General features: G+C 45.0%; 1 long non-coding RNA gene across 1 annotated transcript; it reads right to left on the reverse strand.

The window, feature by feature from the left end:
* Positions 1 to 21,081: 21,081 nt before the first annotated feature.
* On the reverse strand, positions 21,082 to 51,977 carry LOC134911270 (uncharacterized). The gene is made up of 6 exons (XR_010176433.1): positions 51,917 to 51,977; positions 51,107 to 51,196; positions 42,066 to 42,252; positions 25,282 to 25,350; positions 23,134 to 23,189; positions 21,082 to 21,167 (listed from the first exon to the last, which is right to left on the reverse strand). It is a non-coding gene; the product is annotated as an uncharacterized LOC134911270 (long non-coding RNA).
* Positions 51,978 to 72,089: the final 20,112 nt, after the last annotated feature.

Below are 72,089 nucleotides of genomic sequence, written 5' to 3' on the forward strand. Positions count from 1 at the left end.
GTCGCTAGATGACTAAGCTAAGCGACCCAAGTGGCCGACACAAACACCTGGCCCATCTAGGAGTGGCACTGCAGTGTCAGACAGGATGGCACTTCAAAAAAATAGTCCCCAAACAGCACATCATGCAAAGAAAAAAAGAGACGCAATGAGGTAGCTATGTGACTAAGCTAAGCGACCCAAGTGGCCGACACAAACACCTGGCCCATCTAGGAGTGGCACTGCAGTGTCAGACAGGATGGCAGATTTAAAAAATAGTCCCCAAACAGCACATGATGCAAAGAAAAAAAGAGGTGCACCAAGGTCGCTGGATGGCTAAGCTAAGCGACCCAAGTGGCCGACACAAACACCTGGCCCATCTAGGAGTGGCACTGCAGTGTCAGACAGGTTGGCACTTCCAAAAATAGTCCCCAAAGAGCACATGATGCAAAGAAAAATGAAAGAAAAAAGAGGTGCAGGCATCGCAACCGACACAATTGGACTCTCCTTGGGGATTTGTGATTTAGAAGAACGCACAGTTCTTTGCTGTGCTTTTGCCATCTTAACTCTTTTAAGTTTTCTAGCAGGAGGATGAGTGCTTCCATCCTCATGTGAAGCTGAACCACTAGCCTTGAACATAGGCCAGGCCCTCAGCCGTTCCTTGCCACTCCGTGTCGTAAATGGCACATTGGCAAGGTTATGCTTCTCCTCAGACGATTTTGAATTAGATTTTTGGGTCATTTTACTGAGCTTTATTTTTTTTTATTTTACATGCTCTTTACTATGACATTGGGCATCGGCCTTGGCAGACGACGTTGATGGCATTTCATTGTCTCGGCCATGACTAGTGGCAGCAGCTTCAGCACGAGGTGGAAGTGGATCTTGATCTTTCCCTATATTACCCTCCCAATTTTTGTTCTCCATTTTTTAATGTGTGGAATTATATGCCAGTAATATATCAATAGCAATGGCCTACTACTATATATACTGCGCACAACTGAAATGCACCACAGGTATGGATGGATAGTATACTTGACGACACAGAGGTAGGTAGAGCAGTGGCCTTCTGTACCGTACTGCTATATAGTATATACTGTTGGTCAGCAAACTGTGCAAAACTGAAATGCACCACAGGTATGGATGGATAGTATACTTGATGACACATAGGTAGGTAGAGCAGTGGCCTACTGTACCGTACTGCTATATATTATATACTGGTGGTCAGCAAACTGTGCAAAACTGAAATGCACCACAGGTATGGATGGATAGTATACTTGACGACACAGAGGTAGGTAGAGCAATGGCCTACTGTACCGTACTGCTATACATTATATACTGGTGGTCAGCAAACTGTGCAAAACTGAAATGCACCACAGGTATGGATGGATAGTATACTTGACGACACAGAGGTAGGTAGAGCATTGGCCTTCTGTACCGTACTGCTATATAGTATATACTGGTGGTCAGCAAACTGTGCAAAACTGAAATGCACCACAGGTATGGATGGATAGTATACTTGACGACACAGAGGTAGGTAGAGCAGTGGACTACTGTACCGTACTGCTATATATAAAGTTATACTGGTGGTCAGCAAACTGTGCAAAACTGAAATGCACCACAGGTATGGATGGATATTATACTGGACGACACAGAGGTAGGTAGAGCAGTGGCCTTCTGTACCGTACTGCTATATAGTATATACTGGTGGTCAGCAAACTGTGCAAAACTGAAATGCACCACAGGTATGGATGGATAGTATACTTGACGACACAGAGGTAGGTAGAGCAGTGGACTACTGTACCGTACTGCTATATATATAGTTATACTGGTGGTCAGCAAAATTCTGCACTGTCCTCCTACTATATACTACAATGCAGCACAGATATGGAGCGTTTTTCAGGCAGAGAACGTATAATACTGGTGGTCACTGGTCAGCAAAACTCTGCACTGTCCTCCTACTATATAATACTGCTGGTCCCCAGTCCCCACAATAAAGCAATTAGCACACTGAGCACAGATATTTGCAGCACACTGAGCACAGTCAGATATGGAGCGTTTTTCAGGCAGAGAACGTAGATATTTGCACTTGCAGCACACTGAGCACAGATATTTGCAGCACAATGAGCACAGATATTTGCAGATATTTGCAGCACAATTTGCAGCCCACTGAACATAGAAACTGAGAGGACGCCAGCCACGTCCTCTCACGATCATCTCCAATGCACGAGTGAAAAATGGCGGCGACGCGCGGCTCATTATATAAAACACGAATCTCGCGAGAATCCGACCGCGGGATGATGACGTTCGGGCGCGCTCGGGTTAACCGAGCAAGGCGGGAGGATCCGAGTCTGCCTCGGACCCGTGTAAAATGGGTGAAGTTCGGGGGGGTTCGGATTCCGAGGATCCGAACCCGCTTATCACTAATAAATATATATATATCAGGTGTTTTTCCAGACAACAAATCCAGAATAGAGGGCACTCACCAGTTCAATTTCAATATAAAGGATTTAATGGTACATCAGAGCCAATTCATACTGTCGACGTTTCGGCTTAAGCAAGCCTTTCTCAGGACAACCAAAGAGACATCTGCTCAGCACACCAAGAGTAAGTATATATATATACTGTCAATTTACTACATCAATGTTTCTACAGCAGCGTTTCTTATGCAGTAATCTTACAGCTTTTCATGAAACTAGACCAAGCTTACATTTTATTCATGTAATGTCACCAAGACAGCTGTCTTTGAGGAGTTGAGTACCAGACCATAAGTAATCTATCTATCTATCTATCTATCTATCTATCTATCTATCTATCTATCTATCTATCTATCTATCTATCTTCTATATATAACAATAACCTATATTGTGCGCTATATAAGTCAATTGGGTTGGCTGCTCCCCAGGGATGACACATTGTCAGTGCAGGATCAAATGATAGTGTCAAATATAAAATCTCCAGAGGGCGCCAATATTACGTTTTTGGAAACCTAACACACCCCTGAGGAAGTCTTATTGACAAAACGCGTTGGTGTTAAGTGCAGGACAGTGGGATAGAGGGAACAATTGCTGCCAATTGCTTACACCTTGAAGGGGGTAGGACAGCTATTGTATATCATTTATCATGAGGAAACAAAGCCACAAAATATGTAGCTTAAAAAAATATGTCTTTGCTGTAGTAGTAGTAGTAGTGTACAGAGCCAGTCCCCTTCCAATGACTCCTGCTAACACACAGACCAATTTATGGGCCTAATTCAGACCTCATCGCATTCGCAACAGCAAACTTTTTCTCTAATGGGCAAAACCATAGGCTTAATTCAGACCCGATCGCTGGGCAGCGATTTTTTCTGTCCTGGGATCAGATAGTCGCCGCCGACAAGGGGAGGGTATTTGAGCTGTGCAAGTGTGCGAACAAAGGTGTAGCAGAGCTGCACAAACTGATTTTGTGCAGTCTCTGTGCAGCCCAGGACTTACTCAGCTGATGCGATCAGTTCAGCTTGTCCGGGACCGAATTTGACGTCAAACACCCTACCTGAAAACGCTTGAACACGCCTGCACTTTTCCAGACATTCCCTGAAAACAGTCAGTTGCCACCCAAAAACGCCCTCTTCCTGTCAATCTCCTTGTGATTACCCCGTGCGATTGCTTTTTCGCACCATCCCTTTGCTATGCACCGATGTCCAGGGCAGTCGTCCAATGCGCCTGCGCATTGCGGTGCATACGCATGCGCTGTCGGACCTGATCGCAGCCTAGCGATCAGGTCGGAATTACCCCCCATGTGCAGTGCAGGTGGGGCAGTTATAACATGTGCAGAGAGAGTTAGATTTGGGTGGGGTGAGTTCAGACTAAAATCTAACTTGCAATGTAAAAATAAAGCAGCCAGTATTTACCCTGCACAGAAACAAAATAACCCACCCAAATATGACTCTCTCTGCACATGTTATATCTACCCCACCTGCAGTGCACATGGTTTTGTCCATTAGAGAAAGATTTTGCTTTTGCGATCAGGTCTGAATTAGCCGTATGTCAAATTTTCATAATGTACACAAAGGGCGAATGGCGCTCGTGTATCTGGATATTTTTGTTTGGGCTGCAACCTATGGCTGAAGCACCTCCAAAAAATACTTCACTAAGGTAAGGTTAACAAAAGGTTTTCATAGGTGCGCCTGATGTGTGAAGTATATGTAACAAACGGTTTAATGCTTTAAACACTAAGCAGTCAGAACCTTAAACTAATAAATAAATAGCAATATGAAGAAATGGGATGAAGAAAAAATGTCTTTATTTATAAAGAAATTTATGAAGAAAATTATAATAGAATAGTCGTGTGGAAAAAAATGAGAGGAAAAAAAAAAGTTCCGGGGGAGGGGAGGTATGAAAACAAATGCAGTGCTGATTAATTTGTGGTCAAGGTATATGTTGTTTCACAAGTTGCTGGTCACTCCGGAATGGTGGCGTCCCACCTCTGGGTGAATCATGAAATGTGTGCAAAAAATGAAAGTCCAGAGCTTTAAGTAAATTAGTATAATGTTAATTATAATAATGAAAATTGTCTTAAGTTCCGGAAAAGGTGAAAAAACGAAAAAATGAGAAAAATAATATTGGGGTACCCCTGGATTGCCGCTGGCGATAAGGGTCGGGGTGTGGTGAGTGCTAGGTAATTAGGACTCCTGGACAGGCTGTGCCCCTCTATAACCCGGTCCACCCTGCTGTCGCTCTAAGAGCGCAGCACGGTGCCCTGGTAAGAGGAGAACAGTCGTGAGTCTTGGAGAGGGAGGTAGGGGCTGCTTCTAGCACAGTTAGTGCTGTCCGCCGCGCCTTCTCCTCTCCTACAGGGTCCCTTACCTTATCGCTCCTGCTCCGTCTCCTCGTTCCTCCGCCAGCGGTCTTTTCCGTCTCGGCCGCGGCCCGGCGATCTCCTGCACTTCCGGGTTGGGTCACGTGACCAGTCTCGGGTGCCTCTGGGTCCCGTCTATTTCTCGTCGTCCTCTTGTTCTCTCTTTCCTCCGTCTTGGATTTCACGCTCTGTCAGTTGGATGATTGAGTCAAACAGTGTAAAAAAACGGTGTGTGCTCCAACGCGTATCGGCCGGTATTGGCCTTCGTCAGGGAGTCTGTTTCCGCCATCTTTAGTGTGGGCTTTTTATGCCCACATCCAGCGGGAGTGGTTTTGATTAATTGTTCCTGATTGGGGACACATGGAAAAGGGGAGGGGCAAGTTGATTGAATAAAAAAACTTGCAGGATATTGCTGATGAATAAAGGAGGAATTACATACACGGGGAATAAGTAAAATGGAAAAGAATAATAATAAAAAATAAAAATAAAATTAAAATAAAAATGAATAATAAAGATAATAATAATAAAAATAAAAATAAAAATAAGAATAAAATAAAATAAAATAAAATAAAAAATAAAAAGTAGGAACATTTCTTTGTGTTCCTAATTATGTACGTGATAAGTCCTAATAGTACACACAAAACAGTACAAGCGATTAGATAATGAAAAGGATAGTGAAGATACTTTTGAACTATAGTATGTGCAAGCGTGAAGAGCGCTAATATTAATATTCATAAGCTGGTAATATTATTGATAAAAGAGAATAGTAGACAATATTGATATTATTAGAGTAAAAATTGATAGTAATAGAGATAGGGTAATATCGTCAGGACATTAATTGCGCTATACTTAAAAAAGTAAATGGTATAGTTATGCATAAATAATTAATTAGTGGTCTGTATTCTTCATGATTTAAGGTTATATTGCTTATAATGCGCATGAAGTTGTTTTGGGTGGGCATTTTTATGGACTTAGTGGTTGAATGATTTCTCCTACTGTGTGAGGTCTATTGCTTCTCCTTTGTGTACAATATCGTCATTTGCCTAAATTTAGACAATGAGGTAAGGACCATTATCACAGGCAAATGACGATATTGTACACAAAGGAGAAGCAATAGACCTCACACAGTACGTGAAGACTATTCCTCTTTCACATATAGGAGAAATCATTCAACCACTAAGTCCATAAAAATGCCCACCCAAAACAACTTCATGCGCATTATAAGCAATATAACCTTAAATCATGAAGAATACAGACCACTAATTAATTATTTATGCATAACTATACCATTTACTTTTTTAAGTATAGCGCAATTAATGTCCTGACGATATTACCCTATCTCTATTACTATCAATTTTTACTCTAATAATATCAATATTGTCTACTATTCTCTTTTATCAATAATATTACCAGCTTATGAATATTAATATTAGCGCTCTTCACGCTTGCACATACTATAGTTCAAAAGTATCTTCACTATCCTTTTCATTATCTAATCGCTTGTACTGTTTTGTGTGTACCATTAGGACTTATCACGTACATAATTAGGAACACAAAGAAATGTTCCTACTTTTTATTTTATTTTTTATTTTATTTTATTTTATTTTATTTTATTCTTATTTTTATTTTTATTTTTATTATTATTATCTTTATTATTCATTTTTATTTTAATTTTATTTTTATTTTTTATTATTATTCTTTTCCATTTTACTTATTCCCCGTGTATGTAATTCCTCCTTTATTCATCAGCAATATCCTGCAAGTTTTTTTATTCAATCAACTTGCCCCTCCCCTTTTCCATGTGTCCCCAATCAGGAACAATTAATCAAAACCACTCCCGCTGGATGTGGGCATAAAAAGCCCACACTAAAGATGGCGGAAACAGACTCCCTGACGAAGGCCAATACCGGCCGATACGCGTTGGAGCACACACCGTTTTTTTACACTGTTTGACTCAATCATCCAACTGACAGAGCGTGAAATCCAAGACGGAGGAAAGAGAGAACAAGAGGACGACGAGAAATAGACGGGACCCAGAGGCACCCGAGACTGGTCACGTGACCCAACCCGGAAGTGCAGGAGATCGCCGGGCCGCGGCCGAGACGGAAAAGACCGCTGGCGGAGGAACGAGGAGACGGAGCAGGAGCGATAAGGTAAGGGACCCTGTAGGAGAGGAGAAGGCGCGGCGGACAGCACTAACTGTGCTAGAAGCAGCCCCTACCTCCCTCTCCAAGACTCACGACTGTTCTCCTCTTACCAGGGCACCGTGCTGCGCTCTTAGAGCGACAGCAGGGTGGACCGGGTTATAGAGGGGCACAGCCTGTCCAGGAGTCCTAATTACCTAGCACTCACCACACCCCGACCCTTATCGCCAGCGGCAATCCAGGGGTACCCCAATATTATTTTTCTCATTTTTTCGTTTTTTCACCTTTTCCGGAACTTAAGACAATTTTCATTATTATAATTAACATTATACTAATTTACTTAAAGCTCTGGACTTTCATTTTTTGCACACATTTCATGATTCACCCAGAGGTGGGACGCCACCATTCCGGAGTGACCAGCAACTTGTGAAACAACATATACCTTGACCACAAATTAATCAGCACTGCATTTGTTTTCATACCTCCCCTCCCCCGGAACTTTTTTTTTCCTCTCATTTTTTTCCACACGACTATTCTATTATAATTTTCTTCATAAATTTCTTTATAAATAAAGACATTTTTTCTTCATCCCATTTCTTCATATTGCTATTTATTTATTAGTTTAAGGTTCTGACTGCTTAGTGTTTAAAGCATTAAACCGTTTGTTACATATACTTCACACATCAGGCGCACCTATGAAAACCTTTTGTTAACCAAATTTTCATAATGCTAGTTTTTCACTATTTTAAATGCCAGTGTTAACTTGATTTTGTTTCTTGGTTACTGGGACATGAGCATATGCAGTTTACTGTGAGTCTAGTATAAAGTCATCACATGCTCAGAATACCGGGCTGGACAGTAACTGGAAGGCTGGGAAAACGCAAGTAGTGTTATAAAAACAAACAGATCTGATTCTCCTGCTTTCTGTGCGGTTTACAAATTGCAAACATAATGACATATCTATACAAGCTGTAGGCTTCTCTGTGACAGTTCACAATCTACAAATGATTGGGGCACATGGGAAACAAATTTGTAGTCAGAAAAGCTGGGTTACAATGAACTTGGGTGGAATCTTGCTACACAGTTCATCCAAATGATCAGTTTGTTCTTTCGTCCTCTGCTGTCCACATGCTGGTCGTTTCTGAGCAAATTAGGTACATTACTATAGGTGTAGCCAGCAAATTTTTCTATATGAATGACTGACTAGGGGGGGCTGATTCAGGTGGATGCTTTTTTGCAGGAGCCACACTATGCGTGTACAGATCTGTGTATGTGCAGGAGTCACACTATGCGTGTACAGATTCTGTGTATGTGCAGGAGTCACACTATGCGTGTACAGGTCTGTGTATGTGCAGGAGTCACACTATGCGTGTACAGATCTGTGTATGTGCAGGAGTCACACTATGCGTGTACAGATTCTGTGTATGTGCAGGAGCCACACTATGCGTGTACAGATTCTGTGTATGTGCAGGAGCCACACTATGCGTGTACAGATTCTGTGTATGTGCAGGAGTCACACTATGCGTGTACAGGTCTGTGTATGTGCAGGAGTCACACTATGCGTGTACAGATCTGTGTATGTGCAGGAGTCACACTATGCGTGTACAGGTCTGTCTATGTGCAGGAGCCACACTATGCGTGTACAGATCTGTGTATGTGCAGGAGTCACACTATGCGTGTACAGGTCTGTATATGTGCAGGAGTCACACTATGCGTGTACAGGTCTGTCTATGTGCAGGAGCCACACTATGCGTGTACAGATCTGTGTATGTGCAGGAGTCACACTATGCGTGTACAGATCTGTGTATGTGCAGGAGTCACACTATGCGTGTACAGGTCTGTGCATGTGCAGGAGTCACACTATGCGTGTACAGGTCTGTGTATGTGCAGGAGCCACACTATGCGTGTACAGATCTGTATATGTGCAGGAGTCACACTATGCGTGTACAGATCTGTGTATGTGCAGGAGTCACACTATGCATGTACAGGTCTGTGTATGTGCAGGAGCCACACTATGCGTGTACAGATCTGTATATGTGCAGGAGCCACACTATGCGTGTACAGATCTGTATATGTGCAGGAGCCACACTATGCGTGTACAGATCTGTATATGTGCAGGAGTCACACTATGCGTGTACAGATTCTGTGTATGTGCAGGAGTCACACTATGCGTGTACAGATCTGTGTATGTGCAGGAGCCACACTATGCGTGTACAGATCTGTATATGTGCAGGAGTCACACTATGCGTGTACAGATCTGTGTATGTGCAGGAGTCACACTATGCGTGTACAGATCTGTATATGTGCAGGAGTCACACTATGCGTGTACAGATCTGTGTATGTGCAGGAGTCACACTATGCGTGTACAGGTCTGTGTATGTGCAGGAGCCACACTATGCGTGTACAGATCTGTATATGTGCAGGAGTCACACTATGCGTGTACAGATCTGTGTATGTGCAGGAGTCACACTATGCGTGTACAGATTCTGTGTATGTGCAGGAGTCACACTATGCGTGTACAGATCTGTGTATGTGCAGGAGCCACACTATGCGTGTACAGATCTGTATATGTGCAGGAGTCACACTATGCGTGTACAGATCTGTGTATGTGCAGGAGCCACACTATGCGTGTACAGATCTGTATATGTGCAGGAGTCACACTATGCGTGTACAGATCTGTGTATGTGCAGGAGCCACACTATGCGTGTACAGATCTGTGTATGTGCAGGAGCCACACTATTATTATTATTATTATTATTATTATTATCATCATTATTATTATCCTTTATTTATATGGCGCCACAAGGGTTCCGCAGTGCCCAATTACAGAGTACATAAACAAATAATCAAAACAGGAAAACAGCAACTTACAGTTGACGACAATATAGGACAAGAACAGGGTAAATAAATATAGCTACATCAGCAGATGACACTGGAATAAGTATCAGGTGGCAGAAGACTGCTGGATTTGGTGCAGCTGAAGATTATTTAAGTAAGAAAAAGGATAAGCACATGAGGAAAGAGGACCCTGCTCGTGAGAGCTTACATTCTAAAGGGGAGTGGTAGACAGACAGTAGTGACACAGATGGGGTACATAGAGAGCGTGGAACAGAGGGTTAGGATGAGATTTGGCTGGGTTTGGTGAAGAAGTGGGTCTTGAGAGCCCGTTTGAAGTTTTGTAGAGAGGTTGTAGAGAGGTGGAGAGTCTGAGGGGGAGAGGTAGGGAATTCCAGAGAAGTGGTGCACCACGTGAAAAATCTTGGAGGTAGGAGTGGGAGGAAGTAATCCGTAGGCAGGAGAGTCAGCGTGCATTAGCCGAGCGAAAAGGACGGGTGGGAATGTAAAGGGATATAATGTCAGAGATGTAGATGGTAGAGGAGTGGGTGAGGGCTTTGTAAGTGAGTGTGAGGAGCTTGAAATGGAGTCTGAAAGGGAAGGGGAGCCAGTGAAGGTCTAGTAAGAGAGGAGAGGTGGACGTAGTGCGTTTGGTGAGGAAAATGAGCCGGGCAGCAGCACTGAGGATTGACTGGAGTGGAGAGAGGTATTTGTCAGGAATGCCAGTCAGGAGGAGATTACAGTAGTACAGTCTTGAGATGACCAGTGAGTGGATAAGAGTCTTAGTAGCATCCTGGGTCAGAAAGGGTCTGATCCTGGAAATATTTTTTAGATGAAAACGGCAGGTTTGTGAGAGGTGCTGAATGTGTGGTTTGAAGGAGAGGGAGGAGTCAAGGATTACTCCAAGACCGCGCACTTGGGGGCTAGAGGAGATAGTAGTGCCATCAATAGATAATGAGATTGTAGGAGGTGAGGTTATGCGGGAGGGAGGGAAGATGATCAGCTCGGTCTTAGACATGTTAAGTTTAAGAAAGCGCTGGGACATCCAAAGAGAGATAGCAGAGAGACAGTTGGAGATACGAGTGAGGAGAGCAGGGGAGAGGCCTGGAGAGGAAAGATAGATTTGAGTGTAATCAGCATAGAGATGATATTGAAAACCAAAAGAACTAATGAGCTTACCTAGTGAGGATGTATAGAGAAAGAAAAGAAGAGGACCAAGGACAGAACCTTGGGGTACACCTACAGTTAGTGTAAGTGAGGGGGAGGTGGAGTCATGAGAGGAGAAAGAGAATGAGCGGTCAGAGAGGTAGGAAGACAGCCAAGAGAGGGCAGTATCACGCAGACCAATGGAGTGAAGGATTTGCAGTAGGAGAGGATGGTCCACAGTGTCAAAAGCAGCAGAGAGATCAAGACAAGAAGAATAAGTAGAGAGTAGTGGCCCTTAGATTTGGCAGCATGGAGGTCATTGCATACTTTTGTAAGGGCAGTTTCAGTGGAGTGGAGAGGACGGAAGCCAGACTGGAATGGGTCAAGTAGTGAGTGTGAGGAAAGAAAGGAAGTAAGGTGGTTGTAGACAATACGCTCAAGGAGTTTGGAGGCAAAAGGGAGGAGAGAGATGGGAAGGTAGTTTGAGAGAGTGTTTGGATCAAGGGTAGGTTTTTTAAGAATAGGAGAGATGAGTGCATGCTTGAAGGCAGATGGGACAGTGCCTTATGAGAGGGAGAGATCGAGAAGGTGGGAAAGATGGGAACAGACAGAAGGAGAGAGGTAGCGGAGGAGGCGGGAGGGGATAGAGTCAAGTGGGTAGGTGGTGAGGGGACAGGAATGAATGAGGGACATTACTTCCTCTCCAGATGCATGTTAGAAAGATGTCAGAGTTGGTGGGAGAGATGAGAAGGGGTGGTAAGGGATGGGAGGAGGTTGGTTACTGATGGTCTGGTGTGATGTGATATCCTGATGTATGGAGTCAATTTTGGATGTGAAGTAAGTGGCAAAGTCAAGAGCAGAGAGTGAGGAGGGAAGACGAGGTGGAGGTGGGCAGAGGAGTGAGTTGAGAGTGGCAAAGAGGCGCCGGGGGTTGGAAGACTGGGAGGAGATGAGTTACTATGTATGTACATATCTGGGGATATGCAGAAAGCCACATTGTGCATGTACAGATCTGTGCATGTGCAGGAACCACACTATGCGTGTATAGATCTGTGCATGTGCAGGAGCCACACTATGCGTGTACATATCTGGGGATATGCAGGAGCCACACTATATGTCTCTACAATAGGACAATGAAAGGATTGCTTACTACTGCAAACCTGACCATAATTCAACTTTATGATTAAGCTTTTTTTATAATCCAGTCCTTGTGTATCAATACTTCTAATTGTAATCCAGCTATGGGGGTCATTCCGAGTTGTTCGCTCGTTGCCGATTTTCGCAACGGAGCGACTAAGGCCAAAATGCGCATGCGCATGGTATGCAGCGCGCATGCGCTAAGTATTTTAGCACAAAACTTAGTAGATTTACTCACGTCCGAACAAAGAATTTTCATCGTTGAAGTGATCGGACTGTGATTGACAGGAAGTGGGTGTTTCTGGGCAGAAACTGACCATTTTCTGGGAGGGTGCGGAAAAATGCAGGCGTGCCAGGATAAAACGCGGGAGTGTCTGGAGAAACGGGGGAGTGGCTGGCCGAACGCAGGGCGTGTTTGTGACGTCAGACCAGGAACGAAACGGGCTGAGCTGATCGCAGTGTAGGAGTAAGTCTCGAGCTACTCAGACACTGCTAAGAATTATTTAATCGCAATTCTGCTAATCTTTCGTTCGCTATTCTGCTATGCTAAGATACACTCACAGAGGGCGGCGGCCTAGCGTGTGCAATGCTGCTAAAAGCAGCTAGCGAGCGAACAACTCGGAATGAGGGCCTATATTGCATCAAATAGTGAATGAAAGTTTGGATAGCCAAACTGAGTTTATTAGAGAAGGGGGCCCTTGTCAAGACTCTGGGCCTGATTCAGGTGTGACTGCAATTTCACTGTACTAAGAAAGTGTGTGGTCATGAGGCGGGAATAATATGGCCAGTCTTACAACTGGTCTTAAGGGGAAAATACACATAACTTGCAAATGTGTGTTCAGGATAATCCTGATTAAACAAAGCGAGGCTCTGCATACACAAATATGAATAGATGTCAGACTACACACAGCAGGTAAACCCCCTTTGGACTAAATAAATAAGTGAGCATGAATGATACAACAGATTGTTGGAAAAGATGTGTGTTCAGGTGTTGATGTTGTAGAGGTATATAGGCACACACCAGCTTCTGTACACTAATCAGTCTCTGTACTGACTGTTAGAGGCGTAACTAGGATTGACAGCGCCCAGAGCAATTGAAAAAATGTTGTGCCTTGAAAACTGTTCTTTAAAACTGTGACATTGATACTCCAATAAATACACACTGGAAAGGGAATAAGATAGAGATGAATACCATGAGCATGTATCATATGCCACCCATTCCCCCACGTGCCACATGCCCTCAGATCCCAGAAATCCCTTAAACTCAATCACTCCTCCCAACTTTATGGTTAAAAAAAGAGGGGGGAAAGGGGGTGTGGCCTCAGCAAAGTGGGCATGGCTTTGTGGGAATGCCGTGATCGCAAGTCACGCCCCTGTTTTTGTCACTGAGGGGGCATGCCCAGCGCTCTGTGAGCTGCTGGCATGCCCCCTCTCTCTATTCACTGCTAAGCAGAGCAGTGAGTGACAGAGCCTCCTAACTGTCCCCCCCACTGTGGGACACTGCGGCCCCGTGGGTGGACAGCGGAACAGTGCCAAAGAAAATGGGACTGTCCTGCGAAAATCGGGACAGTTGGGAGGTATGCAGTTAGGAGCTGGTTGGCTTGTACTTTATCTCCATGCACATTATCTCCATCTAAGGCTTAGTAAATAGACCCCTCGATTCTAATAGGTACGGCCCTGGAGTAAATGCCTACATATGCGCACTCAGTGACGTAACTAGACAGTTTGGTGCCCTGTGCCAAAAAGAAAATTGGTGCCCTATCTCCCCTCCATACTTAAAATAGGTCAGTGCGTGCCAAAGGCGTGCGTCAAAAATAGAGGGGAGTGGCTTTATGGGGAAGGGGTGTGGCCGCAGAACAGTACCAATTCACAGTACACCACACAGTAGCATCCATTAGTCACATTACACCACACAGTAGCATCCGTCAGTCACATTACACCACACACACACACACACACACACACACACACACACACACATTCCGCCAGGTAGAGAGTGTGTGTGTGTGTGTGTGTGTGTGTGTGTGTGTGTTGTGTGTATGTGTGTGGGTTTGTGTTCAGAAAGAGTGAGAGTGTGTCCCCCTTCCCCTACTCAGAAATGAACTATTGCACTACTTACATATACATTGCTTGTCCCATCTACACTAACACTTAGCCGCAGACTTCTGTTCCCTGCAAGTATCCCTCTCCACACACTACTGGAGGCGCTGGTGGGGGGGCTACAGGAAGCGCACGCTCTCCATGCTACAGGCAAAGTGAGTGGTCGGGCTTCGGCTGCCCACTCACAGGGACAAATTGGAGCTACAGCCAGAGAGGAGGACCAGGGAGGGGGCGGAGCCTATGAACGGGCAGCTGTAGTGCTGCCCGGCTGGTGTGTAATGTAGGTGCAAGAAGGAGCCGGGCACACCTCACCGCGGGCAGCGCGGCAGCTAACGGCAGTGGCTGTTGAGCTGTCTTTCATATTAGACAGCAGTGCAGAGCAGCTCTGCGGGTGTTGCCATCGGTCCTGCGCCCACAGTGTACATGCGCTGTGTACCAGGCACCGCTGGCACACACCTAGTTACGGCCCTGTGCGTACTTGTGGCAGCCCCAAACATGCTGATGTAAGATGCTCCATAGGGCTGTGCACAAACATCTGCAAGTCTATGGTGAAATGGGGGCAAGCTGAAGTGTTGTTGTATTTGTTTGGTGTCTGACTAATATTATATTTTTACTTGATTTTATATATACAGAGCAGTTTAATCTCCCTCTGAAACCCCACTCCCCATATGTCTCTGTCTTCCCCAATAGCAGTCTCATCTCCCCCTATGCCCCCACTCCCCAAATGTTTCTGTCTTCCCCAATAGCAGTCTCATCTCCCCCTATGCCCCCACTCCCCATATGTTTCTGCCCCTCTACAGAAGTGTCATCAGCCTCCTGAGTCCCCACAACCCCATGTCTCTGCCTCCTCCCTCATCCAGATCTTACCGTCATCCTGTGTGGCTGGGACAGGGTCCTGCAGCGCTTCATATTCTGGTTTACTTACTCTGCAGCTGCATAGGTAGGGATGGTCATTGGTGTGGTTACTATCAATGGCAATATATCAAATGGCCATCGATGGTAGCAAACTATGGAATAGATTACCATCAATGGTTTCACCAACTGATGCTCATCCTTGTTCTTTGACTGACTGGCTCGCCGGCCAATCAGAATATGTAGATGGGGGTTCACGGATGTCAGTGGCGGATCTATGCTTCATGTCCCAGCATCTTGTAAAAAACAAAAACAAAATTTGATTATGCTGTGCCATCAATGGAGGGAAACCATCTTGTTCTCCTCCATCGATGACAAAAGCACTCACCATCAGCCATAAACCATCGCTGATTATGAATTATTGATGGTAGATGGCCATCCCTAGCCTCAGGCAGAAAGTGAAAATAAACACACTTCCCGCCAGTCTGTGGCTGAGTATGGGGCCGCTGGTGTGCTGCTGCAGACTCCTGATGTCTCTTCCTGGCTGGCTCAGTTTGCTGAGTAAGCGATCAGTGCTGGAGCCAGGGGAAAGAAAACAAAAAGTCTACCAAAAATGGCAGGGGCCAGGCTTGAACTGGGTCAAGGAAATCCCCAATGGGGCGACTGAGGCTGTGGCTCCTTGTGAGAACAGTGTACAGGGTGGGAGTGGGAGCTCCTCTCTCTTCTCTGTTACTGACAGGTCAGTAAGTTTTCTGAGGGTCAATAATAAATGTGTGGGGGGTTTTGTTTTTTTAAATGTGCAGTTCGGATTTTCTCGGTTCTTTTAGCCAAAAATAATGCAAGTTTGGATTTATCTCATTGGCTATACAAAACATGTGAAAGCCGACAGCCAATTAGATGCCGTTTTTGAGATCCAAGTAAATCTGAACCTGCACATCTGTAATTTTTGTCGGGTTAATGTGTGTGGCTTTTTTTGTCCTGTGGAATCAAATATATGTGATTTGCTCCTGTGGGGCCAATGTGTGTGTGTGTTTTCCCCAATGGGGGACAATGTTTGTGATATTTTCCCATGGGGGAATGATGGTGTACCTTTGCAATTTCTTGTACAATGTGCCAAGAGTTGAAAAAGTTTGCAAATCACTGGTGTGTAACCCTCAGTCTCCACCCATCAGAGACATTAGCCCCTTTTATCCCCTTTTGAAAACTGCACATATGTAGACATGATGATATAAAAAAATATTTGTGTAAGTGAAAACGTTATAATTTGTTTTCCATGGAAAAAAAATGACATCTCTGTGAGAATCAGAAAGACCTCTGATTCATAGGTGAATGCAGCAAATGCCACTACAGTACATACTGTACTCTGCCACTTTATACAAATGCCGCAACATGCCCCTTCTCTGCTGTACATCTCTGGGGTTGAATGTGCAAAGACTGAGATGCCCACTTTCAGCATCTGTGCAGGCAGTCCTTAGACAGGGCTGCCATCAGAAATTATGGGGCCCGGGACTGGCTAAATAGGCAGCCCCCCCAAAATAAAAAAAAATAAAAAAATAAATCTAATAAAAATCAAATAAATATATATATATATATATATATATATTTATTTGAAAAGATATAAGACCTTTATCGCGCTAAAGATGTGAAAGCTTCAACTTAGGGAAGATACCCCCTGTTAGATGGGGTATGAACAACAGATAGTGAAAGAAGAGATTTCCCCAGGGAGCTGATGTCGTACTTTGGTATGTACAAGTTTTGTATAATAAAATAATCTTAAAAAAGAGAGATTGTTTATTTTTTTAAAAAGCAATACATAAAACTGTTTACAATTTGCCCAGAATAACAATAAACAATGTTTGTACAGACGATAGTTGTGTTGGTAATTCAAACAACATCAAAATTATCTTCTTTGTAGAGATGTCAGAGAACAATGTGCTAACCCAACGCGTTTCGTCCTACAGACTTCATCAGGGGTGTATTAATCAAAGAATCACAATATGGACATACATCTTATCGTGTCTTCAAAAAGGCAATTTAACAATGCTTAAAATAGTATCGGACCAAATTTCACCATATGGGGTATCAATTTAAATTGAATTGGAAGTAACCCTTTTCACTGATTATCCACTGGGTATAACCTTTTTGAAATTTAGAGTAATTCTGAATCAATTTAATTCAATTAAGCCCATAAGATGGCAAATCACTGGATATCTTCCAGATGTCAATTTAGACAAAGTGGACCACTGTAATAGTACCAATTAGATTACATCAAGCCCATAAAGTGACTGATCACTGAGTGTCGTCCCAGTGTTTATTTGAACATGTGATTTGCCCTGTTACATCTGAGTCACCTGTGTACACTAAATAGACCAGCATTATTGCTTAAGTCATCAAATGTGTGGATTGACGTCACTGCACCAGATAGCCCAGTACACTCTGCCAACAAAAATTCTAGTATAGTCAGAGCCGGTTCTAGCCCTTGTGGCTCCCTGGGCGAAAAATAGGGGCGTGGCTTCATACATGGGCGTGGTCAGTTTCGCCTCCTGTAGAGTTGGGCCCCCATTTGTGCCCCCAGTAGCGCCCCCATTTGTGCCCCCAGTAGCGGCGCTTAAAAAAAAATGAATACTTACTATCCCCGCTCCTGAGTCCCAACCACTGCAGACCTCCGCCGGCGCCGCTCCGCTCCTCGGATCTATGGGAGAGACATCATGACGTCTCTCCCATAGCACAGCATAGACACTAGCGGTCAATCATGACCCCTAGTGTCTGTGCCAGTCCTACAATCTGTGCGGTGCGCGATGACGCATTGGAAGCTTGCGAGCCTTCCTACCTCTATGACTGTTTGTTATCACCCATATTGTTATTGTTATTTCAAATTGTAAAGCGCAACGGAATTTGCTGCGCTATATAAGAAACTGTTAATAAAATAAATAAATAAATAATCGCGCACCGCACAGCAAAGGTCCTCTCCACGAAGGGAAACTAGACGGGTAGCGTCTAGTTCCCTTCACAGCGGGGACACAGCGGGGGGCACTGCCAAACAATAGCGGCTCTTGACATGGTGCGGCAGCCCGGGCAAAAGTCCTGCTTGCCCGTGGCAAGTTCCGCTACTGAGTATAGTATAGTGTTTATATCTGGTATACTGAAGGACGATTGATACAGCAATCATAGCCAATCTGATAAACTCTGGGGCCACATTGGGAGGCCCTTAAACCTTTATAAGGGCTGCATACTGTATGGAGATACTGTGATAAAGATAATGCTATGTCCCGCAACTATGCTGGGGATAAATGTGTAACTGGTCTTATGGGAAATGTAATTTTTTTTTTATATACTATACTATGGCATTCTTTTAATGGTGGTCCACTCCTCTCCGGTTGGATGGCCACACCCCTTCCAGCAACTAGCCCCATGATCCTTAAGCCGAGCATACACTATACAATTATCTGGTAGATCATCTGCCACATCTGGCTTGTTGGAATGAAAATCTGGTAATGGGTGAGCGCAAATTACAATCGACCTTTTGCTACCAAACACTGTAAATGGACAAAACCTTTCATTCTGACAAATTGATTAAATCAGTTTTTGTCCATTTTCCAGTGTTTCCTCTCTCTCAAAAATCTAGATATGTAGTCCACTAGCAGAGCCGGTCCTTGGCCTTGTGGTGCCCCGGGCAAAGTATAGGGGCGTGGCTTCAAATGGGGGCGTGGTCAGTTACGCCCCCATTTATGCCCCCTGCAGCGACGCTGAAAGAAAAAAAAAAGAAAAAAAGTATACTTACCATCCCCGTTCCTGATCCAGACTGCTGCAGACCTCCTCCGCCGGCGGCGCCGCTCTTCTCTCTCGAACAGCATAGACACTAGAGGTCAATTATGACCCCTAGTGTCTGTGCCACTATGCTGTGCGGTGCGCGATGACGTCATCGCGCACCGCACAGCAAAGGTCCTCTACATGAAGGGAAACTAGACCGTTGCGTCTAGTTTCCCTTCATGGATAGGACCTTTGCTGTGCGGTGCGCGATGACGTCATCACGCACCGCACAACTAAGGTCCTCTCAATGAAGGGAAATTAGACGCTACGCGTCTGGTTCCCTTCAAAGCGGGGGGGGCACAGTGGCGGATCTTGCCCTGGTGCGGTGCCCTCCGGATGGCGCCGGCGCCCTCCGGAAGGCGGCACCCCGGGCAAAAGTACCGCTTGCCCGTGGCAAGATCCGCCACTGTCCACTAGGTCACTTATTGAGAGTTATTCATGTGATTCCTTACACTATACACAGTTCCGGGTGTATCAGATCCTTTCAATCATCCAAGTTAATAAATAATGCAAAAACTGTGCAGGAGCAGTCCTAGGGATTGCAATGGGTACTGGAGACACTCAGGGCAATGGATATACTCTGGGCTCTGGAAACAATCGGCACCACTGAGTGCACCATGCTAACTAAATACCCGACACTGCAAAGAGGCCAGCCACACTGTACTCTATGCCTGCTCACACTCCCGTCAGGCTGCAATTTACTCCACTTTCATCTCTGGCTCCATTTTCTTCCCAGAGCCATCCCCAAGTACCAGTCATGCAAATGGAATAAACAGGGCAGGATTCCGATATCCAGGAATAATTGCATCATGTTGACTATATATCTCAACTTTTTATCTCCTAGTTCTCCTGAGTATGGGAATAATGAATAGGCATCCTTTTTGCAAGGTTTGATGTTTATAAAAGGCCTTGAGCAGAGGTATGATCCTCTAACCAACCTAAGCAAGCATCTTAATGATGAAACTGATCACCTGAACATTATTTTAATAGGGATACAAAGGGACTAAGGGATACTAGGGACTAATAAGGATAATTTTATAAAAAAACAAACAACAATTTAAACGGGTTCAGTATAAGATCCCGATGTCCGGGATGCCGGCCGTCATTATACCGATGCCGGCATCCCGTGGGGCGGTATATTAACCGCATACGATTTAAACAAACTATGTTGTTCTTGTATGTTATATATAAACTATCATGCTCTTCTGTAAAGTCAATGCTATGAACAAACCTTTACTGTGATCGCACTTATTTAAAGTCATCAAATGACTGGGAAATAAGCCAGCTCCTTCCTTGCCATCGTTCTGTGACCTGATACTGCCAGAGACGCAGTTCTAACGAGCTGCTGCAATGCTGTGGCCCAGGAGGATCCTTGGTGACAACTTGAGGGTGTTGTGTCCATTGTACTGTTAGTGTACAGTAGGTAAGAAATGAAGTGATCAATAGGGCTACCCTTAAGTATCACACTGGACCTGTGATTCATTACAATTAGCAGATTAACCTTTTCGTCTTCCTGTAGCTGGCCCAATTAGCCAACCTCAGGCAGCAGCTGTAAAACTGAATATTGACCCACTGACTCTCACGGCACTTTGCTTGTTCTTCCCACTACTATCGACATTGGCTCTGCCCACATAGTATCACACTCTCATTGTTGTATCTACAAGTTGGTGTGGAGGGTGTGAGTGTGATTTAACTATACTAGTAAAACATATGAATTCATTAGCAAAATTATTTGCTATCCATTTTCAAATGTGTGAACAATAGTTTTAAATAATTTTAATTCCTTTCTCTCTATTAGTATAGATAGTATTCTTTTTATCTGGCAAAGGACACAAGGGACAACTCTTCATGCAGAGGATGTTGGTGCCATGGTTTTGGCCAGACCATGGCATCTATCACACATAAGTCCATCTCTCTCTACCGTTACGTTTAGCCATGTGTGCTCCAGCACTGGTGGTGTTAATTTTCCGATTGTCAGTGACGGGTTCCCTGCCCGGCCATCTCACTGACAAGTATCATTATCGCCTCATTCTTGTGACAGGCTTCTGTCAAACAAAGCCTTTGTTAATTTGCCTGGATCTGTCGGTAAATCACAGAACCTTCTTTTTCTATCTTACATCCTACTGTTCCACCCTCCATCACATTTTAATTTGCAAATTAAACCCTATTGTGCTGTAAAATAATAGCAGAGATGAAGAACTGAAGTGCCCTTTAAAAACTCAAAAGAAAACTGCACTGTAAATAACTGTCTGAGTTTAAATAATTATTCCATGCTCTATCATCCCACTATCAGGGTATTGTTTAGCTTGCTTCATCCGGTGTGACTCTTCTGTCCTGAAATTATAATGTTTGTTATGTTTAATTGTGAGACTTTTTATTCTTTTAATAAACTAGAATTTTGCAAACAGCACCAGCACCTACACACATCATACCCAAGATAAAAATACACGGTTTAATTGTCAAAGACGGACTACAACAAAAACAGACTTAAAGGAATATTATGCTATTCCACCAATGTTCTGTATTCTTTAAAAGGCTACATCTATGTTCTGTTAACTGTTTTAACATATACTTATACACGGCAAAGGGCTTTTACAAAATGCCAAACTTCCAATGTAAAACCTAAGCACATACAAACTTATGGAACAAGATGGCTGCATTGGCACAGCTCGAGGGGGTGATGTGAAGGAAAAAAACAGATGTCAGCGTAGAATAATAAACCAACTTAGAACTTGCAAATGTGTAGAGGTAAAGAAAAAAGAGAAAAAAAAATTACTGATATTGTCCATCCACCCATCATGGTGATAACAGTAATTTTTCTTCTTACAGCTTATTGTGTAGATAAAAAAAAATAGGATACACTCGCATTTCTGAAAAAAATATTGTCAAGGTGGCAAATTTAGCTGAGCTAAAGACAGGGCTGGCCCAAGCCTACATTTTTTGGTTAGCGAATATAGATTTTGGGGCCCCAACCCCCCCCCCCCCCCCCCCATGGATGAGGGAAAATATTATACACACAAAAGCTTAAGGCGCATTAAGCGAAATATGGGTGAAATCAACTGCCTACCATAAAGTTAAAACTTAAAGGGCAAAACCGTTAAATAAGTGTTTTCTAATTAATCTAACTAATTAATCTAACTTTTAAAAATTGGGGTCCTACCTGTCCTTTTCTGGGTCCCATTGGAATGAAGGTTCATATTAATCTTATTAATTATTCAAATATAAAAACAGACTTGACTTGGACACTACAAAACTGTTGCAAGGGGGAGGATGGGGTGACAGTGCTGCAGGGCTGTGTAGCATGCAGGACACTGCACCAGAGCTGTAACTAGACATTTCGGGGCCCTTTGGCAGAAAGTAAATTGGTGCTCCCCCTCCCATATTCGAGTAGAAGGACAGTGCGCGCCAAAGGCGCGCACCAAAAATTTAGGGGCGTGGCTTCATGGGGAAAGAGCATGGCCACATAATAGTACCAATTCACATTACACCACACAGGTAGAGCATGTTATACACATTGCACCAGGTAGAGCACGTTATACACATTGCACCAGGTAGAGCACGTTACACACATTGCACCAGGTAGAGCACGTTACACACATTGCACCAGGTAGAGCACGTTACACACATTGCACCAGGTAGAGCACACTACACACATTGCACCAGGTAGAGCACGCTACACACATTGCACCAGGTAGAGCACGTTACACACATTGCACCAGGTAGAGCACGTTACACACATTGCACCAGGTAGAGCACACTACACACATTGCACCAGGTAGAGCACGCTACACATATTGCACCAGGTAGAGCACGTTACACACATTGCACCAGGTAGAGCACGTTACACACATTGCACCAGGTAGAGCACGTTACACACATTGCACCAGGTAGAGCACGTTACACACATTGCACCAGGTAGAGCACGTTACACACATTGCACCAGGTAGAGCACACTACACACATTGCGCCAGGTAGAGCACGTTACACACATTGCACCAGGTAGAGCACGTTACACACATTGCACCAGGTAGAGCACGCTACACACATTGCACCAGGTAGAGCACGTTACACACATTGCACCAGGTAGAGCACGTTACACACATTGCACCAGGTAGAGCACGTTACACACATTGCACCAGGTAGAGCACACTACACACATTGCGCCAGGTAGAGCACGTTACACACATTGCACCAGGTAGTGCACGTTACACACATTGCGCCCAGCAGATGCCCCTCAGTAGTAATGCCCCCCAGTAGATGCACCGCTACAGAAATAAAATAAAAAAATCACAATACTTACAAAGCCCCGCTCCCGTGTCCGGCCGCTGCAGTCCTCTGGGCGTCCGCTCTTCGGCACTATGGGAGAGACGTCATGACTGAACTGATGGAACTGATGGAATGCAGTTGGAACTGATGGAATGCAGTTCCGCCCCGTTCCGGTTCACTTTAACCCCTGGTCAGTATGCACAGTTAAGGAGACACCTCAAGCAGAACCCATTACATCACTATTGCCAACAGTCATTGCAGTAGCTGGGATTAGAGAGATGCAGATGCACACTCTTAGCACTAAGAACACTGATAGTAAAAATAATTAAAATAAATCCTCACAATTAACATGGAGTATAATTGAAGTTCTTAGCACACATTTGCGCAAATATGCGGGCCCATGTACCGCGGCCAGGTGACATGCATTTCAGATCACACAATGATAAGGCCCTATTTAGAGGTAACTCCTGAATAAATTTCTAGAATGTGATAGTATTAGGAATGTTAGGGACCCATGTGATGAAGTCACCTGGCCGCGGTACATGGGCCTGCATATTTGCGCAAATGTGTGCTAAGAACTTCAATTATACTCCATGTTAATTGTGAGGATTTATTTTAATTATTTTTACTATCAGTGTTCTTAGTGCTTAGAGTGTGCATCTGCATCTCTCTTCCTCCAGCATAGTATTAGAAGCCACAGCACGATAGCACCTCTTGATATCTTTAGGAATAGGATGTGCAATCCAGGTTCCCCCCTTTTTTTCCAGTAGCTGGGATTAACCAGCTCAGGAAAGTTTTTGCAGCTATTCAGTGAAGAAATGGCTATACACTTACAGTGCCACCATCAGATGCTCCAGCAAAAAGAGGGACAGACCTGAAGGCTGGAGCACAATTGGTAGTGTGGTGAATCAGGCCGAGCGAGATAGAGAGAGCGCATCAGGGAGAGAGAGAGAGAGTGTACATCAGGGACAGAGAGAGGGTGAGTCAAAGAAAGGGCGAAAGACAGCAATGCAAGGAGAGAGAGAGAGAGAGGGGTAGGGAGGAAGGGACTTGGATAGACACTACCTGGCTAGGTATCAGCACACCACAGGTCTCTGATGGGGGCAGGCATTCATGGCATTAGGCCCCGCCCCCTTTACACCCGTGAATTGCGGCTCTGCAGTGCCCCGCTCCCGTGTGCTGGCCGGGTAGGGGCAGAGTGGGTCGGCCAGGGCAATATTTGCCACAGTGTGGGGGCCCCTGGACGACCGCCCCTTCCGCCCTGCCTGTAATCCCGCCCTGGCTGCCTGAGTCAGATGGAGCGCAGTGGAGGGACCTGCTGGTTGGTGTTGGTAGAGGCAGCCTGCCTCTACCAACACCGTCCAGCAGCTCCCTCCACTGCGCTCCATCTGACTCCACCTCAGGCACCCGGGTCCCGGCCTCACAAGTACCGCCGCCGGCTGCCCTCATACAGCGCAGCTCCCTCTCCTCCTCACCATGGCCACCTCAGCATCCGGGGGCACCTCTATTGAACTCCGTCCACGAGCCCACACACAGCATAGGAGCTGGCGGTATACAGCAGGCAGCATGGGCTGGGAGCGTGGTCTACGCTGCCGGCGCCCTCCACAGTGTAGCGCCTTACTCTTACGCGTAACCCGCGTAACGGGCGGGTCGGCCCTGGCTAAGGATTACGTAGCTGTAGAGCTGGATTAAGGGAGGGGCGACAGGGGCGGTCGTCCCATGACCCCCACACATTAGGGGCCCCCACATACTGCGTTTTGAAGAGGAGCGGGCTCCCTCTGGTATCTCAGATGTTTAGTAACAGTGGCCGCCGAGGAGCGCCTCCGTACACAGTCAGTGTCAGTCTTGCAGGATACGGAAAACCTGCGAAACAGTGACTGTGAGATGCCCATAAGATGAGACATGCTATCCCAGTGCTGCTGCTCTCCGTGAGTGATGTTAGGAGTGAGTGTAAGTGTGTGTGTGGTGCTGTGCTGCTCTCCGTGAGTGTGTGTGTGCAGTGGTGGGAGGGCGGAGGTGGAGCACCTTTGCCAGCAATTTTAGTGGAGGTAGGCGCCCACACAAACTCTGTTGCCCTGGCCCCCCCCACCAGCCTTAATCCAGGCCCTGCATAACTGTCCTGGCAACACTGGGCATGAGCAGTAATAGTTATCTTACCATTTCGCCAGGCCAGTCTCCATACCTGTGTTCATGCATGAGCCGGGCTTCCAGATTCCATATGCGCAGTGAAGCTGATTGTATGGGACTGCTCCTGGAAAATCAATTCGTATCTAAATGTGTTATATTGCAGGTCCAACTGGACATATGTTTACTATATAATTATTACTTTATAGTCCATCATATAAAAACACTCTTCATTTTAATACTGGTCAATTTCTGCTCATTTATGTCATGAATTAGTCATGACAGTGAGGGGAAATAGAGACTTTTTTATGGAACTTTTAAATTAGTGAACTTTTAAATGAGTGCCCTTGCTGGTCACTAATACTGCACACAACCCTTTTGGATCACTCCACGGACTCCCCTGGTGCTCACTCGGAGCCACGGTTATATCAGCAGCACTTGAATCAGATGCTAATTTGGGAGAGGAGCACCTTGGTCTTGAGCGGCTAAGGACAGTCTTCCACCTGGTGGAATCCCCCAGCAGGTCTGTTTGATCTGGGAGACTTCACAGAAGTCGGAGTGTCTGGTAACTGTCTCAGCTTATACCCAGCTATATATCAGACCTGTCAAACTTGACTAGTCTGGGACTTGTAGTTCCACAAACAGTGATCTTGATATTTAGACTGTATGCAAGTTATCTTTCGTAACCAATACTGGGATTCTTACAAAGGGACTTATGAGTGAGTGATCCCAGCAACTTGAAACATATTACATGCATTTTTAGAGTTTAATAGTCATATGGTTAACATTTTTATGAATTTCTATATTGTATAAGCTGTTTTTCTTACATTGTTATTAAATTGATATTACATACATCATATTATATGTGTCCTTGGTCTCTTACTGCCCTACCAGTGTTATATATCTATATAAGCACAGTTCTATACTGTATATTTTTGTTTAAGTATATTGGTCAACCTGTTCTAAAAGTAACACATGTACAGGGAATGTGCTGAAGGCATTCCACTGACAGTATATCATCTCCTGACACTGATCTACCATAACAGTTATGTCCTCATGCATGGGAGACAATCCTGTGTGTTCTCTTCTCTTATTGCTGTTATCTGATAACATAAGCATGTGGATGAGTAATTATGCAGCTAGAGTGGACTCAGCAGGCACCATCCCGACCAACCCAGCACTTCCCATGTGGAATAGCTACATTTTGCAAACCCATAGATGCCATCCCCATGTCCCACAGGCTATGCATTTGTTTACAGGAACAAGCATCTGATGTAACGAACAGCATTTAAAACAGCTGCATCCATAGACCCATACAGATATGAACCATCACAACTGCATATTTTGATGCACAATGTCTAGCTAGCTTGGCTTAATGTAAGTGAAACCGTCAGTCTCATTCAGCATTTTCCTGTATAGTTTAGATTCCACATGAGCTGCACTAACAGCAGGAGGGCAGGTTACTAACTAATATTTTTATAGAGGTTTCTTGATGTTAATAAGTACCTTTAAAGGAATTCAACTATAAACAGAGGACTGTAGTCTGGCCATCTGTGGAAATTAGATGCTTCCCCTGTATTATACAAAGGTTTAACTTCATCCAAATTTGCTTTTACTGATAATGCCCCTTCCACTGAAAATAAACAACATATTCGGAAAATGATTGCCTTTTTTTACTTTTCCATATTGCCTAATAAATTGATGTATACTGTATTTTGTATAGAGATGATCGGGTTCGGTTCCTCGGGATCCGAACCCCCCGAACTTCACCCATTTTACACGGTTCCGAGGCAAACTCGGATCCTCCCGCCTTGCTCGGTTAACCCGAGTGCGCCTGAAAGGATTTGCCCCTCTATTCTTTAACCCTCGATGTGATGGCCTCTCAGACGTCTGTGAGTGTAAACCTTTAGCCACAAGGAACATGCACAACACAAGCAGTAAAGATTCACACTGTTTATTGTTCGTTTAACATAAGTATATAAAAGAAAGGATTTAGGGCGTGTATATCCAAAGTCAATAACTAATTGGACAGAACACAAAAGGGGCTAACATAACATGATTGGCTAGGAACTGCCGCAGTGGAAGGATATGCATATATGGGCAAGTTTGTATTTCAAATAGGGAGGTTGTTCACACGGTATAAGAAAAAGATAAGAGACAAGGACAGTAGCAAGGAATGTGCTGGAACATTAAGTTCTATAACACAAGCAATTCTATGACATTGAAGCAGAGACGAGCTTTAACCCTTTCAATCCCCTCTTAGAATCATTATTGTTATACTATATGATTCTTGCAAAGCTTACGTCTTTCTGCACACCAATGGCGCAATTTTTAGCCTGAGCGGGAGTTGCAGTAATTGTTGGGCATTTTAAGAAGGGTTAATCGTTGGGTTAATGATGTTCCGTGTTTATCCTTTTCATCTAAGGCTTCAGCGGGCTTATAGCCCCATGGGGTACCTGTGTTCCAGGCAGCCGCGGACCATGAGCTGCAATCATTTCCCCAGTTATGGCCTGTAACGCAAATATAAGGTACCTCGGGGCTTAGGTTGTCTGTGGTGTCAGCGCGGATCTGGTAGTCAACAGACTTTTGGACAGCAGCTAGTTGGGGGAATTGGAAATAATCTAGTATGTAGGTTGCGGTGTATGTGGTGGAAGAGTTATACCATAGTGTCAGTTTCCCTTATTCTGAGTTATATCAACCTCAGTCATTGAGAGGGGAAAAATGGGCCAGTAGGGCTATCAAGATAGTCCCCAGGGTAAAGATAGGGGGCAGGTTCTTCATCGTTTTCTGTTCTTCTGTCTTCGCTAGGTGGGAGGTCAGGGCTGTCTGCCCCGGTTCGTACCTCACTGGAATCACTTGCTTCCCTCTCTAGGTCTGGTCTAGGAACCTTTTTTACTCGGGATGCATGGATCCAGGTAGGACTTTCCTCTGTCAGGACTGCTGTTCGGGTAACTGCTACGACCTCTGTCTCTGGACCATAGGTGAAGTCTCCTGGGCTCTTGTTCCTGGGGAGCACCTTCACCACGACTCTGTCTCTGACTTTAAAGGGGTGTGTAGGTTCCTGTGGATTCAAAGGGTTTTTACAAACAACCTCATGTTCAATTTCATTCAGTTTTGTTATCAGGGACCTGACATACTCTTCTCTTATAAATTCTAGATCTCCTTCCTGTATCATCAACGGTTTCTTAGCCCAGGGTGTGGGGAAGGGTCTACCCATTAGTATTTCAAAGGGTTCAAAGGGTGAGTATCCTAGAGTTTTCTGCGGGGTCATTCTGATTTCTGCTAGGACAATGGGAAGGACCTGCTTCCATTTGTGGAAGGTACCTCCTGTGGCCTTCCTTAGTTTGTCTTTGAGGGTCCTATTCATTCTTCCTACGACCCCTGAACTCTGCAGGTGGTACGGGATGTGAAACTTCCACTCCACCTGCAGAGCTTTTACTAAGGCCTGTGTGATTTTGGCTGTAAAGGCTGAGCCTTTATCACTATTTATTTGCAGGGGGCACCCCCATCTAGGGATGATTTTCTGTGTTAGGATTCTTGCTACTGTCTTGGCATCCTCTGACTTAGTTAGGAATACTTCTGGCCAGCGAGAGAACATATCTACAATGACCAGGGCATATTCTTGTTTACCTGTACCAGGGATATGGGTAAAATCAATTTGTAAGTGTGTAAAAGGGGTGGTGGGGTATTCAAGATGCTGGTGTTTAGCTTTATTAGGGTTGTTAGGGTTGTTCCTGAGGCAAGTGATGCATCTGCTAACATACTGGTCCACAAGTGATTTGGCATTAGTAACATAAAAATCATTGGTTAGTAGGAGGAGTGTTGTGGCTTTACTATGGTGACTAACACCATGGTAATGGGCAATGAGCAAAGGGGCACTGGACTGGGGTATACAGGGTTTCCCCTCTTTGCAGATTAATCCTGATTTAGGATTTTTTTCTGCAGAATTGGGTAAGTCCAGTCGGAGAGATCAGTATTAGTCGCAGCAGCTTGAAGTTGAGTGAGCAGATGGACGTTGTCAAGGGAGGGACATGCTCTAGTGAGTGCAATGAGTTCTGCAGCTTGCGCGGACTGATAAGGTATTGGCAGGGTTTCCAACACAGTGTCAGGGAGGGTGACAATGGCATAGCCAGCCTGGTATGTATTGTCATTGGGCCTACTACAGGAGCCGTCAACAAAAACTATGTCTGCGCCTGGTATGGGAACGGGAGACATGTCAAGTCTGGGAGAAGTTTCAGCTTCAATGGAAGCAGCACAGTCATGTAGGTCGGGTGGTTCATCCTCGGGACCTTTCAAGCCTAAAAGGGCATTGAGAATGGGTGCAGGGCCAGAAGAACTAGCAGTGTACTTGATGGTAAGGGTAGGGTTACTCAAAAGGAGTACTTCATATCCACTAAGGCGTTGTGCTGACATGTGCTGTGTGTGCAAGCCTTTAAGTATTGCCAGGACATCATGTGTGGTGTGGAGTACTGTGATGTGGCCTAAAGTGAGGGTAGTGGCCATTTCTGCAACCATTGCACAGGCTGCCAAAGCCCTGAGGCAGGCAGGCATACCTTGCACAGACACTGGCATGACTTTGGAAAAAAAATGCCACGGGGCGCAACTTCCCTCCATGAAACTGTGTGAGCACCCCCGCCATGGTTTTACAATTGTCCCTTGCATATAGATGGAAAGGTAGTACATAATTGGGGAGGCCAAGTGCCGGACTTTTCATCAACATACATTTTAAACTTTCATATGCAGTTAACATTTCTTGTGACCATTGTACAGTTTTAGGTTTGTCCTTCAGTGTGGCTTGTCTCAAAATGTTATCATAATAAGAGCAATCAGATATCCACTGTCTGCAGTAATTTACCATACCCAGGAAGGACAGTAGTTCCTTCTGGGTAGTTGGGGTGACCAGGCCCAATACAGACTGTATGCGTTGTGGACTGATTTTCCTCTCTCCCTGAGTGAGCACAAAACCTAAGTAATCAACATGCTTTTTACATCATTGCATTTTTGTTTTGGACACCTTGTGTCCACATTCACAAAGCCAGTTTAGTAATGAAACACCATCCTCTCGGCAGGCCTCCTCAGTTTGACTACAGAGCAGCAGATCATCTGCATACTGTAGCAGGACTGAACCATGGTGAGGTTGCCAGGGCCCCAATGTGGCCTGGAGACAACAGGTGCGTCAATAATCTGCACCAGGTAAGTTGTTTACCCTTAAAAGAAAAGGCAAAAAGTAATTGTGTCTGTGAATCTACAGGTATGCTGAAAAAAGGCATTCTTCAAATCAATTACAGAGAAGAACGCAGCATCTGCAGGGATTGCAGAAATGAGTGAGTTTACATCTGGAACAATTGGTGCAATTGGGACAATTAACTGATTGATCGCTCTGAGATCCTGTACAAATCTTATACTGCCATCAGCTTTGGCAACAGGGTTCACAGGAGTACAGTATGGTGATACAATATGTCTGAGAATACCCTGTTGTAAGAATTGCTGTATCATGGGGCGGAGACCTTCTATCTTTTCTGGTGAGAGGGGATACTGCATAGGTCAGAACACAAAACACTGGTTGTTGCACCGCTGTCCACTAAAAAGGGAATTTTACTTCCATTTATAATAAGTGGCAGCAGAGGTGAATCTTTACTATGACGGGTGAGTTGAATAAAGGCTGGGATACCCTCCTCCGGGCCCCGTCAGTGCGCGGGGTCTTTGGAATCTTCCCTGACTGCGGGGTTGGTTCTGTCTGTCAAAGCGTCTGGAGTTCTGATAGTTATGAGTGGGTGCAGGTTTCTTTACATCAAAACACCCTGCAGCCTCTTTCTCATACAGATGTTTTTCTTTTTTAAATCTATCGTACTATCAGAAATCCAGGAAGAGACGTTTTGCTCAACAGAAACTATGACAGAAGGTAGAAGGTTGTTAATGAAGGTGGAAATGAGTAAGCTTTCTGAGTTAAGCAAAGGTAAGCCAGCGTCATCTGTCCAGCAGTCCTTAAACCTTTTCCAAAACTCAGTAACAGACTCCGAAGGTTTCTGTTTACAAGCTACAGCGACAGGCAAAAAAGCACAGGCAAAGGAGCACGGGTTTTAAAGACTTCCTTCATATGTGTATCGCTGCGTCCTTTGCAAGCTTTGCGCAAATAAGATATACAGCCATCGAGGGTAATAGTGGGCTTGGGACAGTGTTTTACTATTATCTAAACTCTGGGTTACTGGTGCGTTAGGGATAGAGCTAGTGGACGCACCCTCCAGCAGTGGAGTTGGAGGCGATCCCATCTGGTGTGAAAGGGTTACTGCTGCCAAGAGATCTGTGTCTCCGAGCGCAGGATACATTGGAATGCAAGGGGGAGGCGAGAGGGATTTCAAAGACTTACAGTTTCTCACTGCTTCGCTTCTGTGCTGTTGGGAACTGACATTTTTTTTAATCCTCCATATAGAAAGGGTAATTACTGCCTTCCCGTAGGAATGGGTCCTGTCCTGCTTTCTCTGTCCATCCCGCTAAATTATCCACCCATGGGTTAACTAAGTAATACTCTGAGGTAGAGTTGCGGGCGACATACATCTTGCATGTCTCACCAGGGAGGGGCGGGGGATATGTAGTTTTTTTTACTCTGACTAGAGCCCATTGTCAGACAGTAATATAAATCAACAGTACAACTTTAAAAGAAAATATCTAAAATTTACAACACTCTACTTACTATACATGCATCAGCTAACCAGTTAATTAGTCATTGACAATATCACAATATTATCTGTATAGTGAGAACATGAAATCTTTTGACGTGTACGATACTTACCATTCGTACAAGATGTCAGAAAAATACAGCGTTTTAAACAGGAAGCAGGAAAAGTGTTTGAGTAAAGATATCTGGCAGACGAAAACTTACCAGCCGTCTGGACCAAATATAAGAACTTATCTCACTACAAACATACAAGAATATATAGACGATCAAATCGAGGTATTCTCTACGTTACGTATAGACCCCAGGTCTATTTTTAAGTATCCCAGATACTAACGTCACGTTATGTATAGACTCCCAGGTCTATTTTAAGTATCCCAGATACTAACGTCTTTGGAGAATTGCGCTTGGACCCTTGGTCCCTTCTCAGACGTATCTTTAAGTCCCAGACATTAAAGATGTTTGGTCACGTGTTCCCAGAACACTGACACGGATTCAGCTTCAGTGTATGACCGCAATCCCGTATGGCAAAGACAGACAATAAATTCTCTATCTTTACCATCCAGGGACGATCACTGAATCGCGGACGTAGCCCCCACTTGAAAGGATTTGCCCCTCTATTCTTTAACCCTCGATGTGATGGCCTCTCAGACGTCTGTGAGTGTAAACCTTTAGCCACAAGGAACATGCACAACACAAGCAGTAAAGATTCACACTGTTTATTGTTCGTTTAACATAAGTATATAAAAGAAAGGATTTAGGGCGTGTATATCCAAAGTCAATAACTAATTGGACAGAACACAAAAGGGGCTAACATAACATGATTGGCTAGGAACTGCCGCAGTGGAAGGATATGCATATATGGGCAAGTTTGTATTTCAAATAGGGAGGTTGTTCACACGGTATAAGAAAAAGATAAGAGACAAGGACAGTAGCAAGGAATGTGCTGGAACATTAAGTTCTATAACACAAGCAATTCTATGACATTGAAGCAGAGACGAGCTTTAACCCTTTCAGCGCCCGAACGTCATCATCCCGCTGTCGTATTCTCGCGAGATTCGTATTCTATATAAGGAGCCGCGCGTCGCCGCCATTTTCACTCGTGCATTGGAGATGATAGGGAGAGGACGTGCAGCGTTCTCTCATTTGTGTTCAGTGTGCTGCAAATATCTGTGCTCAGTGTGCTGCAAATATCTGTGCTCAGTGTGCTTGCAAATATTTGTGCTCAGTGTGCTGAAAATATCTACGTTCTCTGCCTGAAAAACGCTCCATATCTGTGCTCAGTGTGCTGCAAATATCTGTGCTCAGTGTGCTTTATTGTGGGGATTGGGGACCACCAGTATTATATAGTAGGAGGACAGTGCAGAGTTTTGCTGACCAGTGACAACCAGTATTATACGTTCTCTGTCTGAAAAACGCTCCATATCTGTGCTGCATTGTAGTATATAGTAGGAGGACAGTGCAGAATTTTGCTGACCAGTGACCACCAGTATTATATCAGTACAGTACAGTAGTCCACTGCTCTACCTACCTCTGTGTCGTCAAGTATACTATCCATCCATACCTGTGGTGCATTTTAGTTGTTGTGCGCAGTATATATAGTAGGAGGACAGTGCATAATTTTGCTGACCACCAGTATATAATATATAGCAGTACGGTACAGTAGGCCACTGCTCTACCTACCTCTGTGTCGTCAAGTATACTATCCATCCATACCTGTTGTGCATTTTAGTTGTTGTGCGCAGTATATATAGTAGGATGACAGTGCATAATTTTGCTGACCACCAGTATATAATATATAGCAGTACGGTACAGTAGGCCACTGCTCTACCTACCTCTGTGTCGTCAAGTATACTATCCATCGATACCTGTGGTACATTTTAGTTGTTGTGCGCAGTATATATAGTAGGAGGACAGTGTATAATTTTGCTGACCACCAGTATATAATATATAGCAGTACGGTACAGTAGGCAACTGCTCTAACTACCTCTGTGTCATCAAGTATACTATCCATCCATACCTGTGGTGCATTTTAGTTGTTGTGCACAGTATATATAGTAGGAGGACAGTGCATAATTTTGCTGACCACCAGTATATAATATATAGCAGTACGGTACAGTAGGCCACTGCTCTACCTACCTCTGTGTCGTCAAGTATACTATCCATCCATACCTGTGGTGCATTTTAGTTGTTGTGCGCAGTATATATAGTAGGAGGACAGTGCATAATTTTGCTGACCACCAGTATATAATATATAGCAGTACGGTACAGTAGGCCACTGCCCTACCTACCTCTGTGTCGTCAAGTATACTATCCATCCATACCTGTGGTGCATTTTTCAGTTGTTGTGCACAGTATATATAGTAGGAGGACAGTGCATAATTTTGCTGACCACCAGTATATAATATATAGCAGTACAGTACAGTAGGCCATTGCTATTGATATATTACTGGCATATAATTCCACACATTAAAAAAATGGAGAACAAAAATGTGGAGGGTAAAATAGGGAAAGATCAAGATCCACTTCCACCTCGTGCTGAAGCTGCTGCCACTAGTCATGGCCGAGACGATGAAATGCCATCAACGTCGTCTGCCAAGGCCGATGCCCAATGTCATAGTAGAGAGCATGTAAAATCCCAAAAAACAAAAGTTCAGTAAAATGACCCAAAAATCTAAATTAAAAGCGTCTGAGAAGAAGCGTAAACTTGCCAATATGCCATTTACGACACGGAGTGGCAAGGAACGGCTGAGGCCCTCATGACTAGTGGGTCAGCTTCACATGAGGATGGAAGCACTCATCCTCCCACTAGAAAAACAAAAAGACTTAAGCTGGCAAAAGCACAGCAAAGAACTGTGCGTTCTTCTAAATCACAAATCCCCAAGGAGAGTCCAATTGTGTCGGTTGCGATGCCTGACCTTCCCAACACTGGACGGGAAGAGGTGGTGCCTTCCACCATTTGCACGCCCCCTGCAAGTGCTGGAAGGAGCACCCGCAGTCCAGTTCCTGATAGTCAAATTGAAGATGTCACTGTTGAAGTACACCAGGATGAGGATATGGGTGTTGCTAGCGCTGAGGAGGAAATTGACAAGGAGGATTCTGATGGTGAGGTGGTTTGTTTAAGTCAGGCACCCGGGGAGACACGTGTTGTCAGTGGGACGAATATGGCCATTGACATGCCTGGTCAAATTTAAAAAAAAATCACCTCGTCGGTGTGGAATTATGTTAACAGAAATGCGGACAACATTTGTCAAGCCGTGTGTTGCCTTTGTCAAGCTGTAATAAGTAGGGGTAAGGACGTTAACCACCTAGGAACATCCTCCCTTATACGTCACCTGCAGCGCATTCATCATAAGTCATTGACATGTTCAAAAACTTTGGGTGACAGCGGAAGCAGTCCACTGACAACTAAATCCCTTCCTCTTGTAACCAAGCTCCTGCAAACCACACCACCAACTCCCTCAGTGTCAATTTCCTCCTTAGACAGGAACGCCAATAGTCCTGCAGGCCATGTCACTGTCAAGTCTGACAAGTCCTCTCCTGCCTGGGATTCCTCCGATGCATCCTTGAGTGTAACGCCTACTGCTGCTGGCGCTGCTGTTGTTGCAGCTGGGAGTCGATCATCATCCCAGAGGGGAAGTCGGAAGACCACTTGTACTACTTCCAGTAAGCAATTGACTGTCCAACAGTCCTTTGCGAGGAAGATGAAATATCACAGCAGTCATCCTGCTGCAAAGCGGATAACTCAGGCCTTGGCAGCCTGGGCGGTGTTAAACATGTTTCCGGTATCCACCGTTAATTCTCAGGGAACTAGAGTATTGCTTGAGGTACTGTGTCCCTGGTACCAAATACCATCTAGATTCCACTTCTCTAGGCAGGCGAAACTGAGAATGTACACAGACGTCAGAAAAAGAGTCACCAGTGTCCTAAAAAATGCAGTTGTACCCAATGTCCACTTAACCACGGACATGTGGACAAGTGGACCAGGGCAGACTCAGGACTATATGACTGTGACAGCCCACTGGGTAGATGTATTGCCTCCCGCAGCAAGAACAGCAGCAGCGGCACCAGTAGCAGCATCTCGCAAACGCCAACTCGTTCCTAGGCAGGCTACGCTTTGCATCACCGCTTTTCAGAAGAGGCACACAGCTGACAACCTCTTACGGAAACTGAGGAACATCATCGCAGAATGGCTTACCCCAATTGGACTCTCCTGGGGATTTGTGACATCGGACAACGCCACCAATATTGTGCGTGCATTACATGTGGGAAAATTCCAGCACGTCCCATGTTTTGCACATACACTGAATTTGGTGGTGCAGAATTATTTAAAAAACGACAGGGGCGTGCAAGAGATGCTGTCGGTGGATCAAAGAATTGCAGGCCACTTTCGGCATTCTGCCACCGCGTGCCGAAGACTGGAGCACCACCAAACATTCCTGAACCTGCCCTGCCATCATCTGAAGCAAGAGGTGGTAACGAGGTGGAATTCAACCCTCTATATGCTTCAGAGGATGGAGAAGCAGCAAAAAGCAATTCAAGCCTATACAGCTACCTACGATATAGGCAAAGGAGGGGGAATGCACCTGACTCAAGCGCAGTGGAGAATGATTTCAACGTTGTGCAAGGTTCTGCAACCCTTTGAACTTGCCACATGTGAAGTCAGTTCAGACACTGCCAGCCTGAGTCAGGTCATTCCCCTCATCAGGCTTTTGCAGAAGAAGCTGGAGGGATTGAAGGAGGAGCTAAAACGGAGCGATTCCGCTAGGCATGTGGGACTTGTGGATGGAGCCCTTAATTCGCTTAACCGGGATTCACAGGTGGTCAATCTGTTGAACTCAGACCACTACATTTTGGCCACCGTGCTCGATCCTAGGTTTAAAGCCTACGTTGGATCTCTCTTTCCGGCAGAGGTTCAAAGACCTGCTGGTGAGACACTTGTCAAGTCAAGCGGAACGTGACCCGTCAACAGCTCCTCCTTCACATTCTCCCGCAACTGGGGCTGCGAGGAAAAGGCTAAGAATTCCGAGCCCATCCGCTGGCGGTGATGCAGGGCAGTCTGGAGCGAGTGCTGACATCTGGTCCGGACTGAAGGACCTGCCAACGATTACTGACATGTCGTCTACTGTCACTGCATATGCTTCTGTCACCATTGAAAGAATGGTGGAGGATTATATGAGTGACCGCATCCAAGTAGGCACGTCAGACAGTCCGTACGCATACTGGCAGGAAAAAAGAGGCAATTTGGAGGCCCTTGCAGAAACTGGCTTTATTCTACCTAAGTTGCCCCCCCTCCAGTGTGTACTCCGAAAGAGTGTCTAGTGCAGCCGCTCACCTTGTCAGCAATCGGCGTACAAGGTTACTTCCAGAAAATGTGGAGAAAATGATGTTCATCAAAATGAATTATAATCAATTCCTCCGTGGAGACATTCACCAGCAGCAATTGCCTCCAGAAAGTACACAGGGACCTGAGATGGTGGATTCCAGTGGGAACAAATTAATAATCTGTGAGGAGGGGGATGTACACAGTGAAAGGGGTGAGGAATCGGACGATGAGGAGGAGGTGGACATCTTGCCTCTGTAGAGCCAGTTTGTGCAAGGAGAGATTGATTGCTTCTTTTTTGGTGGGGGCCCAAACCAACCAGTCATTTCAGTCACAGTCGTGTGGCAGACCCTGTCGCTGAAATGATGGGTTTGTTAAAGTGTGCATGTCCTGTTTATACAACATAAGGGTGGGTGGGAGGGCCCAAGGACAATTCCACCTTGCACCTCTTTTTTCTTTCATTTTTCTTTGCATCATGTGCTGTTTGGGGACCATTTTTTGAAGTGCCATCCTCTCTGACACTGCAGTGCCACTCCTAGATGGGCCAGGTGTTTGTGTCGGCCACTTGGGTCGCTTAGCTTAGCAATCCAGCGACCTTGGTGCACCTCTTTTTTTCTTTGCATCATGTGCTGTTTGGGGACTATTTTTTGAAGTGCCATCCTGTCTGACACTGCAGTGCCCCTCCTAGATGGGCCAGGTGTTTGTGTCGGCCACTTGGGTCGCTTAGCTTAGCCATCCAGCGACCTCGGTGCAAATTGTAGGACTAAAAATAATATTGTGAGGTGTGAGGTGTTCAGAATAGACTGGAAATGAGTGGAAATTATGGTTATTGAGGTTAACAATACTATGGGATCAAAATGACCCCCAAATTCTATGATTTAAGCTGTTTTTGAGGGGTTTTTGTAAAAAAAACACCCGAATCCAAAACACACCCGAATCCGACAAAAACTTTTCAGGGAGGTTTTGCCAAAATGCGTCCGAATCCAAAACACGGCCGCGGAACCGAATCCAAAACCAAAACACAAAACCCGAAAAATGTCCAGTGCACATCACTAATTTTGTAGTTTTGTATATTATTGTGTTTAATTAGCGTGCGCGCACACCTCCTTGGCAGGCATAAGAATATCACATCCAGCTGCTTTATATTTTCTTATTACTCATCCCTGCATCCAGAGATTATTACCATTTTATAGTATTATAATGGCTGTTCTGCCCAAATGGGATATCCAATTAGATATCCAATTAGAGGTGAATTATCATCGGGCGTGAAAACGTTTTTTCCCGATTTTTCCCGATGTTTAACCCGTATGTATTTTACAGGCTATCCAATTTGGTCACCTGTCAAAAAAATAATTTCCTCGCAAAAACACACAGGTTGAGTGAAACCTGTGTTTTCGGTAGAAACAGCCACATTTTTGGATGAAACAGGTGAAGCAAATCCCTGATAAGCTGCTGCGAGCCGCGGCTTAACGGGACTAATTGGGGACTAACACAGACCGCTCAGCACACATCTCTCCCCCCGCTCAGCACAGCGCAATGTGCTGATCGAGGGGGGATGACAACGGGGGGGCTGCTCACTTCACACAGCGCTGAAGTGAGCAACCTGCTAGATTGAGCCTGCATGCAGGCTCAATCTAGCATCGGCGATAGCAATGCGCGGGGCCGCGCATCGCTATCGCTGGGGTGCATACACACTGCAGATCCGTGCTTAAAATCTAAGCACTCTAGACAGATTGCTTAGATTTTAAACACGGATCTCTCCGTGTGTAACCCCCTTTATCTTTTAGAAAGCAATTGAGGGGATGTAAGGAGACCTGTAAGTTATATAAATCAGTTTATAGAGTGCCTTTTACACTTCTGTATGCTTTCGCTTTACTATACCTCATATATGAATCGCACTGGATAAATACCACAAAATGTCTGCTCTTGGGAGTTGCCACTGCAAATGAAAGAGTGTCTAGTTTTGTGGGTAGGAGCAAAAACGTGAAAAGGCAGCACAGATGGTGTAATGGTTAGCTAGAGATATACGCCGGGCCAAATCTTGGGTTTGGGGTTCTGGTTTTGGATCTGTATGTCCTTTGTGTTATGGATCTGTATTGGTTTTGCCCCAACCGCCCTTGTTGATTTTGGATCTATATTTTTTTAGAAACATCATAAAAACAGCTAAAATCACAGAATTTTGGCCTATTTTTTTGTTCCAAGCAGTATTATTTACCTCAATGACATTAATTTCACTAATTTCCAGTCAATTTTGACAACCTCATAGTTCATAATATTGTTTTCATCCATTTTAGGCCAAAGGCTTCAGCGAGCTGGCTGGTTACTAACTAACAGAGCAGCAGCACAAACATATGGCAGTTTATAGCACATCTATGAAACATTACCACACAGTAGTGCAGAATTGAAAACTTGTGCAAGATGGAATTATCCTTGGGCCCTCCCTCCTGCCCTTATGTTGGATATTAAAAAGCACATGCACAGTGTAACAAACCAAACACTTCAGTGACAGGGACTGACACTTTTGTGGCTCAAGTGCTTGGTTTGTTTGGGCCCCCATAAAACAATTTTTTGGAAGGACTACCGCAGATGCCTTTACAATCATTGTCAGGATTTGTTCCACTTCCACACATGAATCCTCAATTTCTATTGTGCACTTATCGCCATCTTTATGTGTACTGCTCCTCACATGTGCAGATGGTGCAAAAATTGTGGAAGGAGATGAAAGAGGCTTCTCTATGAGAACAGTGTGAGAAATGTCAGACTCACACATAGCTAACATGGACACCCCTCAATGTTCCTCAGGAATGTGTGACAGTTCTGAACGCAGTTTGTTCTACTGCTTTAGTACATGTTCCTTATGTACTATACATGGTGTGGCACTTTTAAGGGTGCTGTAAAATAAACACAACAAACCAATGACTGAGTGCCAATTGTTGCACAGTACAGTAGGATGGCTTTATTGTGTGATAATTACACTGCAATCAGCTGTTGCTTTTTTCTAATCAGTGATATATTCGGCTATCACCATCTTATTATCAGTGACTTCCTCCTTACGGCCTATATTAGCTAGACAGCCTAAACAGATAATGTCACTGGACAACAATTATTACTATGTACTTACACACTGCCATGCTGTAACCTGCCATTACTGTGATATGCTGCTTATAGCATGATACATAACTACAGCTCCCTAGAGGAATCTATCCTCTGTACATGTATTGTAGACATGTGCATATTGAAACCTAAGTAATTATTTTTGGTTTTGTTGATCAATTGATATCTAAGATAGTATTGTACAGATCTTGGTTTTGCTCCTGTTTACCCTGCTCCCTGTTCAATGATTTACATTACATGCAATAAACTGTATATTGGCCCTCATTCCGAGTTGTTCGCTCGGTATTTTTCATCGCAACGCAGTGAAAATCCGCTTAGTACGCATGCGCAATGTTCGCACTGCGACTGCGCCAAGTAACTTTACTATGAAGAAAGTATTTTTACTCACGGCTTTTTCTTCGCTCCGGCGATCGTAATGTGATTGACAGGAAATGGGTGTTACTGGGCGGATACACGGCGTTTCAGGGGCGTGTGGCTGAAAACGCTACCGTTTCCGGAAAAAACGCAGGAGTGGCCGGGGAAACGGTGGGAGTGCCTGGGCGAACGCTGGGTGTGTTTGTGACGTCAACCAGGAACGACAAGCACTGAAATGATCGCACAGGCAGAGTAAGTCTGGAGCTACTCTGAAACTGCTAACTCGTTTGTAATCGCAATATTGCGCGTACGTCGGTCGCAATTTTAAGAAGCTAAGATTCACTCCCAGTAGGCGGCGGCTTAGCGTGTGTAACTCTGCTACATTCGCCTTGCGAGCGAACAACTCGGAATGAGGGCCATTGATTCTAGTCGTGCTGAAGGGCAATATTTGTGTTTAAATGTATCTCTTATCATCAGGATGTAGAGACTTGTCTGTACTTTACAACATAAAATATCATTACCAATTTACCATTGATTTGTTCTTTAAGTATAAATTCCTTCTGTTTCATTCTGCTAATCCACCATTTAACATATTACATGTATGCTTGCTATAATTTCCATATAATATGCAATGCCTGTTAAGTGGACCCATCCATTACATAGGTTTACGGTAGGACTTTTTGTATGAACTCATTAAGGGGAAAAATGTATCAAACTTTGCATAGAGATAAAGTGGAAAGAGATAAAGTACCAGCCAATCAGTGTCTAGCTGTCATTTTACAGGCTGTTTGAAAAATTACTTTGATTTATCACCCCCTAACAATTACTTATATCATCACTAAGGCACAATTTCCTGCCTAGGGAACTGATAGGCTGCATGTTGGTGAAACACACATCGGGAGATACAATCTTCGAAAGAGGAGAAGTTGCCCATAGCAACCAATCAGATCCTAGTTTAAGTACATTCAATAGAATGATAGCCAGAAGTCGATTGGTTGCTATAGGCAACTTCTACACATCTTGTTTAGATGGTTTGATACATATCCCACACATGATGGTCAGGCCTACCATCTTGTAGTCCCCCGTGCTAGGGAGTGGTCACTGACAAGCATGGAAGCGCCACCTTTACAAAAACAAGTGCCTGCTAAGATAGTGGCAGGCCCCTTGTGAGCAGGTGACACTTTAATACATATGAACAGTCAGTCATTAATTCTGAAACTGCAACCACTGCAACATAATAAGAAAGCTTTAAACCATTGAAAGCAGTTTGCAGAATTCCACTTCTAGTTCAGTGTGGGAAGATCAGTCAGTATTGTAAGTGTGAGAGAGGACATTCACTACATCACTTATTCTCATTAGACATTCTATAATGCTTAACTGTTTAACTGTTGTGAGCATCTTCAGGAATTTTCTGATGCTTGGATGGCTGCTAGGTTTCTGGTTAGCAATATGGGACCTCCAATGGTATGATAGATGACTCAAAATTACTGCTTCACCGATTTACTGTCCTTCATTTCCGTGCTAACCTTGTGACATTGATGCCTTCTCAAAACACCTTGAGAGCTCTGAAACCAAGATAGCGAAACAAACATGAGACAAGCTATTAAACTATTAACTGATTGTATCAATGATTATTTCTGTTTTTTAAAGTGCTGAGGTTTTCCCTCTGAGGGGTATTCATAGCTTTGTGCTTTAGTTTATTTATCATTAGAGAGAGGAGACTCTACTGTGGACCTGCCTATATACAAAAAACAAATATAAGCCCAATAAAGTGAATGTCACGGACACATCCATGTTTTGCTTAACAAGATCCAATGTTTTTATATGTATCTTAGTCAGTATGAGAGACGTGGGTCATGTTTTTTCATTGCCCTACTGTATTCCTCATTACATTTGTATCACTCCTCCATATTGTTTCCCTATTCAGCCCTTCTTTCCTCTTTCTGTTGTGACCTTATGAATGTTGAATGTTTAGTAACACCATATGCATGTATTATTGCAATGAAAATCACAAAGGACAGCTCTTTGCAATTAGAGAGCTTCTGGATTTATGAAACGTGTGCTCCACATTGTGCTACCATTTGTGTTTGTCTACCACCATGTCCTCAATCTTGTCCTCTGTCTTATACCCTTCACCTCTTTTTGTAATCTTCAAGTTTCACTGACTCTCTCACCTTACACATTTGTTGATGTTAATGCATACACTGTACTGAAGGAAGATTTGAATCCTGCAATGATGGCTGAAAATGGGCCTAAATAGAAGAAACTCAGAAAACCTAGACTAGCTCAATCAGTAGTGTGCTATTATAGTTCTCTGCTTGTGTAGTTAAGGGCATTTCCAGCTCTGTGGTTAATTAATGGGAAGATTTATCAAGCCTTCTAAAGAGACTCAGCAGAAGTGTTTCCCATGGCAACCAATCAGATTCTAGCTATCATTTATCTAGTACATTCTATAAAATGATAGCTAGAAGCTGGTTGGTTGCCACTCCATATGTCCACCCTAGAAGTATTCATAAAGTTTCTCCCTTCATTCATTGAAAGCTCTGAGATGAAGTTACCTGATTGGATGGAGATGGCACCTGTGTGTTAAGGTACCACTGTCCCTCAAGAAAGTCCCTTACCCTATAAATATTCTCCAGGCACTGACTCCCAAATGAAGCCATGTCTAGGAGTCCTAGTCAGATTGCTTAGATTTTAAGCAGCAATCGCTCCGTGAGTACCCCCCTTTAGTGCTAGAGATGTAACAGTTGCAACACTGTAATGTAGTAGGGTGGAATCGTCATATCTAAGTGTTTGTGTATTCTGTCTTGCATATACATGCCCACACCATGCATTTTCATTATCCTTATAGTTGCGTGTGGCCTATTATGACAACAGTAGTCCAGAAATATAAATGTTCAGTTATTCTTCTTGCCATTGAGGTTTTCATTTGTCACAGGGGATACGTTCATTAGAATGGCTATCTGCAATCCTGATGAAGCCTCTTTGAGGTGAAACGCGTTGAGCGCAGAACAACGCTGCTTAGCGCTAAGAGCAGCGTGTACGGGAATCCGCCGGCAGACTCTGTACTACATCTACCTCAGGGACAGCTCTCATTTTGAACACTGCACATTGAAAGCCTCGTGGAGAAGCCATTACGAGGTATTGTACAGCCATAAATTACATGCATATTTCTCTGACGTCCTAGTGGATGCTGGGAACTCCGTAAGGACCATGGGGAATAGCGGCTCCGCAGGAGACTGGGCACAACTAAAGAAAGCTTTAGGTCACCTGGTGTGCACTGGCTCCTCCCACCATGACCCTCCTCCAAGCCTCAGTTAGATTTTGTGCCCGGCCGAGGTTGGATGCACACTAGGGGCTCTCCTGAGCCCTTAGAAAGAAAGTATATATTTAGGTTTTTTATTTTCAGTGAGACCTGCTGGCAACAGGCTCACTGCAGCGAGGGACTAAGGGGAGAAGAAGCGAACTCGCCTGCTTGCAGCCGGATTGGGCTTCTTAGGCTACTGGACACCATTAGCTCCAGAGGGATCGACCGCAGGCCCAGTCCTTGGTGTTCGGTCCCGGAGCCGCGCCGCCGTCCCCCTTACAGAGCCAGAAGCAAGAAGAGGTCCGGAAAATCGGCGGCAGAAGACATCAGTCTTCACCAAGGTAGCGCACAGCACTGCAGCTGTGCGCCATTGCTCCTCATGTACACCTCACACTCCGGTCACTGAGGGTGCAGGGCGCTGGGGGGGGCGCCCTGAGCAGCAATATTAACACCTTGGCTGGCAAAAATACCACAATATATAGCCCCAGAGGCTATATATGTGGTAAATACCCCTGCCAGAATCCAGAAAAAAGCGGGAGAAAAGTCCGCGAAAAAGGGGCGGAGCTATCTCCCTCAGACACACTGGCGCCATTTTCTCTTCACAGTGCAGCTGGAAGAAAGCTCCCCAGGCTCTCCCCTGTAGTTTTCAGGCTCAAAGGGTTAAAAAGAGAGGGGGGGGCACTAAATTTAGGTGCAATATTATATATATACAAGCAGCTATTGGGAAACTTTCACTCAGTTATAGTGTTAATCCCCACATTATATAGCGCTCTGGTGTGTGCTGGCATACTCTCTCTCTGTCTCCCCAAAGGGCTTTGTGGGGTCCTGTCCTCAGTCAGAGCATTCCCTGTGTGTGTGCGGTGTGTCGGTACAGCTGTGTCGACATGTTTAATGAGGAGGCTTATATGGTGACGGAGCAGATGCCGATAAATGTGATGTCGCCCCCTGTGGGGCCGACACCAGAGTGGATGGTTAGGTGAAAGGTATTAACCGACAGTGTCAACTCCTTACATAAAAGGGTGGATGACGTAACAGCTGTGGGACAGCCGGCTTCTCAGTCCGTGCCTGCCCAGGCGTCTCAAAGGCCATCAGGGGCTCAAAAAACGCCCGCTCACTCAGATGGCAGACACAGATGTCGACACGGAGTCTGACTCCAGTGTCGACAAGGTTGAGACATATACACAATCCACTAGGAACATCCGTGACTTAATCCCGGCAATAAAAAATGTGTTACACATTTCTGACATTAACCCAAGTACCACTAAGAAAGGGTTTTTATGTTTGGGGAGAAAAAGCAGGCAGTGTTTTGTTCCCCCATCAGATGAATGAATGAAGTGTGTGAAAAGCGTGGGTTCCCCCCGATAAGAAACTGGTAATTTCTAAAAAGTTACTGATGGCGTACCCTTTCCCGCCAGAGGATAAGTTACGCTGGGAGATATCCCCTAGGGTGGATAAGGCGCTCACACGGTTGTCAAAAAAGGTGGCACTGCCGTTTTAGGAACGGCCACTTTGAAGGTACCTGTTGATAAAAAGCAGGAGGCTATCCTGAAGTCTGTATTTACACACTCAGGTACTAGACTGAGACCTGCAGATCGTGCTGCAGCAGCGTGGTCGGTGACCCTATCACACATGAGAACATATTAAAGACGTCGTCTTATATATGAGGGATGCACAGAGGGATATTTTGCCGGCTGGCATCCAAAATGAATGTAATGACCATTCTGTCAGGAGGGTATTAGAGACCTGTCACTGGACAGGTGATGCTGACTTTAAAAGGCGCATAGAGAGACTCTGCCTTATAAGGGTGAGGAATTATTTGGGGATGGTCTCTGGGACCTCGTATCCATTACCTCAGGTTTCCTCACAGACTAAGAAAGCACTGTATTATCAGGTACAGTCCTTTCGGCTTCAGAAAAGCAAGCGGGTCAAAGGCGCTTCCTTTCTGTACAGAGACATGGGGAGAGGGAAAAAGCTGCACCAGTCAGCCTGTTCCCAGAATCAAAATTCTTCTCTCGCTTCCTCTAAGTCCACAGCATGACGCGGGGGCTCCACAGGTGTAGCCAGGTACGGTGGGGGGCCGTCTCAAAAATTTCAGCGATCAGTGGGCTCGCTCACAGGTGGATCCCTGTTTCATTCAAGTAGTATTTCAGGGGTACAAGCTGGAATTCGAGATGTCTCCCCCCCGCCGTTTCCTCAAATATGCCTTGCCGACAACTCCCTCAGGCAGGGAGGCTGCGCTAGAGGCAATTAATAAGCTGTATTCCCAGCAGGTAATACTCAAGGTGCCCCTACTTCAACAAGGACGGGGTTACTATTCCACACGGTTTGGGGTACCGAAACCGCATGGTTCGGTGTGACCCATTTTATATTTAAAATCCTTGAACACATACATAAAAAAATTCAAGTTCAAGATGGAATCGCTCAGGGCGGTTATTGCAAGCCTGGACGAGGGGGATTACATGGGATCCCGGGACATCAAGGATGCTTACCTGCATGTCCCCATTTACCATCCTCGCCAGGAGTACCTCAGATTTGTGGTACAGGATTACCATTACCAAGTCCAGACACTGCCGTTTGGACTGTACATGGCACCGAGGGTGTTTACCAAGGTAATGGCCAAAATGATGATACTCCTTCGAAAAAAGGGAGTTTTAATTATCCCGTACTTGGACAATATCCTTATAAGGGCAAGGTCCAAGGAGCAGTTGCTAGTCGGGGTAGCACTATTTTGGAAAGTGCTACAACAGCACGGTTGGATTCTAAACAGTCCAAAGTCACAGCTGGTTCCTACGACACGTCTACTGTTCCTGGGGATGGTTCTGGACACAGAACAGAAATAAGTGTTTCTCCCGGAGGAGAAAGCCAAGGAACTGTCATCTCTAGTCAGAGACCTCCTGAAGCAAAAACAGGTATCGGTGCATCATTGCACGCGAGTCCTGGGAAAAAATGGTAGCTTCCTACGAAGCAATCCCATTCGGCAGGTTCCATGCAAGAGGGCCGCAGGTTCGGCATACAGGACTAGGTCCTAGTGACCATGGATGCCAGCCTTTGAGGCTCGGGGGCAGTCACACAGGGAAAAAAACTTCCAGGGACTTTGGTCAAGTCAAGTGACTTCCCTACACATAAATATTCTGGAACTGAGGGCCATTTACAATGCCCTGAGTCAGGCAAGGCCTCTGCTTCAAAACCAGCCGGTACTGATCCAATCAGACAACATCACGGCAGTCGCCCATGTAAACCAACGGGGCGGCACAAGAAGCAGGATTGCGATGGCAGAAGCCACAAGGATTCTCCGATGGGCGGAAAATCATGTGTTAACACTGTCAGCAGTGTTCATTCCCGGAGTGGACGACTGGGAAGCAGATCTTCTCAGCGGACACGACCTCCACCCGGGAGAGTGGGGATTTCAGCCAGAAGTCTTCCAAAGGATTGTACACCATTGGGAAAGGCCACAGGTGGACATGATGGCGTCCCGCCTCAACAAAAAGCTATAAAAGATATTGCGCCAGGTCAAAGGACCCTCAGGCGATAGCTGTGGGCGCTCTGGTAACACCGTGGGTGTACCAGTCGGTTTATGTGTTCCTCCCTCTGCCTCTCATACAAAAGGTACTGAGAATAATAGGAAGGCGAGGAGTAAGAACGATACTCGTGGTTCCGGATTGGCCAAGAAGAGCTTGGTACCCAGACCTTCAAGAAATTATATCAGAGGACCCATGGCCTCTGCCGCTCAGACAGGACCTGCGGCAGCAGGGGCCCTGTCTGTTCCAAGACTTACCGCGGCTACGTTTTGACGGCATGGCGGTTGAACGCCGGATCCTAAAGGAAAAGGGCATTCCGGAGGAAGTCATTCCTACGCTGATTCAAGCCAGGAAAGATGTAACTGCAAAACATTATCACCGCATATGGCGAAAATATGTTGCTTGGTGTGAGGCCAAAAAGGCCCCAACAGAGGAATTTCAACTAGGTCGATTTCTGCATTTCCTACAAGCAGGAGTGTCTATGGGCCTAAAATTAGGCTCCATTAAGGTACAGATCTCGGCTCTGTCGATTTTCTTCCAAAAAGAACTAGCTTCAGTACCTGAAGTTCAGACATTGTAAAAGGAGTGCTGCATATTCAGCCCACGGTTGTGCCGCCAGTGGCACCTTGGGTTCTCAACGTGTTGTTGAGTTTCTTAAAATCACATTGGTGTGAGCCACTAAAAACCGTGGATCTAAAATATCTCACGCGGAAAGTGGTCATGTTATTGGCCTTGGCTTCGGCCAGGCGTGTATCAGAATTGGCGGCTTTGTCATATAAAAGTCCTTATCTGATTTTCCATATGGATAGGGCAGAATTGAGGACTCGTCCCCAGTTTCTCCCTAAGGTGATATCAGTTTTTCACTTGAACCAACTATTGTAGTGCCTGCGGCTACTAGGGACTTGGAGGATTCCAAGTTACTGGACGTAGTCAGGCCCTTGAAAAATTATGTTTCCAGGACGGCTAGAGTCAGGAGAACTGACTCGCTGTTTATCCTGTATGCACCCAGCAAACTGGGTGCTCCTGCTTCTAAGCAGACTATTGCTCGCTGGATTTGTAGCACAATTCAGCTGGCGCATTCTGCGGCTGGACTACCGCAGCCAAAATCTGTAAAAGCCCATTCCACAAGGAAGGTGGGCTCATCTTGGGCAGCTGCCCGAGGGGTCTCGGCTTTCCAACTTTGCCGAGCTGCAACTTGGTCAGGGGCAAACACGTTTGCTAAATTCTACAAAATTGATACCCTGGCTGAGGAGGACCTGGAGTTCTCTCATTCGGTGCTGCAGAGTCATCCGCACTCTCCCGCCCGTTTGGGAGCTTTGGTATAATCCCCATGGTCCTTACGGAGTTCCCAGCATCCACTAGGACATCAGAGAAAATAAGATTTTACTCACCGGTAAATCTATTTCTCGTAGTCCGTAGTGGATGCTGGGCGCCCATCCCAAGTGCGGATTGTCTGCAATACTTGTATATAGTTATTGCCTAACTAAAGGGTTATATTTGAGCCATCTGTTGAGAGGCTCAGTTATATTCATACTGTTAACTGGGTATAGTATCACGAGTTATACGGTGTGATTGGTGTGGCTGGTATGAGTCTTACCCGGGATTCAAAATCCTTCCTTATTATGTCAGCTCGTCCGGGCACAGTGTCCTAACTGAGGCTTGGAGGAGGGTCATGGTGGGAGGAGCCAGTGCACTCCAGGTGACCTAAAGCTTTCTTTAGTTGTGCCCAGTCTCCTGCGGAGCCGCTATTCCCCATGGTCCTTACGGAGTTCCCAGCATCCACTACGGACTACGAGAAATAGATTTACCGGTGAGTAAAATCTTATTTTCTTGAGGCTGGGCATATAGAGACTAATCACGGTACCAGCACTGCTTTGACTGCATAAATTGAACACAGCACTTTAGTGCTTCGTAAAATCATCAGTTGTGGAATATCCGCCTTCCCTCTTCAGGATCACCAGACGTGGAATATTTATTGCTACTGGCTCATTGATTACTGTAGGAGAGGGAGTAAGTCGTTGAGAAGCGCATCCTCTTTGCAGTAGATAATATAGAGACCGTATATGCATTTAAAAGAACTGAGCAACACTATTTGGTGATAACTCACCATTCTATATGTTACATGTAGTTTGTCTTTTGTCTATGTCTACCGGTAAAAGGCTGTTTCACCAGTATATCTTTTAGGTGTTCATACTCTTATGCTGTTTTAGAACAAATATCAATTCCTTTACGATCCACATGGACTACGAATGGGAATAGTAACCTGTTCCGAGCGCAGCGGTAGCGGAGCGATGCACCTTTCCCAAAGCATGGCGAGCTAAGCGAGCCATACGAGGGGAGATGGTGCACTAATTGGGGTTCCCCGTCACTTTACGAAGAAAACTATACCAAAAAAGGTAAAAAAAACTCATGTCAACCTTTTTCCATGTCTACATAGTACATGTCGACCCACTGCATGTCGACCAATAGTGGTCGACCTAATAACTATCGACCTAAGTGTGGTCGACCTAATGACCCATACCCTGTCACAGCTGGGTAGATCACTGAAATCAAACTGCAACCAACTAGATCCGTTTCCAGTTTGGTGGCCAGTTACTTAGATCTGGTCTTTAGTGTCCAATGTTGATGTACAGGATTGTAAAGAACGCAAAATAGCATGGATGCCTGATACCAGTGCACACATGCCTAAGCAGCCACTATCCCGCTGACCTTGCCAAGTATTTTATTATTTAAAACAAAGAAACAACTAAAAATCTGCCTTTACAAGAGTACAGAAGTGTTTTCTCTTATAATGGAAGGTGTATCAAATCTTCGAGAAAGAGAAAGAGGAGAAACACCTCATAACAACCAATCAGCTTATAGCTATAAAATGACAATTAGAATCTGATTGGTTACTATTGGAAACTTCCACTTTTTCTCTTTCGGAGGTTTGATACAGGTACATCTCCCCCAGTTACCTGTAACACATATATTAAAGAAAACCAGATATGTAATTTAAACAAAAAATAAAATCCATTCCTTACTGTAAATGCCACATGCAGTAAATAATGAGATGAAGCTTTTTTGTAAAATCGGTATATGTCATGAATCTAAATATGGAGAAAATAAGAACCATTCTTGAGATAAATCCACTGGAAAACCTGGACTGTCTCCTGATGCTCTGTGGGTTACAGGGTCCTAAGCTCTGTATAATTATTGCATCCAACTTGGGGTATTATTTTGCTAATATTCTATGGCATTGCACAAACATTGTGATGTCACATGTATGTAATCATGTCATATACATTAATAATTTTGCAGTCAGTAAATATGTAAAGTGTCACTGCTTTAGAAGAGTCTTCACAAGAACCAATTTATCATTAAATAAACTGAGTTGTAAGTCTGGTGAATCAGAATGAATCCTGGAAGTACTGTACATAGTTCCTGCGGCTGATGCACCTATAGACATCCTTCCCCCAAATAATTCAAACGACTGAAACTGTTAGTTTATGTGTACACTAAATGCTGCTAATTCTAAACCAAAGGGAACTTTGAGCAAGTGTGACCTTAAATTAACTCTTCTGGAAAACTGTGACATCCTCATTTAGAACTCACCTCCTATCCTATTGTCCTTATTTAACTGGAGCGGCAGAGGTGTTATTAGCAAACACAATGCGGATGGCCAGTTGAGAGGCAGGATACCACCTGTGATTTCAAATTAAAAACCACTGTTAACTTTTCAGCGGACAAAGCAACACTACATGGTGTAAAGCTCACTGTATAATTCTGTTGTCCTTGTATCTCACATTATATTGTGTGATTCACAGTGCTAGCAGTTGGTGTTTTTCTATGTAGATTCAGACATGCAGTTCCCCAGCAGTACTCACTCATTGCTGCTGCTGTCTCTCTTTAATGTCATGATTAGAGATTTACCCAGACGTTGGCTGTACTGCGCACTGAAAGTGCTGGCAGATTCCGCACAGATGAAGGAACCTGTAGCGTTCTGGGTGTAATTATTACATTTCTGTTCTGTGAAGCTAATGTCTGCAGCTCTTTGCCTGGAGCAATTGTACACCCCCAGGTTTTGCACATATATGGAAGATTGTAGAATTTATTTGTAATACTGTATTTCTAGTTAAATTTAGGCTGCCACACAGATGTTGGGCTGCAGCTGACAGCTTGCCCTGCTTTCTATAATGCATTAGGCAGGTAATTAATGTTTATGTTTGGTAAATGTATAAATGATAATACTATTGAGCATTGGGATGATGCACCAGAATCAGGATTACCACATCAGACATGTCAATTTGTATACACATAAAATATACATGTCAGTAATTCCACAGGAAAACTAAACAGAAGTTGCCTGACATGGCTGAGCTGGTGACGAGTACAAAATCTACTCTTTTCATTCTTGGCAAGTACCTGTAGCGCCGTATCAGGGCAGCAGTGGGCCCCATACTGGCCCCGCCACCTACAACCTGTGATGTCATAAAGTCATTCCCGGGGGGCAGGCCTGCTCGGGGAAAGTAGGGCTTAGCTCTACGCCCCTGTTATTATTATTACTACTGCTATACAGTATGTGTTACTTGTACATGCACTTGTATGATTTGCACTTACATGTTTTGTTATTATGTTTCATTAGTATTCATTTGATGTGAATGCTGCCTGGCCAACACTCTGCATTTTGTGACGCATAAAGCTGATGATGAGCCAAAGTTATTAACCAAATCTTCTTGTTGTTAAAGAGCTGTAACCAAATAACACATGGTTGTTATCGGGTTCGGTATGTACTACCAGCGGACGGGATGACGGCTGTCCATATACCAACAGCAACATCCTGCCTGCCAGAATGCCGGCAGCGTGGCGAGTGCTAAGAATTCCCTTGTGGGCTCGCTGAGCTCATCATGCTGCGGGCTCGGTGGCTTGCAGCGTTTGGCACAGGATCTATTCCCACTCTATGAGTGTCATGGACACCCACAGTGGGAATAGCCCTGGTGTGCCGAGATTATGGATGGCAGCATAGTCGGATGGCCGGACTTCAGCGTCGGTAACCTGAACGTCGGGATGCCGACCACCGTCACATTGACAGCATCACGTTGTTATAAATCAGGTGTTGAACGCGACCGTTAGTAGTTTTGTGAACAACGTGATCTTAAAAAAACAAACTGACTCAAATTATTATTATTATCCTTTATTTATATGGCGCCACAATGGATCCGCAGCGCCCATTACACAGTACATAATCAAATGAGCAAACAAGAAAACAGCACTTACAGTACAGGACAATATAGGACAGGAATAGAAAACCCGGGGTTAGGTACCATCAAAGGAATTGTGGAGTATAAGATAGTGTAAGTAAGAAAAGGAAAGGCATATGAGGAAAGAAGGCCCTGCCCTTGCGAGCTTATTTATTATTATTATCCTTTATTTATATGGCGCCACAAGGGTTCCGCAGCGCCCAATTACAGAGTACATAAACAAATAATCAAGCAGGAAAACAGCAACTTACAGTTGATGACAGTATAGGACAAGTACAGGGTAAATACACATAGCTACATCAGCAGATGACACTGGAATAAGTATCAGGTGGCAGAAGACTGCTGGATTTGGTGCAGTTGAACATTATTAGAGTAAGAAAAGGATAAGCACATGAGGGAAGAGGGCCCTGCTCGTGAGAGCTTACATTCTAAAGGGGAGTGGTAGACAGACAGGGGTGAGACAGATGGGGTACATAGAGAGCGTGGAACAGAGGTTTAGGATGAGATTTGGCCGGGTTTGGTGAAGAAGTGGGTCTTACAATCTAAATGGTGAAGTGCTAACAGACCGGGGTGACACAGAAGGGGTAGATAGTGAGCATAGACAAGAGGGTTAGATTAATGCATATGTAACCAGATTAACTCTACACCTTATGTAAAAAAATAATAAAAATGATTGAATATCACTATGGTGTATTATTAATAAAAAGAGAAAGCATAAAACTTGGGATTATGGTGTTTTTCTGTCTCCTTCGCATTTTGTGTCAAGATAAAGCTGATGCCTTGCTCTGGAAATACACATTGTTCCAGCCGCCTGAGGAATGCAAAAAGCCTGCAAGCTCATTAGCATAGGAACAATACTGATAATCAAGGTAAATAGAGATTGCATGCATATTATAATACAACTATCATGTGTGTCACAGTGGGAGTGTATTCACTGATCTATTGAGTGTTGCTATTTTCTTGTCATTTCCCCAGTCATGACTGTTTGTCTATAAAACATATATTAATAAATCCCAGGTAGAACAGAACAATTAGAGCAATGTGGAGATAACAAATACAAGTAAACCCCTATCAGATGAGATCAGCTTACCTTGTTTTAAGATGCGTTACCTGCATAATTCACAGCAACATTGTGAAACAAAGAATAAGATAAGTTATCTATTAACAAGCATCACAACATAGGAGTTTTCTATGAAGAGTGTGGGAATCAGATGGGATAGTGTGATAGTAACAAGAGATGAGAAGACTGACATGAATAATATAACAACCAACTAATAGAAAGTAGATGTAAGGGACATAGGGTCTGATCAGAGATGGACGCAGCCGCACATCTGTACACAGCGGCCGCGTCCATCTGGTCTGCACACGCGTAGTGGTCACAGTGCGTGACCCTTCTCCATGCATCCGCAACATGATTAACACCAGCGGGCGTACGGGGGACAGCAACGCTGTGTTTTGCAGGCATTGCGGCCCGAACGGAGGGTGTCGGGAGCGTTTTCTTGGCGGCTGCATGACGTCAAAAACGCAGCCGATCCCATTTTAAAAAAATGGCAGAAGACCCTCTGACAGCGCAGCAAGTCTACGCTGCCAGGGGTCAACCTGAATTCGATGCATCCACAAGTACATTGCGGACGCATCATGAGGCGGTGCCACACATATACTGGGTGGCCTTACCCTGTGCTGGGCGGCCCCCAGCATGTAAGGGGATGGACGTAGATCTTGCTGCGTATGCAGCGATCTGCATCCATCTCTGAGTAACCCCCATGCTGTACATACTTTCTAGATAAGAAGTTGAGTTGAAGTTTTATTTTTGTCAATTTGGAAGTAATCTAAATATATTGGGGCAGATTTAACAATGAGTGATATTCTTGTTATCACTCGTTCCGAATGATAAATGGTGCTCCAGCCCATCAGCTCCTAACTGTAATGTGTTCAGTGTCGGGCTGGAGCATAAAGGGCCCACCGGGGAAATGCCGTGATGGGGGCCCATATTTAGTGGTGTGGCCAATGACAGGAGTTGATTGGCTGGAGCACCATTTATCATTCGGAACTTTGTGAAATCTGCCCCATAATGTGCAATGAGCAGTGTGAATGATTATTTGGGAAGAGTAGTTGTATATAAATATTGTAGATATAATAGGATGATGGTTGATTTTTGGAGTTATTCTTTATATATTTACACTGATTTGTAATATTTGTGTCAGTTCTTTAATCATACCGCTAAAATCTGAAGCACTCAGGGCCAGCGCTACCACTAGGCAAACCTAAGCAGTTGCCTTGTAAGCCAATGTTTACGGAGTGTCTAAATCACTGAATATATAACATAATAATAAAGGCACTATTTTTAATACGCCAGGCAAACCCATAGAGAACACTGGTTGTTATCAGGGCCATATTAAGGCTTGTGGGGGCCCCAGTGCAACTAACCTGTGGGAGTTCCTGCCAATAAAGTTGTCAATATGATATACTGGTGAAGTTTATTTAAAAGTGTAATGTGTAAATATTCCTAGCACCACAAGTGGCCAGAGTTCACATTATACCACACATAAACCCCAGTTCACATAAGCAAAAGTGTCCCCATACTAGTAATCTAGCTATGTGTGGGTGCTGCTCAGTGTGTGTGGGCCCCTGAGCCTCTGCCCATATGCCCTGCCATTAATCCGGCTCTCTTGTTAACACAGATACATAGCAACCAAAGCTTCTATGCTGGGCAGCTACTAGTAATTGCACTTTCATGTCTGCGATGGTCTGGGAGTGGGGCGCTGGGCTATGATATCACAGACAATACCACACTCATACTCAGAGTAGCAGAGTATGCCAACTCCACCATCTACTGAGGTAAAAAGCAGCTATTCCCAGAGAGTCTAAAGTTCCACTTGGAAATCCCCCCAGAGCCAGCACTATCTCTATATGTATTGCAGCTCTTCTGGTGATTGTTACTACCACTGTAAGCTTTTCAGACCAAAGGCATAAAACTGTAGTATTAAAACAATGGTGACAGCACTTTGAAAACTATGGGAAAGTTACTAAAAATAAACTGTATGTGATATGAATGTAATAAATAGGTGCTAGGGTAACAAAAATAGAATTTTAGCCTGAAAATTACCACAATAATGATAATGATCATCTCAAAATCAGGATAATTACGTGGCATGGTGCACAATGAGGCCAGAAGATAAGTACTAATGTGCCTCATCAACTTTCAAACAATTAAATCTCTGAATTGGCCACCCACATGAGTGTAGGAAAAAAACTGTGTTCCCTAATGCACACCGAGTGAATAATATTACTATATAATAATAGTCAGATAATACGGAGATCTTAGTTGCGTATATCTGCAGATGCACCCCAGGCCCATACCTAGTATTAGGGACCCCCAGTGACGGAGAAGCCTTGTCGATCGGCCTGGGGGCTTAACCCTATATCTGCAGATATACGCAACTAAGATCTCCGTATTATCTGACTATTATTATATAGTAATATTATTCACTCGGTGTGCATTAGGGAACACAGTTTTTTTCCTACACAGAATTACCCCTCCCCTTTTAGCACCTGAGTGACATTACAATCTGATTGAGCAGCTTTCCACCTTGTGTATTGTATATAGAGAGGCACAAATGGGTCAGCATTAGGAGGGATTGCTGACTCTAGTAGTGCCATAGGGGAAGCCAGGGGTATCCCCAGGTAAGCTGGCTCTCAGATGCTGTAGGTGCCATTACCATGTGGCCTTACACTGGGAATTTAACCCAGATATATATATGTAATTATTTATGGGGTGGGTGTGGGGTGCAGTGGCCCCTGTGTCGGTATGGGTGGGCTGCTGCAGGTCGGCACACCCTAACACTTTATTAACACTCATTATTTTTCCTATCACTTTGTATATATTATTTTAATCACACCACTTACATAGCACTTCTGTGCTTCTTATTAACCCCTATTAATTTTCACCTGTGTGCTGACCTGGGGTGGCCGACCTGTGCCGACATTGTGGGGTCCTGCACCCCAGGCCCATACCTAGTATTAGGGACCCCCAGTGACGGAGAAGCCTTGTCGATCGGCCTGGGGGCTTAACCCTATATCTGCAGATATACGCAACTAAGATCTCCGTATTATCTGACTATTATTATATAGTAATATTATTCACTCGGTGTGCATTAGGGAACACAGTTTTTTTCCTACACAGAATTACCCCTCCCCTTTTAGCACCTGAGTGACATTACAATCTGATTGAGCAGCTTTCCACCTTGTGTATTGTTCACCCACATGAGTGGTCAGATGGAACCTGGTGCTTGACATGAGATGTGTCCTTGTGTATCTAGCTTTAGATGGCCATACTTTCATGCCTTATAATAAATATGTGCTTATGTGATTACAAATGAATGAACTGTACTTACTGTAGGCTTTATGTGTTTATAATGTGTGTGTATATTATAGCTTTATAGCAAAGTTCTCAGCCTTACTCAGTGACTCATAGACATGTGATATATGCAGTGATAATTGAAGGGGGGATGTATCTAACATGAGTGAGAACTTTCAGGACAACAGAAGATAACTGACATCTCCGTTACTACACCGTACTGCTACTTGGAGTAGAGATGGCCATTGACCATCGATGATTCCTAATCATAGATGGTTTATAGCCAATGTCGAATGCTTTTGCCATCGATGGGAGAGAACCAGATGGTTTCCCTCCATCAATGGCACAGCATAAACTAATATTTTTTTTTGCACGTTCCCCGGACTTGGAGTTGTAATACTATGGGGTAAGAAAATCGCAGTGATGGTTGCAAATTGCCATTGCCGTGGCATTTAAAGACTGGCAATGGGAGCCCTTCTCGCACCCTTCACCTGTCTGATTTGCACCCCGATTTACTGAAATGTGCCCCAAACCCTATGGGATAGCAAACACTTTTGAGCAAGATTCCGTTGTCGTAAACTGTGCCGGACAGATTCGACCTCGCGAAAAATTTGTCCAGCAATTGAATTCCTCCCAATGTAGAGACTGCTACTGTCTTATAAAAGTTATGCTTTCCGTGCCATTTACATCTATGTTTTTGACATAAATAGCAACTTAGAATAATATTAATAATAATAATAATAATACTATGTTGCATTAAACTATGAGTGGACAAACAAGACCATTTAAATAGAAAGATAAACTTTGCCTTGCAGCTATTTTTCAAAGCAATTAGAATAATCAATAAACCAAAGAACAAACAGCTCTGTCCACAGCAAGTGATAAAGTGTTCCCATTACCACCTGCTGGGTGTTGTGAGCTGTGAAATCACATACACACTTGTCTTCCTGTTGTAAAGCATGCACAGATTTCTATACAGCTTCCTATGTACTCACCACTAAGATAGGTGTGTCTGCAGGTCTGCGCATTGTTTGAATGGATTAATACAACTGATCAGAAAACGGTAGTTATTACATGTTGCCAACCGGGTTAATTGCAACGTTACAAATAATGATGAACAATTCTATACAGATGAGGAATAGAGGACTGGACAGTTTTATGGAATGTTCAAGTATTTTCAAGGGAATTATGGTAGTTCCTAAAGGACCCCACGGGTTGCATCTATTTTGTGAAGTCCTCTCCACCCTTTTAATCTCTTTGGGAAAATTTTTAATCCTTTTGTAGCTGGAGGGAAAAGCAAATATGCACAATGCCCTTCAGAGAGTAAAGTCAACATTAGTCACCAATGGCTAATTAAGCTGGTGCTAAAGAAATAACCACTGCGACTTCTAATAACTTTCATTGGAGATTAATGAGATGGCCCTCAGGAAATGCACTGACGACACAAGTGATTATTAATGTACTTCCCCACCCCTAATAAGTGCTCATCTGACACTGTTTCATCTGAAACTCTGAATTTGTTACATACTAAAATCTAACATGCTGTAACAATAGCTGCAGGCATAACTCCAAGAGCTTACAATCTAAAGCAACCCCGGATACCAGTAAACTGTAAACTCTTATGGATTAGATTTTCAGTATATTGGTTTGTTTTTATAGCATATCTGGTACTGTTAATATGATTACTCTAATAATATTAGTAACATGATTGCAATAATTAAATATATGCGGCGGGATGTAATGTAGTCTGAGTTTGCCGGAGGTGTGGGATACCGGCTGATCTCTGACTTTTTTTAAAGGGGCAAACACTTACAAGGTAAAACTATGCCTTGTAAGTGATTGTCCCTTTAAAAAATGCCAGAAATCAGCCCGTATCCTGCACCTCCAACGATCTCGGACTACATTACATCCCGCCGTTTAAATGAAATAAGGAATTGTATTATTATGAGAAGTGGGATTTGCAGGATGCGGTACATATGAAGATATATGACAGAAATTGCAGGTGACAGCAATGACATATGCGTCCTATGTAGAACCTGTCACCATTGGTAACTGTATCATAGCTAATCTGATATATCAAATAAAATAGACATCTACAGATTTCGCAACACACATTTCCTTCTGTACTTTTATTAATGCAGGTGACACTGGTTTTGTTGCATTTTTGCCTGCAAAATGGCACTGATTTTTATTAGATTAAAATATTATATCAGGGTCTCAATAAATTAGCTTTAAGAATTCTAAATAAGAGTGCGGATTTGTGAATAAGATACTTACATATTCAAAGGGACTAAAGGGTCTATTTACTAAGCCTTGGCTGTAGATAAAGTGGACGAGATAAAGTACCAGCGAATCAGCTCCTAATGCCATGTTGCAGGCTGGGTTTGAAAAATGACAGTTAGGACCTGATTGGCTGGTTCTTTATCTCTGTCCACTTTATCTCCATCCAAGGCTTAGTAAATAGACCCCACAGTCATTAAACCAAAATTAAGAATAGAAATAAGAAATAAATACTTTATTTAGCGGCCTAGTTATCAATAAATATTTGTGGAAACACCATGAAAACACCCTTTTTCAGGGGGGTACACACAAATATTAAGTATCCCCTATAATATATCTAAGTGGCACTACTACCAGCAGGTGGAAGCAGCTGCTCGGGAGGCAGATGTAAGTATAACACACACACTCACCCACACCCACCCCCTAACCCTGTTGTAAAAAGGGGCTCTACCTGGTGCAATGTGTAAAAGGGTGCTCTACCTGGTGCAATGTGTAAAAGGAAAGTGTGCTCTACCTGGTGAAATGTGTAAAAGGGGGCTCTACCTAGCACAGTGTGTAAAAGAGGGCTCTACCTGGTGCAATGTGTAAAGGGAGACCCTACCTGGCGTAATGTGTATTACCTGCCATAATGTGTTAAAGGGTGCTCTACCTGGTGTAATGTGTAAAAGGGGGCTATACCTGGTGCAGTGTGTAAAAGGGGACTCTACCTGGCATAATGTGTAAAGGGGGACGCTGCCTGGCACAATGTGTAAAAGGGGCTAAACCTAGCGCAATGTGTAAAAGGGGCTCTGCTCTAATGTGGTGTCATGTGTGAATGGGGAACCTAACTGGCGTAATGTGTAAAAGGGGCTCTACCTGGCGTAATGTGTAAAAGTGGCTCTACCTGGCATAATATGTATAAGTGACATTACTGTGTGGCGTATTTTGAATAATGGAGACTACTGTGCGGCGTATTATGAATTGGTATTATTCTGTGACCACGCCCCTTCCCCACAAAGCCACACCCCTATATATTTTTATGCGCTCCTTCAGCACGTACTGTCCCTGTTTTAATTATGGGGGGGCACCAATTCTATTTCTAGCGCAGGGCCCCAAAATGATTAGTTACAGCTCTGCGTCTATTTCTCATCTCACCACAGTCGTGAGCTCGTGGCCGGTTTGTGAAACTTCTGTATTCACCCTGTATTCTGTTCCAGCCTCTGATTCTGACACCAGAATGTTACAGAATAATATGGTCCCAATATGAAGTCCACTGGAGCACGTCTGCTAATTGACTATAAGTTTGTCTGCACTTGCAAAGCTAAAATGATGGGAACCGTAAAACCTCTATGTAAATAGCAGATTTTAATGATCCTTCATCTGCAAAAATCTACATTAAGGGGGCATCGTCATCAGTACAAACATGTTTTCAGACAATGTTACTTATGTTTTCAAATACAACCTGTAAAGTTTTCTTATTCATAAAATTAAGATTTTCTTCATAATATACTTTTTGGTAAAATACCTTATGTGAGACGCTCATTATCGGTCAATTTTAACTATATCCCATCTGTCCTCTCTTGATTAAGTATCCATCTTGATGCGAGTTACGGTGGCAGATACTAAACTGCTGCAGCAATTCTTTATTGCTCCAGTGTGGGAGCTAACTGCTCCTAAAAGTAGTTGACCCCGCGAGCCCTACAATGCTGGATATGACTTCAGTTGATGACTAAGTTCATGCATGTAGATTGCTGGGGGAGCCGGAGGGGGCAGATTTGCCACCAACATCTCTTTCCCATTGGAAAGAGCAGGGCTCCAGGCACTCTGGCTGACACCTTCTGAGGGGGTGACACCAAAATAGCAGAGCTTCTCTGCTGTTATGGTGTTACCCCCTTGGATTGTGTCACCTAGCAGCCAGGATACCGGGGAGTGGCTGGAGTCTGGCGGACCTTTGGGCATCTGGAGCAGTCATGCCACACCAGGTCAAACCCCCTTTCTCCCGTACAGAAGACAGGAGCGGCAGATGATTGCATTATAGGCATGGTCAAATGTAGGTGTCAATCCGACCCTAGGCCAAACATTATTGGTCGCCCCCCATCCAGTCACTGCCCCCTTCATGTTGGGGCCTCCCATCTGCCAAGGCACCAACCTCACCCCCCATACACCACCACTACCAATTTACTCACCATTGCTTCCTCCACAACCAGTTAAAAAATAAGTTGTAATAAAAAAAGAAAAAAAAAATCACCAGGCCTCATCCAGCCAACGGCCTAGCAGGGCTCCCATGCAAGTGAGTATGCTGTGCCGCATCCCCTCCCAGGCTCCCACACACACACAAGTGTCATCCCTAGGCACATGCCTCACGTGCCTAGTGGGAAATCCAACACTCGTTATAGTGTTAATTGTCAGGACTCGCATCTCTGTAGATGAGCACCTAATGGAATGCTTTATGAATCATCCCACATCTCCTGCTGGGGCAGACCTTTCCTTTCCTGAAAAAGAGAATTCAATTGTATGCCCTTTGTAATGATTATATTATGTCAACTATGGTTACAGTAAAAATAAACTTTACTTTAATACCCTATTTATATAATAAAATGATTCTACTTTACTTTTACAGTAAATGAGCATTGCACCATATTAACGTTATAATAAATAAATCACTAGTTATTATCAACCGATATAAAGTAAAGTTGAAATGGTCAATAGTGGAACCGGTTTTAAGGAGAGAATATCTAATCTTCTAGCTATCATTTATCTAGCACAGCCTATAAATGACATTTAGAAATTGATAGGTTGCTATGAGCAACTTCTCCGCTTTATCTCTGTTGAAGGTTTGGCATGAAAACAGTATAAATAAAATAGGTATGGACGACGCCAGAGGATCCGCTATAACTGCAGTATAAATAGAAAACATCACAGTATAGTGTCATAGACATAATTCATCGAAAGTAAAATATTTGTACCTCACTCTCTTCCACCGCAGAAGAATCCTTCTTTTTATATGAAAACAGGATAGTCCTCCTGCAGGATAATCATGATTGTCATGATTATACTGGGGCAACATGATCACACAGTGGTTAGCATGTCTGCCTCACAGCACTGGGGCCATAAGTTTGATTCACAACCAGGCCCTATATGTGTGGAGTTTGTATGTTCTGCGTTTGTGTGTGTTTCCTCCAGGTGCTCTGGGTTTTTCCCACTCTCCAAAAACATACTGGTAGTTTAACTGGCTGCTGACTAAGGGCCTGATTTGGAGATGGACGCAGTTCACACAGCAGCTGTGTCTTTTGGCTGTGCTATAATATGCTAATGCAGCAAGAGGCATATTGTGTAAATAAATAGACACCTCTTTCTGGCTTCTGTGATCCGCTGCTGTGTCCTCTGTTTACTCAGGATGGCCAGTGTTTTCACGCTGCCAGGGTAAGTGATGCTGCAAGGATGCAGCCACTGGCAGGGCTGGCAACAGAAATCATGGGTCCCGGTATACCCATTTGTTTAGGGTCCCCATCCCCCAGTCCCTGGCAGGTACTGGCAGAGCCGGCCATAGGCATAGGCAAACTAGGCAATTGCCTAGGGCATTTGATATGCCTAGGGGCATCAGCAGCTTCTGCTGATTACAATGATATGCGGCATGCCTATATTCTGTGTGTAGCATTTCATATGCAGATACAGCCACAGTCTCACATAGTATATAGACATGCTGCATATCATTTTAATCAGTAGAAGCTGCTTGTGCATCCTAGCCACATAGCAATGCAAATAAGATGCATTTTCATTAAAAAAGGTGCCAGATGTTAGCATTGAGGCAATATTTATGAGGACACATCTGTATCCAAGCAGAGGCAGAGGTCACAGTGTTAGTGGCAGTGTGATTGCTGTGTGCATGTGAGTGGGTTGGTTGTGCAGTAGTGTTCGGAATATGTGTAAGGAGCATTATGTGTGTCATGTAAAAATGCATTAATAATGTGCAACATATGTGTAAGAGGCACTATGCGTGTCATTATGTGTATGAGGGCATTAATAATGTGCAGCAAATGTGTAGGGGGCACTATGTGTGTCATTATGTGTATAAGGGCATTAATAATGTGCGGCTTATGTATAAGGAACATTATGTGTAAAAGGGCATTAATAAAGGTTGTCATAATGTGTAAGGTGCATTATGTTTATAAGGACATTAATAATGTGTCTTATATGTGTAAGGGGCATTACTGTGTGGAATTATGAGTATAAATGTGTTGTTTAATGTGAATAAAGAGCAATAGGGTGTGATGTAATGTGAATAAGGGGCTCTACTGTGAGGAGTAACGTTTATGAGGTAAAGTGATACTACTGTGTGATGTAATATGAATTATGAACACTATCGCATGATCAAATGTGAATAAAGTTGCAGTACTGTGCGGCGTAATTGGAATTGGGGTCATTGTGTGGCCATGCCCCTTGCCAGCAAAAACACACCCCTTTTTTGGGCTGTGCGCCAAATGTGCAAACTGTTCTTATTTAAAATATAAGGGGTACAAACACCAAAATAAGGACTGCTATAGGTGAGTGGTGATGGTGCTGGGAAAAAGGTGCAAGGTCAGAGGCGGAACCAGCGGTGGTGCTAGGGGGCATTAGCCAAAATCTTGCCTAGGACATTATATTGGTTAGGGCCGGCTCTGGGTACAGGCCAGTCCCTTCAGGGTCTGCCTTTCCTATATGGTGGTTTCTCTGTGATGGGGAATCTCTGAAGAAATTGTTCCTTCCACGGTAGACGGTGACTTCAGGCAGTATTCACTGTTCACGTAGCGTAGGAGATCAGATGGTTTGGAAGACGCCTGCTGGTGAGGAATATAACCAATGTCATTGTCATACAGCAGAGGTTAAAACAGATAATACATAGTGACAGAAGTTTTGGTGCAGGGCAAAATGTGAACTTCCCTTATCAAAAAAGGGGCCTAGGGCCTAATTCAGATCTAATCGCAGCAGCAAATTAGTTTGCTAATTGGCAAAACCTTGGGGGTCATTCCGAGTTGTTTGCTCGTTGCCGATGTTCGCTATGCTACGATTTGTTGCAAAATGCGCATGCGCAAGGCAAACAGGGTGCATGCGCTTAGTTATTTAACTAAAAACTTAGTAGATTTGCTGTGGATTCTGCGGCGCTTTTCAGTTGCACTGCTGATCGGTGAATGATTGACAGGAAAGGGGCGTTTCTGGGTGGTAACTGAGCGTTTTCCGGGAGTGTGCTAAAAAACGCAGGCGTGCCAGGGAAAAACGCGGGAGTGTCTGGAGAAACGGGGGAGTGGCTTTCCACGAACGCAGGGCGTGTTTGTGACGTCAAACCAGGAACTAAACGGACTGAGGTGATCGCAATCTGTGAGTAGGTCTGGAGCTACTCAGAAACTGCAAAGAATTATTTAGTAACAATTCTGCTAATGTTTCGTTCACTATTCTGCTAAGCTAAGATACACTTCCAGGGGGCGGCGGCCTAGCGTGTGCAATGCTGCTAAAAGCAGCTAGCGAGCGAACAACTCGGAATGAGGGTCCATATGCACTGCAGGTGGGGCAGATATAATGTGCAGAGAGAGTATGATTTGGGTGGCTTATTTTGTTTCTGTGCAGGGTAAATACTGCTTTATTTTTACACTGCAATTTAGCTTTCAGTTTGAACACACCCCACCCAAATCTCTCTTTACACATGTAACATCTGCACCCCCCCCACTGCAGTGCACATGGTTTTGCCTATTAGCTAACAAATTTGCTGCTGCAATCAAATGTGAATTAGGCACAAAATTATATAATTAAACCGTATTTGCTATTTTGGTACCATATGTATCAGTTATGTTTCTTTAGAACAGGGGTGGGGAACCTTCGGCCCTCCAGCTGTTGTTGAACTACACATACCAGCATGCCTTGCTACAGTTTTGCTATTTGGCCATGCTAAAACTTTTGCAGGGCATGCTGGGATGTGTAGTTCAACAACAGCTGTAGTGCCGAAGGTTCCTCATCCCTGCTTTAGAATGAAGATTACTGTTCCCAAGCCTTTATCTTCTAATTCTGCCAGTGGTGGATAATCTCCAGCTACTTCCTCACAGTTCTCTTCAAACTCATCCACCCTTGTCTCTTTCCAGCCTTCCTATGTTTCTGCAGTCTCATTCTTCTGTGTCTCTCCAGCACTATTCTGTCTCTCCAGCCCTTGCCCCCTTCTGTCTCTTTATTCCCTGACCCATTCATCTCTCCAGCCCATAGTGTCCTTCCAGTCCCCAGTGTTCCTCCAGCAAACCCCCACAGTGTCCCTACAGCTGCCACAGCATCACTTCATTAAGCTGCAAAAGTGTCCTTCAGCCAGCTACCACTGTGTCCCTCCAGCCAGCTCACACAGTGTCCCACCAGCCAGCCTTCACAGTGTTCCTCCAGACAACCCCCACAGTGTCCCCTCAGCCAGTCCCCACAGTATCCTTCCAGCCAATCCCTCACAATGTCCCATCAGCCAGCTCCCACAGGGTCCCTTCAGACCCCACAGTGTCCCTCCAGTAAGATCCACTGTGTCTCTTCAGCCCCCACAGTGTTCCTCCAGCGAGCCCACATAGTGTCCCTCCAGCCAGCCCACACAGTGTCCCTCCAGCCAGCCCACACAGTGTCCCTCCAGCCAGCTTCACAGTGTCTCTCCAGCCACCACAGTGTTCCTCCAGCCAGCCCTCATAGTGTCCCTCCAGTCAACCCTCGCAGTGTCCCTCCAGCCAGCTCCCCCAGTGTCCCTTAAGTCACCACAATGCCCTCCAGCCTGCCCCCACAGTGTCTCTCCAACCCCCACAGTGTCCCTCCAGCCATCTCCACTGTATCTCTTCAGCCACCACAGTGTCCTTCCAGCTTGCACCCAAAGTGTCCCCCCAGCCATTCCCCCACTGTGTTCATCCAGCCAGCCCACATAGTTTCCCTTCAGCCAGCCCACACAGTTTCCCTCCAGCCAGCCCTCACAGTGTCCCTCCAACTGCCACAGTGTCCCTCTAGCCAGCCCTCAGTGTCCCTTCCAGGCAGTCACCACAGTGTGCCTCCAGCCAGCTCCCAGTGTCCCTCCAGCCACTACAGTATCCATCCAGCCAGCCCCCATTGTGTCCCTCTAGCCAGCCCCCACAGTGCCTCACCAGTCCATCCTCACAGTGCCCCTCCAGCCCCACAGTGTTTCTCCAACCAACCCACACAGTGTCCCTCCAAACAGTCTACACAGTATCCCTCCAATCAGCCCACCTGGTGTTCTTCAAGCCAGCCCTCCCAGTGTCCCACCAGCCCCCACATTGTCCCTTCAGCCAGCCCCCACAGTGTCCCTTTAACCAGCCTACACAGTGTCCCTCTAGGCAGTCCTCACAGTATACTTACAGTTAGCCCTCACATTGTCCCTCCAGCCAGCCCCCACAGTGTCCCTCTAGCCAGTCCCCACAGTGTGTCTCCAGCCCTCACAGTGTCCCTTCAACCTCCACCATGTCCCTCTTGCCAGCCCTAACATTGTCTCTTCAGCCGGTACACACAGTGTACCTCCAGCCAGCCCCCACAGTGTCTTTAAAGCCCCCACTGTGTCCCTCTAGCCAGCCCCCACAGTGCCTCACCAGTCCATCCCCACAGTGCCCCTCCAGCCCCACAGTGTTTCTCTAGCCAGCCCACACAGTGTCCCTCCAGACAGTCTACACAGTGTCCCTCCAATCAGCCCACATGGTGTCCCTCAAGCCAGCCCTCCCAGTGTCCCACCAGCCCCCACATTGTCCCTTCAACCAGCCCCCACATTGTCCCTTCAGCCAGCCCCCATAGTGTCCCTTTAACCAGCCTACACAGTGTCCCTCTAGGCAGTCTTCACAGTATACTTACAGTTAGCCCTCACATTGTCCCTCCAGCCAGCCCCACAGTGTCCCTCTAGCCAGTCCCCACAGTGTGTCTCCAGCCCTCACAGTGTCCCTTCAACCTCCACCATGTCCCTCTTGCCAGCCCTAACATTGTCTCTTCAGCCTGTACACATAGTGTACCTCCAGCCAGCCCCCATAGTGTCTTTAAAGCCCCCACTGTGTCCCTCTAGCCAGCCCCCACAGTGCCTTACCAGTCCATCCCCACAGTGCCCCTCCAGCCCCACAGTGTTTCTCTAGCCAGCCCACACAGTGTCCCTCCAGGCAGTCTACACAGTGTCCCTCCAATCAGCCCACATGGTGTCCCTCAACCCAGCCCCCCCAGTGTCCCACCAGCCCCCACATTGTCCCTTCAACCAGCCCCCACATTGTCCCTTCAGCCAGTCCCCATTGTGCCCCTTTAACCAGCCTACACAGTGTCCCTCTAGGCAGTCCTCATAGTGTCCTTACAGTTAGCCCTCACAGTGTCCCTCCAGCCAGCCCCCACAGTGTCCCTCTAGCCAGCCCCACAGTGTGTCTCCAGCCCTCACAATGTCCTTTCAACCTCCACCATGTCCCTCTTGCCAGCCCTAACATTGTCTCTTCAGCCAGCCCCCACATTGTCCCTTCAGCCAGCCCCCATAGTGCCCCTTTAACCAGCCTACACAGTGTCCCTCTAGGCAGTCATCATAGTGTCCTTACAGTTAGCCCTCACAGTGCCCCTCCAGCCAGCCCCCACAATGTCCCTTTACCCAGTCCCCACAGTGTGTCTCCAGCCCTCACAATGTCCTTTCAACCTCCACCATGTCCCTCTTGCCAGCCCTAACATTGGGGATTATTCCGAGTTGATTGCTCGCTAGCAACTTTTTGCTGGCTGCGATCAGATAGTCGCCACCTATGGGGGAGTGTATTTTTGCTTTGCAAGTGTGCGAACGCTTGTGCAGCAGACGGCACAAAAAAGTTTGTGGCAGTTTCTGAGTAGCTCTGGACTTACTCAGCCGCTGTGATCACTTCAGACTTTTTGGTCCCGGAATTGACGTTAGACACCCGCCCTGCAAACGCTTGGACACGCATGTGTTTTTCCAAACACTCCCAGAAAACGGTCAGTTGACACCCATAAACGCCCTCTTTCTGTCAATCACCTTGCGATCGGCTGTGCGAATGGATTCTTTGTTAAATCCATCGCCCAGCACCGATCCTCTTTGTACCCGTACGACGCGCCTGCGCATTGCGGTACATATGCATTCGCAGGTTTCGACGAGTTTTAACCTGATTGCAGCACTGCAAAAAGTTGCTAGCGAGCGATCAACTCGGAATCACCCCCATTGTCTCTTCAGCCAGTACACACAGTGTACTCCAGCCAGCCCCCACAGTGTCCCTCCAGCCAGCCCCCCTAGTGCCTCCCCAGACTGCACCCACAGTACCCCTCCAACCCCAAAGTGTCTCTCCAGTCAACCCTCGCAGTAGCCCTCCAGCCAGCTGCCACAATGATATTTCAGCCAGTCCCCAAAGTGTCCCGTCAGCCAGCCCTATCAGTGTCCATATAGTCAGCCTCCACAGCGGTGCAGTTCAGTGCAGTGCAGCGCAGCGTAACATCATAAAGTCATGCACTGCACCGCAAAAACTTTCTAAAACTATACTAAAGATTGTAAGCTTGCGAGCAGGGCCTTCCTACCTCTACGTCTGTCTGTTTTTACCCAGTTTTGTTTTATTACTGTTGTTCTAATTGTAAAGCGCAACGGAATATGCTGCGCTATATAAGCAACTGATAATAAATAAATAAATAAAGCAGCTCCCCAGATGGACCCCGTAGCGGCCTGCACCCTGCTGATCATGCAGCGGTCAGAGCTAGGTTTATCTGTGGGCCCCCCAAAACCTCTGGGCCTTGTACAGCTGTGAACCTAGTCTCTCCCTGCCACCAGGTCTGGCCACTGGCCTCGGTACGCACAGCAAATGGTGACGACATGCCCTTGTTTTCTGGGATGCTGGCTGTCCAATCGTCTTAGGGGCACAGTGAGCGTTCTTGCAGACAGAGATCTGCACATACGCAGTACAGACCCTGTGTATGCGATATTTCAAAACATTGGAGATCTCTGACTAATGCCCTAAAATGTACCCTAGTGTGTGTACATGCGTATGTCTGTGTAATGGGGCATTTACCCTGTAAGCTCCAGTTGGGCAGGCACTGCTGTGTGCCCCAAGTATTCTCTGTACAGCACGGCGTTATTGGTGGTGCTTTATGAGTAAACAATAACAATAATAAAATGATGACTATTTCCCCAGTTGAAGACCTTTAGTGAAGTTGAATTTCAGTTCATATTGGCCTAGGCTGTACGCAATCACAAAAGTGCAGCATACTGTTACATATGTTATGAATTGACCATGTGCAGCTGTAATGGATGCTCCATCAATCTCTCAGTGCTATCTCTCATCTGTAAAAGCAAATGTAGTTTAGGGTGATTTTTACCCACCCCTCCCTCTTCCTACCCGCCCTCCTCAGCCAAGGCCCCCTAAGGCGAGGGGTTAAACCGTTGGGAAACGGGAGAATTTCCCTCTCACTGCTCTGTGCATTTATCAGTGCTCATATGGTTAGAGCATTACTACAAGCTAGCACTATCTGAGCACATTTCTTGCCCACTCCATTCCATAACATTAGTGTCAAAAGATATTTGCAGAGAACAGAGATAACCTTCTCATTATCACATAACCCAGGAGCAGCCTGGCGGAGTAATAGATTCCTTCTGCAAATCAACACATTTACTTCTACCTAAAGAGCTAAAGAGGTGGTGGGGCAGGGTCCACTTATCAATGCAGACAAAAATGTTTAGCAGATGAAGGTTTCCATAAATGAGATGAGTCATATGAGGACAATTCCTCACATCTGGCACACAATATTACATCGGTTACTGTGTTTTCCCCTCATTTTCTTTGAAGAAAATGCAGCAACTGTAGAGTGAGAATGATCTCCTCCTTCAACCAGTATCTCAGCTCTGTAACTAAACTCCAGATGAACGTAAAAAAATCAAGAGTATGAAAGTTACTATGGGGTCTATTTATTAATATTATTTTTACTAAAATAATGTGAAAAAGGGTCTTTTCACACCCTTTTCACATTATTTTAGTATCACCTGAATGTATTAAAGGGCATTTGGAGCAGTTTTCATGAAAAACTGCTCCAAACCCTTTAATTCACTTTTTTGTTAGTAACCCCCATCGCATTCCCCATACTTATAATGGGAAATGTGTTGTGGCCAAATTTACAAAAAAAAAAATGTGAAAAAATACCGCAGTGTGCCCTGTGATAATCTCACCAGCTCAGGCCGATGGACCCACAAGCTGATCACAGTGTAAAAAGTAAAAAAAAAGTTAAAAACAAACAAAAACCCATACTCACCTGTCCAGGGAGCCGGTGTCCGCTGCTCCGGTGATCGGTGCTGGGCGCCGGGTCCCCCATGTGCTACAATGTGACCCCGGTGCAGTAAAGTGACGCTGCAAAGCGGCAGCGTACTTTACAGCACCGGGGGTCACTGCAACGCACAGGATCCGGCGCCCGGCAGCCCAGCAGAAGCAGCGCGGACCAGCTCCATGGACTGGTGAGTATATTGATCTTCTTGCGGGAGGTCCGCGGCACGCGGGGGTAGTCGCAATGGGGGGGTGACTGGGCGGCGGCGGTAGCGGCGGCGGCGATGTCAGCGGGGCGGCGCATGCGCAGCAGGACATCGGGGTATTTTTTATGAAATATACCCTGATGATGCTGCTGAGAATCATCGCAGGGACAGAGCTTGACCGCAAGCTCTGTCCCTGCACGCGATAATTGATACATCCCTGCAATGTAATCAATTATCGCAGTGTGAGTTTGGGCAATTTTATCACCTGTCGTCCACATCCTGGATGCAGATGGTGATAAATAGGCCCCTATATGTTGTAATTTGTACTACAAATTTTGATTATTTAGAAGTGACTTTAAAGTTTACGTCTCCAGTAGTTACAATTTTCAGCCTGGATAGCATATTATTATTATTATTATTAATATGGCGCCACAAGGGATCTACAGTGCCCAATTAAAAAATTACCTATATATCTTGTTCATATTCATAATATAAATGTTTTGTTTTTTGTTTAGCTATGTACCATTTGTTTATGCTGTTGTTTCCATTTCTGTCTTGTAGTTTTGCCTCATGTTAGTGCTATTCACATAGCATATAAAGAAGCAGACTCGGTTGGCATTTTAACAGTATAAATGCATCAAACCTTGGAGAGAGATAAAGTACCAACCAATCAGCTTCTAGCTGCCATGTTACAGGCTATGTTTGAAAAATGACAGGCGATGACTGGTTGGCAGTTTAAATCTCTCTTCTTTATCACTTTCCATGGCTTATTACATCTGCCCCTTTAGCTCTCTCTTTATCTATAGCCAAGATTTGATACATCTCTCCCAAAGAATGAAATCAACACCCCCAAAAAATAAAAATCTTTCTACCACCCCTTTGCCAACAAGAGAGGGGACATAATCAGAGGCATCGCTCTGCCCCTTTACACCCGTTGGGTGGGTTAAAAAGGGCGTGGCTTTGTGGACCGGGGCATGACTTTGCAGGGATGTGGGCGTGGCTTCATATGATGTGGGCGTTGCTAGCCATCCCTACCCCCGTTTTCTTCATGCCGGGGGTCCGGGAGGAGCAGGCTGCCCACTGGGAGTGTTCTTGCTGCAGTGTCGGCTTCTGCTAAGTGACAGGAGCCGGGTTGTTGCATGTAATGTTACAGTGCAGCACCTGGCTCCTGTCACTGAGCAGGAGCCGTCGCTTTGGTGTCACCCCTCGGCGGGTGACACCCAGGTGCGGACCGCACCCCCTGCACCCCCCTTCTGAAGCCAG

Source organism: Pseudophryne corroboree, chromosome 4 (genome assembly GCF_028390025.1).
Source record: "Pseudophryne corroboree isolate aPseCor3 chromosome 4, aPseCor3.hap2, whole genome shotgun sequence".
In the NCBI taxonomy this organism is placed as follows: domain Eukaryota; kingdom Metazoa; phylum Chordata; class Amphibia; order Anura; family Myobatrachidae; genus Pseudophryne; species Pseudophryne corroboree.